Genomic DNA, 72089 nt, shown 5'->3' on the forward strand with positions numbered 1-72089 from the left:
CTATTTTTCTGACAACACGTTTTTAATAGTTCAAGTTGCTCTCTAATTGATCCGCCGTCTATGTTTATTAATTAACAAGAATGGCGTCTACCATGTAATGAATACATTTCTCTACCTTTTAGGAGGTTGCTCACCCACAACTTCTCTTGTCCTGAAGAAGACCCATCACGTAAGGGATATTCACCTACCTTGTCTACGGGTCGAAACGTCGACTATAAACTCACGACCAAATCTCTTACCCCAAGCAGAACATTAATGGTTGCAAGGGATTTTTGGATCTGTAATGTAACAATTTTGGTTGGACTCTCTTGAGCGCCTTTTGATTTGGCCCTTTCTGTTGGGACCATATGATTTGACTCCCAAATTGAACAATATTTTGTGTCACTGTATGAATCTCACTAATACGTGATCCCATCATTTTCCCTCACTTTACCTTCACCCCCCTCCCTGTTGTGAATGTGGGCACCTATGCTTATGAATAATCTGTTTTACATGCAATGAAGTATACATGATGAACTTTATTCCATATACAGGAATTACACAGAATTGATTAAACCTTTTCGTGTTTTCACTAGCGTTGCTGTCAAAATAATTGTTTTCGTGAATGAAAATTTGCATTCCAATTGTGTTTGTCTTGGACCCCTTTTTCCTTTATACTGATATTTACCCAGGTCCTAATGACAGTAGTGGGTTTAACCCTGTTTTCTATAATTCCATGATATATATCAGAAGCAGTGCAGCCTTTGACATTCACCCCCTTGATGTGCCACTTCACTAGCCTGCTTGGGAGGAGGGAGGTGTGACCATCCTCCTGGACCAGCCTTTGTTCTTGACTCCTGGGAATGATCACACTGCCTGGCAGGAGGTCAGAATCCTGTCTTGGAGTCAGCAAATGCGGGAAATGCGGCCTTGCCAGCCAGAGCACATAAAAGCTGGGAAAACTAGATGGGCAAGATCTAATGTTTTGTCTGTCCCTTTTGTCTTTCAGGTCAGTTCGAATAACAAGGTGGAATTTTATTTTTTAGCTTGATATGCGACTGATTACTAGATTTATCAGTATATATTGAAGAATCAGTCATGCTGTAGGGTAGGTAATTCATTGTTGGTCCTGATGAATTGCCAGTAGACCCCTCGGAGGCTGGAGTAGGGAAGAAACATGTTGACCTCAATTTTTAGTTTTTAATCACGACTGCTCTTTAGGACCATTGCATCTCACAGAAGCAATACTGGTTTTCATTAAGTTAGTGATCTTCACTAGTATAATTTACCTGAACATAGAATCACTAAACCTATTTTAAACTCCCTCTTGACCACATTACTTTCTACACCCCACATACCCACACTCATCACATGGCATAACAAAAAGATCTCCAGCAAAGAGCCCCTTCACGGGTGCCCATCGGGCATTGCAGTGCCGGCCTGACGGGATGCATGCCCAGATTATGAAGTATGACATCTCTCGGGGTGTTGGAGGGTACTTGCTCCCATTGGAGTGCATTCCACTGACCTGACAGATCATTATCAATACTTTGTCTAAGGAACTGCACACTCTTACTTTTAAACTATTAACCAAGGGCGCATGGGTGTTGGGCCTATCCAAAAGCTCCTGGTTGCTGTTGTTTAAACAACCTCTAAGGTTGACATGAGATTTGTGTCAGGGTTGAGAATGCACGTTGTTTGATACCAAACACAACATATTTTGGTGGGACCATGATGGAGCTGCCAACCTCAGGTTTGCTTAGGTGCCATCCTATGGACAGCCTATCACTTATAGTGACCTTTACTGGCAAAGGACACTATAGGGTCATATAAGTTTGCACTTACACCTCCACACCTTTGATATAATACACCCTGCTTCCTGGGCTTTAAGAGGTCTTCTTTAGGGGTGACTGGTATATATCAGAGATAGTGCATTGAATTTTCCACACATGGTCTGGGCAAAGTGAGTTCGAGCAGTTTACACTGATTCTGCAGTCTCCAATAACAGGCTTCCTATCACTGGTTTACTTGGGTCACTCGGATGGCACAAACAGTGCTTCAAGCCCTGGAAACCCCTTTGTCACCTATGTCCTGGGTACCACTGCTACCATGTACTAGGGACTTATAAGGGGATAAAGTCCTTGTCAAGTTGAGATTGCTAATTTACACAAATACGTTTTAGGGAGAGAGCACTGGCACTGGGGCCTGATTAGCAGGCTTTAGTGCACTGTCAGAGTCGAAAACCAGAATCTAGTAGTTTGCAAAAGCCCTGTTATCTCACACTTACCACCAAACATAGTCACATACCTGATGTTTTGCCATGCCATCGCAAACATAGCCCCACAATTGGAAACCTAGGGCCAAATGTAGGAGGCCATTTACCGACCGGTTAATGGGTATTTGGGATGTAGGGGCATCATATTACAGATTCGGTAAATTTACCGAATCGGTAAATTTACCGATTCTGTAAAATACCGAATCGGTATTTTTACCTATTCGGTAACGGCCAGATGTAGATGGGACTCTTCAGAGTCCCTAAGGCCTTACAGATTCGGTATTTTACCACCCAATCCAATTGGGTGGTAAAATACCGAATCCAGGTGTGCATGCACATGTGTGCATGCACACCTAGCCATGTGACAGACAGACATGCCCTTAGGGCATATCTGTGTGCCACATGGCACACATGCCCGTCTTTGGGGTGCTAGAGGGTGTCAAAGTGACACCCCCTGCACCCTTGCTGGAATCGGTATTTACCGAATCGGTAAATATCGATTCGGTATTGCCCATTGATTCCTATGGGCTTCAAGGCCCATAGGAATCAATGGGCATTACCAAATGGGTATTTACAGAATCGGTAAATACCGAATCTTAACGATTCAGTATTTACCGATTCTGAAATACCTACACCCCCCCCCCTCTATTTTACCACTTCTTAAATACCGAATCGGTGAAATTCGGTATTTAAGAAGTGGTAAAATAGAATTACCTGAGGGGGTGACCCACTTGTGGGACACCCCCGCGCCGCACGGCCACCAGTTGCTGCGTGTGCCCCTTGCCTGCCCTCTGCCTCGCTGCTGCCTCGTTTGCCGGTTGCCGGCTGCCTCCGCTGCGGTTGTTTTTGCCCTTGTTTTGTCGTTAAATTGTGCCTGTTTTGTTTTATTTTCATTTTGCCCTTGTTTTGTCGTTAAATTGTGCCTGTTTTGTTTTATTTTCATTTTGCCCTTGTTTTGTCGTTAAATTGTGCCTGTTTGCTTTTATTCCATTTTCCCCGTGTTTTGGTTTTTCCTTCCTTGTTGTCCGCCTACCTCGCCGCCCTCCGCCCTCCCTTCATGCCACCGCCGCTTTTCCCCGCCCCTTTTTCCATTCTGTACCCTCCCCGCTCCCGCCTCCCAGCTGCTCCGCCCACCCGCGCACTTGGCCTTACATGGCGACCGTGCGACGCAGGTGAGTGTGACCCACTTGTGGGACACCCCCGCGCCGCACGGCCACCAGCTGCTGCGTGTGCCCCTTGCCTGCCCTCTGCCTCGCTGCTGCCTCGTTTGCCGGTTGCCGGCTGCCTCCGCTGCGGTTGTTTTTGCCCTTGTTTTGTCGTTAAATTGTGCCTGTTTTGTTTTATTTTCATTTTGCCCTTGTTTTGTCGTTAAATTGTGCCTGTTTGCTTTTATTCCATTTTCCCCGTGTTTTGGTTTTTCCTTCCTTGTTGTCCGCCTACCTCGCCGCCCTCCCTTCCCGCCACCGCCGCTTTTCCCCGCCCCTTTTTCCATTCCGTACCCTCCCCGCTCCCGCCTCCCAGCTGCTCCGCCCACCCGCGCACTTGGCCTTAAATGGCGACCGTGCGACGCAGGTGAGTGTGACCCACTTGTGGGACACCCCCGCGCCGCACGGCCACCAGCTGCTGCGTGTGCCCCTTGCCTGCCCTCTGCCTCGCTGCTGCCTCGTTTGCCGGTTGCCGGCTGCCTCCGCTGCGGTTGTTTTTGCCCTTGTTTTGTCGTTAAATTGTGCCTGTTTTGTTTTATTTTCATTTTGCCCTTGTTTTGTCATTAAATTGTGCCTGCTTGCTTTTATTCCATTTTCCCCGTGTTTTGGTTTTTCCTTCCTTGTTGTCCGCCTACCTCGCCGCCCTCCGCCCTCCCTTCCCGCCACCACCGCTTTTCCCCGCCCCTTTTTCCATTCTGTACCCTCCCCGCTCCCGCCTCCCAGCTGCTCCGCCCACCCGCGCACTTGGCCTTAAATGGCGACCGTGCGACGCAGGTGAGTGTGACCCACTTGTGGGACACCCCCGCGCCGCACGGCCACCAGCTGCTGCGTGTGCCCCTTGCCTGCCCTCTGCCTCGCTGCTGCCTCGTTTGCCGGTTGCCGGCTGCCTCCGCTGCGGTTGTTTTTGCCCTTGTTTTGTCGTTAAATTGTGCCTGTTTTGTTTTATTTTCATTTTGCCCTTGTTTTGTCGTTAAATTGTGCCTGTTTGCTTTTATTCCATTTTCCCCGTGTTTTGGTTTTTCCTTCCTTGTTGTCCGCCTACCTCGCCGCCCTCCGCCCTCCCTTCCCGCCACCGCCGCTTTTCCCCGCCCCTTTTTCCATTCTGTACCCTCCCCGCTCCCGCCTCCCAGCTGCTCCGCCCACCTGCGCACTTCGCCTTAAATGGCGACCGTGCGAACGCCACCAGCTGCTGCGTGTGCCCCTTGCCTGCCCTCTGCCTCGCTGCTGCCTCGTTTGCCGGTTGCCGGCTGCCGCCGCTGCGGTTGTTTTTGCCCTTGTTTTGTCGTTAAATTGTGCCTGTTTTGTTTTATTTTCATTTTGCCCTTGTTTTGTCGTTAAATTGTGCCTGTTTGCTTTTATTCCATTTTCCCCGTGTTTTGGTTTTTCCTTCCTTGTTGTCCGCCTACCTCGCCGCCCTCCGCCCTCCCTTCACGCCACCGCCGCTTTTCCCCGCCCCTTTTTCCATTCTGTACCCTCCCCGCTCCCGCCTCCCAGCTGCTCCGCCCACCCGCGCACTTGGCCTTAAATGGCGACCGTGCGACGCAGGTGAGTGTGACCCACTTGTGGGACACCCCCGCGCCGCACGGCCACCAGCTGCTGCGTGTGCCCCTTGCCTGCCCTCTGCCTCGCTGCTGCCTCGTTTGCCGGTTGCCGGCTGCCTCCGCTGCGGTTGTTTTTGCCCTTGTTTTGTCGTTAAATTGTGCCTGTTTTGTTTTATTTTCATTTTGCCCTTGTTTTGTCGTTAAATTGTGCCTGTTTGCTTTTATTCCATTTTCCCCGTGTTTTGGTTTTTCCTTCCTTGTTGTCCGCCTACCTCGCCGCCCTCCGCCCTCCCTTCCCGCCACCGCCGCTTTTCCCCGCCCCTTTTTCCATTCTGTACCCTCCCCGCTCCCGCCTCCCAGCTGCTCCGCCCACCTGCGCACTTCGCCTTAAATGGCGACCGTGCGAATGCGCAGCGGTCACGCGCAGCGGGCGCACCGATTGTGCGCCGAAGGCGCGCCAAAGGTAAGTCCGTCTACGCCCGTCCGCGCCTGGACCGCGCCCAGTGCCAGGACCCCTGGCCCACGAAGACCCCGACCGACCCGCCTGACGTACTCCGCCGCCACCCTCACCGCTCTCAACACCGGCCGACTCCCAGATTGCCATCAAGCCACTCCACGACGTACCCACGGACCTTTCAGCTGCCACGCCTGCAAGTTCACCTGCATCCGGACCAGCCTCGCACCAGCACCCGCCAAGTCGAACACCAGCAGCACCCACCTCAAGTGCATCCTGCTCAACACCCGCTCCGTCCACAGACACGCCATCGAGCTCTGGAACCTGCTCGACACCACAGCCCCTGACGTTGCCTTCCTCACGGAGACCTGGATGAACGCCTCTTCAGCTCCCGACATCGCCATCGCCATCCCGGAGGGCTACAAGATCGTCCGGAGGGACCGAAACGCCAACCAGATGGGAGGAGGCATCGCCATCATCCACAGGAGCACCATCCGTCTCACGACCAGCACCGACAACCCCCTGACCAGCGCCGAACACCTGCATTTCCAGATCCACACCAACCCGAACACCACCCTCAGAGGCACCCTGATCTACCGACCCCCTGGACCACGCACGCAATTCAGCGAGGACATCGCCGACTTCGTCAGCCCGCATGCCCTCCCCTCCGCTGACTACATCCTCCTGGGAGACCTCAACTTCCATCTGGAGAACAACAACGACCGCAACACCAGCACCCTGCTCGACAACCTCGCCAACCTGGGACTCAAGCAACTGGTGTCCACCCCCACCCACCTCGCCGGACACACACTCGACGCAGTCTTCTCCTCCAGCACAGACATCGACTTCAGCCACGCCACAGAGCTTCAATGGACGGACCACAGCTGCGTCCACTTCACCTTCAAGAGAACGACGACCCACCAACACCAGCAACAGGCCGCCCGCAGAAGCTGGAACAAGATCACAGCAGACCAGCTCGCCACCGCCCTGAGCCAGCACCCTCCTGCCAGCTCAGCAAACCCCAGCCAGGCCGCCGACAACCTCACGAAGTGGATCAGCAACTGCGCGGACGAACTCGCCCCACTGAGGACCCCGCCTAGCAGACCCGGCAGCAAGAAGGCCCCATGGTTCACCGACGAACTCAAGAGCTCCAAGAAGAACTGCCGAGCCCTCGAGAAAGTCTGGAGAAGGGAACCAACACCGGACAACAGGACCTCCTTCAAACTTGCCACCCGGAAACACCACCAGCTGATCCGCGCCGCCAAGAAAACAGCATTCAAGGACCGGTTGGACAACAACGCACACAACTGCAAGGAACTCTTCAACATCGTGAAAGAGCTTTCCAACCCCAGCGCAGGAAACAACGACATCACCCCATCGCAAGACCTCTGCAACTCCCTCGCTTCATACTTCCACAACAAGATCGCGGACATACACAACAGCTTCAACAACCAACCAACGCACACCATGACCGAGCAACCAACCCCCACCACCACCCTCCACGCCTGGACCCCGATCAGCACCGAAGACACCATCCGCACGATGAACTCCATCCACTCCGGATCACCGACCGACCCCTGCCCTCACCACGTCTTCAACAAAGCCGACGCTGTCATCGCACCCCACCTGCGGGACATCATCAACACATCCTTCGACACCACCATCTTCCCTGAGAGCTGGAAACACGCCGAACTCAGCGCTCTACTCAAGAAACCAACAGCGGACCCCACCGACCTCAAGAATTACCGCCCCATCTCGCTCCTCCCGTTTCCAGCCAAAGTCATCGAGAAGACCGTCAACAAGCAGATGGCCGCCTTCCTCGAGACGAACGGATCCCTCGACCCATCACAGTCCGGCTTCCGAGCCAATCACAGCACCGAGACCGCCCTCATCGCCGCCACCGATGACATCCGAGCCCTGATGGACAATGGAGAAACAGCGGCCCTCATCCTCCTTGACCTCTCCGCGGCATTCGACACGGTCTGCCACCGCACCCTAGTACGGCGCCTCAGCAACATCGGAATCCAGGACAAGGCGCTGGAATGGATCATCTCCTTCCTCGACGGAAGAACGCAGAGAGTCCGCCTACCACCGTACAAGTCAGAGGCCTCCGAAGTCATCTGCGGCGTCCCCCAAGGATCATCTCTGAGCCCCACCCTCTTCAACGTCTACATGAGCCCCCTCGCGGCCATCGTACGCAAACACAACCTCAGCATAATCTCCTACGCCGACGACACCCAGCTGATCCTCTCCCTGACCAACGACCCCGCCGCCGCCAGAGCCAACCTGCACGAAGGGATGAAAGAGGTAGCCGAGTGGATGACGACCAGCTGCCTGAAACTGAACTCGGACAAGACGGAGGTCCTCATCCTGGGCTCCTCACCCTCCGCCTGGGACGACTCCTGGTGGCCTCCCGCCCTGGGCACCGCAACCAAACCGACAGACCATGCACGCAACCTGGGCTTCATCCTGGACTCCTCCCTCTCCATGACCAGGCAAGTCAACGCCGTCTCCTCGTCGTGCTTCAACATCCTACGCATGCTACGGAAGATCTTCTGGTGGATCCCCACCGAGACCAGGAAGACCGTCACCCAGGCCCTCGTCACCAGCCGACTGGACTACGGCAACGCCCTCTACGCCGGTACCACCGCCAAGCTCCAGAAGAGACTCCAGCGGATCCAGAACGCCTCAGCCAGACTCATCCTCGACATCCCACGAACCAGCCACATCTCCGGACATCTGAGAGACCTTCACTGGCTCCCCGTCAACAAAAGAATCACCTTCCGCCTCCTCACCCACGCACACAAAGCCCTACACGACCAAGGCCCGAGCTACCTCAACAGCCGAGTCAACTTCTACGCTCCCAAACGCCACCTCTGATCAGCCAACCACCCCCTCGCCGCCGTCCCCCACATCCGAAGAGCGACTACGGGAGGAAGGTCCTTCTCCTACCTGGCCGCCAAGACCTGGAACTCCCTCCCTCCCGACCTGCGCCTGACCCAAGACCACCTCTCCTTCAGGAAGAAGCTGAAGACCTGGCTGTTCGAGCAGTAGCGGCACCCCCCCCCCCCCCCCCCCCAGCGCCTTGAGACCCTACGGGTATGTAGCGCGCTTTATAAGTGTCATTGATTGAATTACCTACATCTGGCCCCTAATACCTACTCATAAACATAGCTGAGTATTTGGCATTCCACCATACTTTACCAGCAAACAGTCCAGTACCTGACTTCTTGCCAATCACTATAACCACATATCTGGCATTATTGATGTCCATGTACAATGTTTCTGCAGATTGTGAATGGAAGCTAAGTTAGAAAACCTTGAGAGCATCACATGCATCATAAAAATGTATGTGGGTGTTGTGCATGCCTGATTAACACATAAACTAGAAGCTCCTGAAGAATCTAAAGCGGTATGGCACATGCAGAGTGCTACGAAATCAAAAATACTTTTCATTAATTTTAACTATTATAAAGAAATTGCATCTTTTGCACATATAAAGTGGTAAATATGGTTATACACCACCAAGAACCAACGTTAAGATCCAACATTTCGAATCGTAGTATTGCAGAGCAATGTAACCCCGAGATTTAGAAAGCATTCTTACTTTTGTAAATGAAATGCATCTTTTCTTCTCTTAAAGGGATTCAATGAGGTTAATAGTCATTTCTAGTTGTTCATATCTGAGCATTAGCTTGCAACCATTATCTCAGAACATTATATTTACTCATTTAAATGACTTTCATCAGGGTATACCTCCCAAGTTTTTAATGTTTTTTAAATGTTGTCACTATTAGTATTTGTAAGCTCATTTTTACCTTTTTATGCAGACAAAATGCATATGATTTATAATGGGTATAACATCTTCTGAACATGCTTTTATATTTCTCTGCACCCCAGAGGTTTTCACATGTTTTGTGCAAGGTCATTTCCCAATGTCAGTGTTGTCATTTTTTAAGCTGTAGTAAGTAAAATGTAGTCAGGAGGCAAAGTTATAATAAGGTAAACTAGTTATTTATTTAAGAATAACTTTTGGGGCAAAAGCTCTCACCTTACCTGCTCTCCACTGCGGTCCCTGGTCTTCTTGGTCCCCCCTCCCGCCGCCGCAGCTCCATTCTTCGCGGCCGCCGAGCAGAGGATGGGGAAGGGGACTACAATTCCCAGGCTCCTCAGCGGCGGAAGCCGCACATGCCATTTCCGTGACAGGCGCATTTAATCGCAGGACAGCCCCGGCAGAGCAGGCAAATTCAAAATAACTTTTGGGGCAAAAGCTCTCACCTTACCTGCTCTCCACTGTGGTCGCTGGTCTTTGTCCCCCCTCCCGCCGCCGCAGCTCCATTCTTCGCCCGGAGGCACATTTAATCGCAGGACAGCCCCCTGCGTCGCGGGACCTCGCGCGGGCCGCGCCGGACGAAGCCCGGACAAAGGGCGGACAGTCTGTGACAGTCCGGGACAGGCCGCGACTGGGCTGGACCAGGGACCGTGATTCTTGTTAGCCGCTGGACTTCCGTGACCCCCATACAGTGAGATTATAAATCATTTAAATTTGTTCATCATGGTCATCATGAGATCCTAGTGTCTGTTTTAGGCGATTTGTTTTATCCTGTGGGAGTTTGTAAAGATTCAGTTTGTTTCTTTTAACTATTATTGTTGGGTATGTCTAAACAAAAGTTTCCTCTGGTGCCTAACACCTTGGATAATTACCTGGTGAAGGTTGTGAGTAAAATAAACAGTGAGAGACGGCAGTCACTAGGGTTAAGTTGCTCACCTACACCACTCACTGCGCAACCTTCGCCAGTATTACCAGCGCAGTATGACAGCAGTGATATCATTAATTTCGATTTCCCCGCCAGTGACATGCCTGAGCATAACATTGCCCCCACAGTTGACCTAGAAGTATCCTCAGATACTACGGTACAGAATCTACCGACTCCGGTGCCTAGAGCAGTCAGAGCATGTAGGAAAGTCCAGACCAAACGCAGTGGGGTCACGTTCTGTTAGAAAAAGAATAGGTTCCCCACCCAAAATCCTAGACAATGAGGATGCTAGTACGGTGAAGGTGACACAGTGAAATGGGAGGATGAGCAAATAAAAAAATTAGTAGGTATGATCGATTTAAAGATCAAGGGTATTATTAAACCCCTTGTGGCTAAAATCGATCAGCTTACTGCAGAGGTTAATAGACTAGGAGGACTCCTCAATAAGACAGTGGAGGAAGTGGGTAGCTTATCAGCTTTAGTATCAAGTAGATGTGAAACCCAGGAGGTTCCCCTTGGGAGAGGGGTAGATGGCAGTGAGAATGTTGTACGGCGCCCTCCCCCTACCCAGCCCTCAGTAAGCGAGGATTGCCAAGCTGTAGCTGTAGATGCCTCACCAATAACATCTACAGAACCACGCCAAGAGCGTGACTTATTCCAATTTGTTGTGGAAGCTTCTCCCCTAATTTTAGTCCTGGCAAACGCCCCCCCTTTGGCCCCTGGTCAGGTGGAAACAACAACCTCTCTGATTGATAAAGCGCTGCATTGGCTGACGAAAAACATGAAGATGTCTCCCTGGGGTAAACAGCAGTTAGCAGGGGAAATTATTATGGCTAGGAGGGTAGCCTGGCTTGGGGACTACCCGAAAAAATTCAAGGGAGACTGTATAGCCTTGAACTTCCCAAGACCTGGGGTACTCCCTAATGTACTGGCAAATGTATTTCCCCCACAACGTAGGGATTCTGCCATGATCCCACTAACGCTTGAATTTTTCTACAGTGGGAGATGGAGTGTAGCAAATTTCAGTAGACCATGGCCAAAACGGATTCCTGTGTTAGGTACACTGGGGAGGGGTGTCCAAACTAGGGATGGTGGTATCAGCTTGGAAAATCGGTTCGGGGTTTTGTCTGATTTGAATGAATGTGATTGACTCCTGAGGGCTGAAAGAACTGTGGATATGAAAACAGTAGAGTTTGGCAGAATGTATGGTCCTAAGGATCAGAGTATGGCACAAACCATCAAGGCCCCTACACCTCGAGTAACCTCACTGGAGGGATCCCATTTTACAGGGCAGCCCTCAGAGAACAGGGATCTGGGACAACTAATTTGCTCTGACCCATTTGGGGAATATGACTGCCCCGGATCAGATGGGCTCCCTCCAGAGATGTACTGCCACATGTCCACTAGCATAGAACATCAACTAGTGATGGAGGGCGTGACCCTAGGAGCTAAAATCACTCAGGAACCATCCTGCATCTTACAAGGTGAGGCAGGGTTGGCTTTCCTTTCATGGAACCTCGCTGGAATTGGCAATAACATAACATCTCCAGAATGGTGTAGTTTTGTAGACCAGTATGACATCATCCTTTTTCAGGAATCCTGGTCAATGGTTCCAGTTTATCGCTTGGGGTTTCTTAATTTTCAGGCTCCTGCCACCAAGAAATCTACAGGTCGACCAGCAGGAGGTTTGATAATTTTGGTTCGCCAATCCTTATGCTGTAAGGTGCAACAAATTAGTTCCCCATCGAACGACATCTTGTTAGTCAAAATCACATGGGTAAATGGTCAAATTGTGGCCATTCACAATATTTATGCAAGGGGGACGGCAGGGGGACAAACATCCGAGGTAATCTCTGCTCTCGATCACCAGCTTGAGGCCCTCCCAATACAGTTGTCTATTATAGTAGGTGGAGATTTTAACACTACTTTTGAACCTCTTGGACAAGAGGATCAGTTTCTTGCTGCTGAGGAGGACAGTAAATGGGGTGTCCCCCAGCTTGAATTACCTGCTGTAAGAAGATGGTCAGCTGTAGCTATACAGCTCAAGGCCTTATGCTTAGTGAGAGGGCTTAGAGCAGCAAATGGGCGTACCCCGTCTGACCGCCTGGGAGTAAATACATTTGATAATGGCAGGTATTCTAGTCGCATAGATTACTTTCTGGTGGATATAAGAGGATGGCACTGTCTGATAGACATGACTGTTAAAACCAGGATGGAAAGGGACCACAATCCACTATGTATGGAATTCCAAGCACAGAAGGGGACTAGAGAACCGAAACAGGGGCGTGGAAAGTCACCCTAGATATTGTTGCCTCCAACATTATGCGTCACATTAAATGGGGTAGATTTATAGAGAATCCTGAGAAACTGAAGGTCCTTAAAAATATGGTCGTTGAAGAAGTGGTTAATTTAAATACTCACATTAGTAAGCAAGACTTTCCCCAAATAATGCTTGAGGCACATATCCACTTTTTCGCAAAACTCCAATTGATCTTTAGGAAAACTATAAAACCAGATAAGGGAAATAAAAAACAACCCAAGGAGGGGTGGTATAACAATGCTTGTAAATTAGCCCGCCAAAACCTGAGCACAGAAATAAGGTGTAGGAATCCCTTAGGAGTGAGAAAGGCAGGGGAGACTTATAGGCTAGCTCAGAAAGTAGCAAAAAAACAGTGGGATGAGGCTCAGTGGCGTGATCTGAAATCAGCCTGTGAAGTAAAGGACTTAAAACAATTTTGGGCCATAGAGGAGGTGTAGCTGAACCCCCCAAAACAATGATGCCAATCAACAATGGGTAGACTTCTTCAGACCACAATACGCTTGTAATCGAGTTGAAGAAGAGTGTCCACTACCCCCAACTATTTTTTATCAAAGTCAGCTTTTTACAACTAAAGATGTCAGTATAGCGTTAGGCTGCGTGACCGGGGGAAGAGCTCCAGGCATGGATGGCATCCCCGCTGACGTGTTTTTAAGTGATAGATCGTCTTGGTGCCAGTACTTTGAGTATTTAGCTAACTCTGTGGCTAGGGGTGCGCCAATCCCATCTTCATGGAAAGGCGCTAAAATAATTCCGGTTTTTAAAAAGGGTGACAAATCTCTACCCAGTAATTACAGACCCATCAGTCTTATAGACTCAGCTCAAAAACGTATAGGTCGTTTAGTGCAAAACAAATTGCAAACATGGATAGAAGAACACAATATTTTGTCCCCATATCAAGCTGGTTTTCGACCATGCACTAGTTCAATTGACCAGGTCTTTTACTTTATAGCACTCTACTGGAGGAATGTGGCCTTAACCAAGGGGACACGTTATGCGGTCTTCGTAGACCTGAAATCGGCTTTCGATTTAGTCCCCCGTTCCAAACTCTGGAGGGTTCTCGCTGAAGCAGGGATATCCCCGGAACTATTGACTCTTCTCGTCCGCCTGCATGAGAACGGACGAGATATTGGCCGTCCAGAACACCTTGAGGTCTAATGCCGACAAAAATCTACATCAGGCATTGGTGCTTCTTGACTTGTCTGCAGCATTCGACACGGTTGACTATTCCATCCTGGTCAACCGTGTCGAACAGGCCGGCCTCAGAGACTCTGCCTTGGCCTGGCTGCAATCTTTCATATCTGAACGCACCCAGTCTGTTCGGCTAGGGTCTTCACAGCTTCCAAAATTAACTCCTTCTGTGGGGTCCCCCAAGGCTCCTCCTTGTCTCCACTATTATTTAATTTATACATGCGGCCCCTCTTGTTTTCCTTGAGAGAGCACAAAGTCACTGCATACAACTATGCAGATGACTTACAGCTAGTTTTTACATTAAACTCACCTAATGCTGTTGAAGACTTTCAGGCAACTATGATCCAGATTCAGAGATGGATGTCCCTAAACCATCTCAAACTGAACCCGGGGAAAACAGAATTGATTTTGCCCGGGAAGAGCGAGATTAGTTGGGGCCCACACTTCTGGCCTTCAGATATGGGCCTCCCTCCCCAAAAAGTCCCAATCAGTAAAGAGTCTGGGAGTGACCATTAATGAGGACCGGGAGGCAGTTGTTTCCACTTTCTAGCAGCCTCCCTGTGGAACTCTCTGGCTCTGACCCTTAGACAGAGTAAGGACCTTCTTGCCTTTAGAAAGGCATTTAAGACCTTCCTATTTACACAGGCCTACTTGAAATAGTGACTCCTGCTGGCATCTCTCTTGTTATGTTTTTATCTCTCCTCAGCGCCAAGAAGCCCATGGGAGTATGCACGCTTTATACATTTTAATTAACATAACATAACATAACTACGCCAGAATCAGATGGGGGGTACAGGGTGAGGTGACCGACTCATTCCCTGTCGAGCGTGGTGTTCGGCAGGGGTGTGTTCTGGCACCCACGCTGTTTTCATTATACATCAACGGCATAGTGGATCATCTTAGCTGTTCCCCCACTGATGCCCCCGTTCTGGCTGGGGCCCGCGTGCCTGTTCTCATGTTCGCGGACGACACGTTGATTGTTTCCCGGACCCCGAGTGGGCTCCAGAAGGCTCTGAATGCGTTTGGAGAATTTTGCCAACTGCGTGGACTTGAGATAAACACCTCAAAAACCAAGTTCATGTCCCTGAATCAGCGGAAAACCTTGAAAGGTACAATTAATATTAATGGAACTCCACTAGAGCAGGTAGAGGCATTTACGTATTTAGGAATATCTCTCCAGAGTAATATGGGCTGGAAAAGTCATATTGACATGACTGTTTTAAAATTTCACCAGCTTTCGGGTGCCTTAGCCACAAAGCATAAAGCTTCTTTTACTAAGCCAATCACACCTGCCCTAGAGATCTACAATATGAAGGTTATAAGTGCCTCTTTGTATGGTTCAGAACTTTGGGGATTTAATTATTTGAACCAACTAACAATGGCGGAGAATACATTTCTACGCTGTTTAGTTGGGGTCCCCCAAAGTACTCCCACAGTTCCGCTTCTATAATAAATTGAGGATATAGCACGGTTATGGCCTCTACTATATTGGAGGCGTATCTGGACAACTCCAGATCTAGCTCACTATGCCCTTGCACTAAAGGATAATATTAGGGCAGATCGTTTTCATTCTATCCAATGGCTTAAAGAGATAAGGGGTTTATTAACAAAGCTGGAACTTGATCACCTATGGGAAGACTCAGACGTCTCAAGGTTCCCATCAAAAATAATTCTGAAAAAAAAGTATTGGGAAATGATTTGGATGTCCACCCATAGTACCTGTGTAAACACTAATTTAACAGGACGTTTCCTTGATTTTATACCTCGTCCACTCTGTGAGGCTTATTGGGATAATATAGAGGGTCCGTTTGACCGAAAGCTTTATTTCCACTTTAGAACTGGGACTCTTCCTGTAAAAGCGTTCAGCTATAAATGGTCAGGAATCCGGGATGATAAATGTCACAACTGTAAAGATTTGACTGAGAACATAGCCCATATGTTGTTTGTATGTCCCCTTTACATAAGCCCTCGTCGTAAGTGGCTAAAACCAACGTGTATCAACTTGGGCTCCCGGAGGTATATTGAGGCTCTAAGGATACTAGAGTCAGACTGTTCACCCTGTATAGCGATTGCCGTTGCTAAATTTTTAAGGTGGGCTTGGATCATACGCACTCGCACTTTACAGTCTCTAGAAGTTAGCTAATGAACTCTAAGACATTTAAAAACGTAAGAATGATCTTCATTTTATGCATAATTGTAGTTGTTTTAAAATACTCTCCTAAAATTTTTAATTCTGGAAATTAAAGCAATTAAGAGTTAATAACTTTTTAATATTGTATTTTGCTATGTAGTATTTATAATGTTTGTGATAGGATGTATACTTCCTTTTATGACATGCTGTCGAATAAAGCTTCGAAATTGGATTGGAAAGATTATCCTAAGCAGAAAATGTGTGGCTCTCCCCTGGCCAGTCAGACAGCAACTGCCAGAGCTTGGAACCATAGATACTTAACTGGAATGTGGAACGCACTAGGCACAGTGCTCCACACTCCATAATAAACATAGAAGATTATAACATATCCTCTTCTCTTATACAATTAAATGAAGAAGAAATTGAGAAGAGAATATGGTAGGAATGAAACAGTAGGCCACTGCCGAGTAAAATACACCAAACACTAGTTAAAATTAACTCGGCAAGCTACAACTAAAATGCACGTCTAAAATGCAATTATAGATACTAAACAACTTATTTACAAATATAATCTTATAGGTGACCTGGAGGATGACGACTTCTATAAAGTCTTACCTCTCTTGTCTGTTGACGTACAACAGGAGAACCAGAAGGAACAGGAGCAGGAGCATCACCTCCCCCTTGTACAACTCCTTGAGAAACATTGTTCCCCTGAGAATTGTAAATAAGGACATTGTCAGACATGGACAAAAACCTATTGATTACGGGAATATCATGAGAATTAGGTTTGACATTAACACTCATATTGGCATTACCTTTCTGATACAAAGCTCCCCGTCTATAATGCCATTTCTCATCATTGTCTAAAACTACACAATACGGTAAGGTAAGCTTGACTTTGTAAGGTCCTAAAAATGTTGTACAGGAAATGAGAGGTGTACCAGTATGTATTTCGACCCAATCTCCAGGACAAATTCTCTTTTCCAACCTTTTTTTGTAGTTCACACCTCCTTGAGAAGAAAATGAAGTCGAATTATTGGGAATGGAATTTTTTGCTACAATGTCTCTAATCCAAGTGGGAACAAGCTTTGTGTTAGATTGTCTCCCATGCATCATCTCAAATGGTGTCTTGTTGGTGACACCATGTCCACTTAAGTGGTATGCCCAAAGCATTTCTGACACCATTGAGTACACATCTTTTCCATTGGAAATAGCCATTTGAATGGTACCCTTGATTAAACGGTTGGCTCTCTCAACAATGCCATTTTCTTGTGGGTTGTATAAAGAGGTACGACTGTGCTTAATACCACAAGTAGACAGGAAGTTCTTCATTTCATCGGATGTCAATTGCGTGCCATTGTCTGTTATAAGATCCAAGGGTATACCTTCTTCTCTCCAAATGTTCCTCATAATATTAATTGTAGTTGAAGATGTGATGTCTCTAGGGAATTTGACTGTTAACCATTTTGTGTGAACCTCCACAACCCCTATACCAAAACGTAAACTTTCTTTAAGGCTATTCATTGGCCCAATGAAGTCCATACATATGGTGTGCCAAGGCTGACCTGGATCAGAGATCAGAGATATGTCCTGAAGAAGCTTGAACACCAACTCTTAATAGTTTGTCAGTCTCCTTACAGACTTCACATTTAGTAACCCAAGAATCTACATCTGAGTCCATACCTGGCCACCACCAATTTGTTCTTAGTCTTTGTTTTGCTCTGGTGTGACCTAAATGTCCTTCATGGGCTAGCATGATCAAACTGTTCCTTACTGAAACTGGAGGAATAAATAGGTCACCTCTCATGATTACAATATCTTCACAAACTGATAATTCATATAAAATCTTAACAAATGGCCTTGTTGTGAGTGAAACTGTGCTCTCTCTCTTACAACCTAGTTGTATTAACTTCTTAAGCTCTAACATTGAATTATCTGTGGACATAGCATTGTCCCACTCAGTCTTTGTCAATGCTTGAGGTTCACAAACACTTAAAACATCTTGTACAAAAGCAGCTGCTCCTTCATTCTGTTTCTTTAGAACAGCTACTTTATCAACCGTCTCCCAATCAAGTGATAGTCTTGACAGGCAGTCGGCCTGTATGTTTTTCCAACCTTGAATATACTCTATGCTATAACAAAACTCCTGAAGACGAGAGGCTAATCTTGCTAATCTGGCTGAACATTCTGGTAACAACACTCTAATGAGAAGCTTATGACCTGATTTTAGTGTGAACTTAGATCCCCAAAGATATGTCCTAAAGTATTCACAAGCCCAAGCAGCGGCTAAAGTTTCTCGTTCTATGACGGAATAGTTTTTTTCTGAACAAGTTAATGTTCTTGATGCAAACGCCCCAGTCTTTTCTTGACCTTTATGAATTTGTGCTAAAACTGCACCCAGACCTGTAGCGCTTGTATCAACAGTAAGCACTGTTTGACATCTAGTGTCAAATGGTGTGAGAATTTCTGCATCACAAATATTTTCAAAGCACGCTTGTTGTATATTACCCCAAGAAAAATTAACACCTTTCTTTAAGAGAGGTCTTAGATCTGCTCTCTTGGTTGGGAAATCCTTAACAAATTTAGAATAATATTCTATTAAACCTAAAAATGATCTCAATTTATCTTTATCTGAAGGATTAGGAGCTAACCGAATAGCGACTAAAAGATTCTGTTTGGGCTTCACTCCCAGATCTGAAATTTCATACCCTAGGTAATCTACTTTGTCCACCAAAAATCTTACATTTGTCTCGTCTGAGAGTTAAACCTGACTCTCTAATCTAGGTCAAGGCCTCACAAAGTGTATGGTTATGTTGGTCAACTGTGTTTCCAAATATTAAAATATCATTTTGGAAGAAGACAATATTTTTCATCCCCTTGAAAAGTACGTTCATCATTCTTTGAAATATGCTCGCCGCAGAGCAGAGGCCAAATGGCATCCTAGATATTGATAGATATCTTCCATAGTGATGAACACCGTGAGAGGTTTTGATTCTGCATGTAACATAATTTGGTGGTACGCCTTTTTCAAATCCAGTTTCGAAAATAATTTTCCACCACTCAATGCCAAAATCAATTCATTAATATTAGGGAGTGAAAAAGTGTCAACCACCACATTTTGGTTAAGTGACTTAAGGTCAATGCAAAACCTACATTTTCCATCAGATTTTTTAGTAATAACTACTGGAGAAACCCATGAAGAGCTCTCAACTGGTTCAATGACCCGAGAAGTAAACATTTCTTGAAGCATTTCCTTAACAGTTCCCCTAGTTACTAAAGGTGTCCTACGTACTTTGTACTGTATTGGGACAGCGTTGGGTTTCAAAATTATTTTATGCACATATCCTTTAAAACAACCCAACTCATCTCTAAATACATCTTAAGCTTCTTCCAAAATCCTTTCTACTGGCAGATTATCAACAACAAGTACTTGAGTTGAAGCTCTGGGATCAATAATAATAGACAGATCAAACTGATGCATCCAACCTAGGATAGGTGGACCATCTCTTGCAACATACACTTTACCTTCAACAGATCTGCCTTTGAATTCGATGATAGACTTCATGTAACCAAGAAGACCTATAGTTTCACCCTGATATCCCTCTGGATTGATGTCTTTGGGTTGTAATGCATCGTTAGGCCACAACTTGTCATAAATATATCTCGAAATAATGGTGTACATGGAACCACAGTCAACCATCAGTTCTACTACTTCGCCATTAATCTTAAACTCAGTCTTAGGTCTGTTTTTCCTACCAATATGATCATTGGGATCATCCACACTCAAAATCCTATCAACCTGTAAAGGAATATCATTAGTAGCACCAGTTAAACATGCATTTTGAGATGGATTGTCATTACTGTCATCTATTATGACTACTCTTTGTTTGAATGATTTCCTACACATATTCGAAAACTGATCTTTACATCCACATTTCAAGCGATTTTTGTCGATGGCAGCACATTTACGATAATCCGCATTATGGAATGAGCTTCCACACCTATAGCATGATCTAAATTGTTGCCTTCCTCTTTGGAAAAATGTCCCTGATTTGGAAACAGCTACCACATCTGAGTCTCCACTAGAGACTGCAGAGACATTTCCAGGGTTAACTTCCTCTTTTTTACTCAATTCACGTATACAGTATTGTGAATGTTCAAGTACTTTAGCTATATCTATAGCATCCTTCAAAGAAGGGTTCTTGGCTGCCCAAAGTCGTTCTTGCGTCTTCTTGCATTTACATTGCACTATGAGCTGATCTCTCACTAACTCGTCATTGCGCCAAATTTGCAATTTAAGGATAGTTCTCTGAGCTTAGACACAAAGTCATCTATAGACTGGTTCTCTTCTTGTCTGTGCGTATAAAATTGGTAAAGGTTCATAACAATATTGATCTCCTTACCAAATATTATTTTCAAACATTCTTTTGCTTCTACATTCACATCCTCAATGGCAATGCCGTTGGGTAAAGTTGCTACTGGTAGATACTTAGAAAGACGTTGCCCTTCTTTGCCTAGATTATTTAAAAGTAATGGTTTCTTTCTTGCAGCACTGAATTTCGAACAATTCATGTAATTTTCGTACATGAGTAGCCAATCTTCCCATTCTATTGGAAGTAGTCCAGGAGAAGCTAGAAAAATTGGAGGTGTAATTATAGAGAGCTATGATTCTCCAATATGTGTTCAAAAGTACTAAGAAGGACAGCTGTTAAAAAGTTTAACAAAATATTATAGTCTATTCCAGTTGAGCAACAATGCTAAATAAATGTAATATGATAATGTGTATATAGAAAGGGAGAAAAGTAAAACAGAACAAATGTGTCTTAAGGTATGTAAAGCGAACTTAATCCGTTATGCTGGGCTCTTCACAGTGCTGAGATGAATCTTATGTCGATGCTTCAATACACAACCCGTGCATTATACATAAGCGCTGTAGTAATTTTAGAGAAAAGTGTAGTGAAAAAAAAAATGTTGAAAAATACCTTTCAAATGTTCCACCGATTATCCTTTATATGAAGGAATGCTGATTTCTCGAGTGATTGTGAACTGCTGGCTCACCGGAGTTGTTTCCGATTCCGACATTCAAAATGGCCGCTACGTCATTTTTACGTTAGAGTTGGCCTTGTTGCAGAAGTGTGATGAGCGCAGTGTTGTTTCTACGAGCGATCGAGCATGTGTGACATAGTGCACAGTCAGCTCGAGACCGCTCTCGCAAACCACCCGCTAGAGCTCCTTTTGAAAACAACAGCCGCTCTGTAACTTTCTTCAAGTGATTTATTGTTTTAAAAATGTGACTCACGACGAGCTCGGATGCTCTGGTTTCACTTAGCAGTTTTATCCTTCAACTTCACTCTGAAATAGGGTATTTCTTCATTACACGCATGAATTCTTTCACCACTTCTGCCCAGGAAAACGTAGCTGGCCAAAATGTCGCCAAAATGTAGTAAGTAAAATGTAGTCAGGAGGCAAAGTTATAATAAGGTAAACAAGATATTTATTTAGGAAAGATTATCCTAAGCAGAAAATGTGTGGCTCTCCCCTGGCCAGTCAGACAGCAACTGCCAGAGCATGGAACCATAGATACTTAACTGAAATGTGGAACGCACTAGGCACAGTGCTCCACACACCATAGTAAACATAGAAGATTATAACATAAGCCGACCTATCCTTCATATGCATAAAAACGCAGATGATTTATAATTTGTAAATTACACTTTTGAATGCTGTTTTATACATTTTCTAACACCTCTGAGGTAGCCACATATAACTTTTCCTGGAAAGGACCCTACTCAGTTGTAATGACATGTATGCGTCTCCCAAGGAGTGTCTATCTGTGGTAATGACTTTTTTTAACACCTCCACATTTTCTGTGGTGATGACTTCTCTTAATTCGTTTATAGGATCTTTCATTAATCTGGACATCTTCAGAGCATTCAACCATAGGCAGTCACAACTGGTGCAGGTAAGAGCGGTGGGGCGGGTGGGGATGGTGAGTCAACAGATGACGACGAGGGAAAATAAAATGTAAAAAAATTAAAACGGCTTACCTTGTGCTCGCCCCATCGCCGACTCGTGAAGCTGTGAATGTAAGGTAAGTGTTTTTCTTTTTTTAAATGTTATTTTCCCTCGTTGTCGTCTGTCGACTCATCACCCGCCCCGCCCCGCCCCACCCCAGAGGTCTTACCTGCACCAGTTGTGACTGAACACAGAACATATGGTTTCTTTGCTCATCAAGAGCTGAAAACGTCAACAGCATCACACCACCTTAAGGTTCACCTCTTGGCAGCACGGACCTTTCCTGCAGGAAGTTATAGCGGCCCTGCGGGCAGAAGGGTTTGGGGAGGGCAGTTCAGAGAAAGAAATCTGAGAGACAAAAGAGCACAGATAAAGACAACAGATGGGCTGCATACCTTACTATAATATCTTTAATTCAATAAAGAAACCACAACAATCCGTCCCTTGCTACTATCAAGTCTATTGTAGGCAGTGCAAGTGGGGCAGGACGTCAGTTCCCAGAAACAAGCACATAGAGAGGTGGGATGGCCACCTGTTCTGCCTCATTGAACTGCAAATGTCTGCATATCACTTGTTCTCTGTCTTGGCATGCAGCATATGCTTTTTGTGTACCTGTTGCTGAATCTGAGCCACAGTATTGACTTATTTAACATACAAGGCTGCTTGCATAGGGTTGAATTTCTCAATATTGTTAGCAAAAACATTGGCTGACGTAAATATTGTGTCCTAAATATTCTTTACAAACATATTGCCTAACTGGATGTAGACTTTTTCTTATGAAATGCAAGGGGGTGATGTTTTTCTGAATGACATTTAGGATACAATGGGCCTGTTATATGAAAATTACTTTTAGCAATTCTTAATAGCAATAAATTGCAAATCACAAACTAGGAATTGTAACATATGACTTACATCCCTTTCTTTTTGGCATATAGTGACTTGCGAGTATTTGTGATTCTTAAATCCTAAATCGTAAATTGCAAAAATGTATTGGTTGCAAATAGCGACTGTGCAACAGGGAGCGAGTGATGACCTCACCCGTTTTAGAAAGTGTATTTTCAGCTGGCTATTATTACTATGTCTTCACCAACACCAGCACAGCCTACTCATATAAACCTACAAGAACCAGAGGACGTTGGGGTTTACTCCTGTCCCACAGAAGCAGAAACAATTAATGCAGCCAAGCAATTTGTGTATAGATTAGCGGTGTTATGGATATGTAGATAGCCCTGTCGATTTGTGGATGAAGATAGAAAGATATTTGTACATAGTGCGTAGAGGGCCTTCTACATGATGTTGAAGGCATCAGTATTATGGTGTGCGAAGCTGGATGTGTAAACAAAGTAGTTTCAGAGAAACTAATCCAACAATGTTGTGTACGCAAATATCTGTAAACAGTAATGGCAGAAATGTTATTGGGGAAAGATAGGACAATTTATTTATTTATTTATTTTACAGATTTATAGAGCGCATGGCTGCCCATAGGCGTCCCAGCGCTGAGAGACAGACCTAGAGAGGGATGTTTTATGGGAACAGCCATGTTTTGAGAGCTTTACGGAATGTAAGAAGATTAGATTGGGCTCTGAGGCTAAAGGGGAGCGAGTTCCAAAGTTTGCCGGCGTTGAGGGAGAACAGTCGGCCGCCTGAGCGGGCCTTTCTGATCCTGGGGATTGAGGCTAGGAAGCAGTTGGAGGAGCGAAGAGGTCTGGAGGTGATGTAAGGTGAGATGAGATTTTGGAGTATGGGAGGGGCTTTGCCGTGCATGATCTTGTGTGTCGTGCAGAGAGCTTTGAATTGAATTCTCTCTTGGATGGGAAGCCAATGGAGGGCCTTCAGTGATGGTTTGGCAGAGCAGCGACGATGGGTGCCTGTGAGCACGCGGGCTGCCGCATTCTGGGCCGTTTGGAGTTTGGCTAGAACTTTTTTGGGGGCCCCTAGGTATAGGGCATTGCCATAGTCCAAACGGGAAAGTACAAGGCCATGGATGAGGAGTTTGCGCGATTGAGTCGGAAGCAGGGGTAGTATTTTTCTTGCCGATCTTAATAGACCGTGACAGGTTCCAGCAACTTTCCGTGCTTGGGCTGAAAAATTAAGTTCTTCATCCAACCAGATGCCCAAGCTTTTTATTTCTGGTTTAGACGCAGGGGGGGGGCCCATGGCTGATGGCCATATGGAGATAGAGCTGTATAAAGATTGATTACCTAAAAACATAATCTCAGTTTTTTCGTTATTCAGCTTGAGGTGGGAGTTACTCATCCATTTTGTAATTTCGGTCAAGCAGGAGTGAAGGTTGGGAATGGAGAGGTCTTGCTGGCTGAGAGAGACCACAAGTTGAGTGTCGTCGGCATATGTCAGGAGTTTGATGCCGTATGGGACGACGACCTTCTCGAGGGGGGACATATAAACATTAAAAAGGGTTGGGCTCAAAGACGAGCCCTGAGGAACCCCACAGTTGATGGGTGTCGGTCTGGACGTGAAGGTGCCCTCTGTCACCTGAAAAAATCGGTTTTTGAGGAAGGATTCTAACCACGCCAAGGCCATTCCTGTGACTCCAAGGTGTTTGAGTCTTTGGATAAGGATAAGGTGATTGACGGTGTCGAAAGCGGCACTAAGATCCAGGAGGATCACTGCCACTGATCCTCCTGAGTCTATGATCTTCCTTGCCTCCTCGACTACCGCCAATATAGCTGTCTCGGTGCTCTGGCCTGGCCTGAATCCTGTTTGGGAGGGTTCCAGTAGTTTTTTGGACTCAAGGTATTGGGAGAGATTTAGGTTGACGTGTTTCTCAGCTATTTTGCTGACACCTGGAAGTAAGGAAATTGGCCTGTAGTTGCCAAGTTCTAGTGGGTCGAGATGGGGTTTTTTGAGCAGTGCTCTCACCATGGCTTTTTTCCAGGTGGGGGGGACAATCCCTAGGGAGAGTGAGTCGTTAATGAGTTTTGTCAGTTTTGGTAGAATAGTGGGTCCGACTAATTTCAGGATATTCAATGGGGCAGGGGCAGAGGGGCTGCCACTTTTAATAGAGCTGAGTATGCGGAAAGTGATGTCGGTTGTGAGGGGAGTAAATACTGACAGCTGATAGCTGTGAGGGTTGACGTCAGAGGGGGGACTGAGGGCATTGAAGGGGGTGGAGGTGAGTAAATTGATGATATTAGTGATTTTGGAGTTAAAAAATTCTGCAAATTCGTTGCAGCGGGTGACTGAAGGTTCCACCAGAGGGGGAGGGTCTGGTGTTTTGAGCAATTTCTTCGCTATTTGGTAGGTACCCGGGCAGAGTTGTGGGACGCTTTAATTTTCTCCTCAAAGTAGTTGATTTGTGCAGCTTTGATTGCTTTTTTGTAATTGAGAAGAGTAGTTTTGTATTTAGTTTTAGTTGTATGGTCGAAATTTTTTCTCCAATCTCTTTCAGATCTTTTGCAGGCTTTTTTTAGCAGTCGCAATTCATCAGTGAACCAGGGAGAGGTGGGTTTATTCCGTGGATTACAAGAGATTTTTCGGGGGAGAGTTTTGTCTAGGGAGTTGGCAATCCATTCTGAGAATTCTGCATCAGCGCTGATGGGGTTGTCGTTGGATGCGGGTGGGGAGCTCTCTAGATGGTAAGTCCAGCTTTCTACATTCAGTTTAGACCAAGATCTTGACGGTTTGCTGGAGGGAGCGGTAGTACGGGGAACGCGGGTGATCTGCCAGAATAAAGGAACGAGGTGATGGTCAGACCACGGGACTGGGATGGGATCACGTATAGTCAGGTCGTGAATGTTGGTGAATACTGGGTCTAACAGATGTCCCAGGATGTGAGTGGGTAAATGGCCCAGTAGTTTCAATTGAAGGATTTCAAGGTCTGTTACCAAGTCGGCGGTCTGTTTGATTTCCTTTTTATCGAAATGGATGTTTAGATCACCCAGGATCAGGCATGAAGAGTTGGTTGCGGTCAGAGTGTACGAATGTTCCGTTAGGGATTCGCAGAACTGACCTAATGGTCCTGGGGGGCGGTAAATAAGGAAGCCTGAAATGGATTGGCAGGGGGAGACCTGGATAGTATACATGACATTTGACAATGTAAGAAATTAGCCACTTCGCTACATGGGCATAACGTGGGCACATAACTGTTGTATTTACTCTGCTTCCTTTCATTACCACAATAACACCCACTCCTTATACTAAGGGTTCATATATAAAAGCTATCTAAAAGCCAGCAGGCTATAATTAAGCAACATTAAAAAGGTTTAAAAACTGCTCTTAAAATTATCTGAAAGCAAGCTTCCCTTTAAAATATTCATATGAAAACCTTAAAGTCATTCTACCTTTTGAAATGCCAAGCACTCAGAAAGCCATGGGGCCTAGAAGAATAAAGGAAAAACTTGTTGTGATTCATTTTGTTTAAAAATAGGCCAAATGATTCCCATCCCATGGAAAAGGCAATTGTGTATGTGTTCTGAGCGGTAGACAAAACAATGCTATTTTTTGCAACGGCATACTACGTTCCCAGAGGCACACCTCAAAGCATGTTTATGGAGCAAAGGTGATTCCATTGAGTTCCCAGAGCAGCCGCTGAGTTAGGGACTGCATCCTGTAAGCATATAATAGAGCCAGTGTCCATTTCACTAGGAGCCAAAGCATCCATGGGTGGCTCGAAGAGTGCATTCATCAGCAATGGAATACACTGAGGACAACAATTCCCAGAGGCCTTTAAGGGGTCCATCAGTATTTTCACTGTCCAGTGGCGCAACCGATTGTTATCCTAGGCATACATCCAATACGCATTCATGGTTGCCAAGCAGGCAGTGGAATGCAGGTTGTACCTAGTGAAGCCAAACAGGCCTGAAAGACAAGAACCAGTGCTCATTCAGTTCTCAAAGCCGAGGTGTGCCAAAGCATTGTAGCACAAGCAGTGCTATCTCCATTCTGGGTTGAACTGAGATGTCCATTGCGGAGCTGAGAAATGTAAATCAGGATTCCCGCCACAAGCAGCAGGACAAGCAGGAGACATCCAAAAATGGTTCCCAATGTATGAAAGATGGTATAACTCCAAAAATCAACTGAAAGGTGCTAACCAGTAGGGAGCCAATACATTTAAAAAGTGTAGTTTGGAGTAGTGTCTGTATCTCAGACAAGGACCTTGCAACCTGGAGATCATAAGTCTCTCTTGCTGAAGTTAAGACCAACTTTATTTTAAAAAGCATGGCTTTCATTTTGCTCAGAGAATCAAAGCATATGCTGTAAACATTTATCGAAGGACATAGTGTTGACTTTCTAACTGTGCGGGCCTGTGTAAACATGACTTGTGTGCAACATGTGACTACGGAATTAACTGTTACCAAATAAGCGATGCCCGGTTCAATTCCACAGCAACCTTGGCCATTCAGCATCAAATAGCTCCCATTTGAGAGCAGCTTGAAAACTGGATGAATCACGGCAGCCAGAGAACCCTTCAGATCACAGGACAAATTCACAACTGATGCATTGCATTCCCCATGAACAGAATTGTCCTTGCAAATTAAGACCCTCTTACAGCATCCTCTTAGTCCGAACCACTAAGGAAAACTTCTGTGTCCCCATTCCTGCATCTAAATTTGAATGGTAATTTCCAGTGCTCATGCACATAGCCTTCGCCCAGCACTTCACATCACACTACCTGTTGGTATTGTAGACAATACTGGAATTGGAAAGTTGTGACCCGTAGGGTGTTGTAACCATGGATTATCCAGTATGTGGATTGTGTATCAGCCAAGGCGAAAGGTAATTGGTCTAATTTTTCAATGTGCAACATGGTTTATTTTGCATCTCTGTGTGCCATTACTATCTGTCTTTCCATTAGATCAAATGCAGAAAACAGACTGTTGGACTTGGCCCTGCTTGCAGGGTCATCCTGGAACTTTTTGCCTTCCCCCCAGTTTTTTTCTTAATATAGAATTGGTGGTTCGAAATGAGACACAATAAATATGTATGTTTGGTGGTTGAACTGGAAATGATACATGCTGCGCAATGGTGTGCAGAGGTTTATTTTCACCAGTGAAGTAAATGTCACTTTTAAAATGGACGCCATCGTTGTGTGCTTTGTGCCGCCTGCCTGCGGTGGGTTGACGTTCTAGTGTTCGAAGTGACAGGGTGCCCTACACCTCCCTCACAGTGGCAGTTGGTACTGGAACTGCCAGGAGCCTTCTAGAAGGTTCTAGCCCTTTCTGGTAGGTGGGGTGAGGGTGGTATATATTGGGGGGCTGTACCTCCATGTGCTCAGACTGAACGCGGACTTCATTGAGAGGGGATACTCTGCCAGGAGGTACCGCCACAAGGGCCTGTGTGCTGGCCCCTGTGCCCATTTGTACCCCTCTACTGTCCACAGGGCTGGTGAGATACTCTGCTGGAGTGGAGACTGCTGCGCTAGCAGGATTGCCATCGTAATTGAGAATGACTGTTCCTAGGAACTGCTGCTTCATGTCTGGTGAGCTGCCCTACTGCCTGCTGATCTTGCCCTGCATTAACTGTCTCCTGGCCCCTAGAGCCCCGTGAGCGCTATATTTCAAGGGACTATACTTGCCTGCCTGTACCCTAGCGCCTCGTGAGTGCTACATTTGAGGTGCCAGAAGAGAAGACCACTGCAATCCTGGTTGGCCTGCTGTCTAGCGCCTTGGGAGTGCTAAATTTGGATAGACTGTGCTTCCTTGCCTGCACTCTAGCGCCTCGTGGGCTCTATTTTGTTGATTGCCAGAGACGGGAGTGCTATTTTTGGTCATCCCTGAGGCTTAGGGTGCTTCCTAGTGCCTAGTAAGCGCTATATTTCAATCCCCCACATTGTGGGAATTTTTGCAGCAGTGCGGGAGTCCACCCCGCGGTATTGCTGGATTTTTGCCTTGTTGGACTACTGGGGTTAAGCAAAAGACACACAATTGATGGACGGAATGCAGAACAAATCAAAACATTCACCCCCAGTCATGAGATATGGGTTAAATCCATCATTCTTTTGCTCACCATTCCACCGCAGTTTAGACCTGGTCATATGCAAATCAGTCTTGACCATGTGCCTCATGGGAACAGTCCAGCCCGAACTGCTAAGCCAGGTCCTCCCTGGACCGGAAACAAGCATCCTAAAAACGGTTTCGGGGTTTTACCCCTTTTCAGCCATGATAGCTTGAATCCAGTGGCACAGTGATCCCGGGACCCATGTCTGGGCATACCTGCCGCACTTAGGGAGAGGAAGCAAAAGACACACAATTGATGGACGGAATGCAGAACAAATCAAAACATTCACCCCCAGTCAAGAGATCTGGGTTACATCCATCATTCTTTTGCTCACCATGCCACCCCAGTTTAGACCTGGCCATATGCAAATCAGTCTTGACCCTGTGCCTCATGGGAACAGTCCAGCCAGAACTGCTAAGCCAGGTCCTCCCTGGACCGGAAACAAGCATCCTAGGACCGGTTTCGGGTCTTCACCCCTCTTCAGCCAGGATTGTTTGAAACCAGTGGCACAGTGAGCCCGGGACCCACGTCTGGGCATACACAGCGCACTTAGGGCGAGGATGCAAAAGACACACAATTGATGAACGGAATGCAGAACAAATCAAAACATTCACCCCAGTCAAGAGATCTGAGTTAAATCCATCATTCTTTTGCTCACCATGCCACCCCAGGTTAGACCTGGCCATATGCAAATCAGTCTTGACCCTGTACCTCATGGGAACAGTCCAGCTTGAACAGCTAAGCCAGGTCCTCCTGGACCGGAAACAAGCATCCTAGACTAGCGACGGGTGCACAACCCGTGTGTCTGCCGCTTCCAGACGCTTGAAACTGCAGCGGGTGCTTACCCCGCGTTCCAGCATAATTAGAAACACTAGTGCCAGAAAAAAGGGGTTTTGTGTCCAGGAAGTAGTGGCGCTCAGCCTATTAACATCAATGTGTGAATGATTAAACACTTCAAGTGTGGTCATACAGGGAATGGGAGACCCCAGTAACCCCTTGATTTGAGTAGGGAGATCCTACCACATGGCATATAATGACAATCCTGTGCACACACACAAATATTAAAGCAGACAATGCAACTGTAGAGAAGAAGCAAAATTAGTGCAGAATCCAATAAGGAAGTCTTGTTTTGTCTTTAATTGGTAGTTCACACAAAGCAGCCAGCCGACACGTGTTTCATCAGAGAAACAGTGATCTCTGAATCTTCAGGGCTGGGAATGATACAAAACATGGCATAGGTGACAAACAAAAGGATAGCAGTTGTTCTCATACATAAGGAAATTCACATCACCCGGGACACGTGGAGACCATATTTGAGAGAAAAAGAACCGCAGCAATTGGTGTGGGGCGTAACCCTGTGGTTACAGTCGCATCTGGCTAAAGTGAACTGGTCAAAGGCAAAAGCCTTAGCAACAAAACTGGCTTTTAATTAGAGCCCTTGTACTGAAGATGCACTTTTCTTTAATACCCCTAGACTGACGTAGTTGTCCAAATACTTAAGTCAATTCTACTAACGTGTTGGTCGGTTTGGAAGTATCACTGACGTCACGGTGAGTAGGTTTTGGCATTTTACACGCACTTACCCGATTAAATACTAGCACTGCCATTTCCCGTGACCCATTCCTCACTCCTATCTTTCTTATCGTCTCATTACATTTCAGTTCCAGCCATTTGTGGCCTCACTCCTCAGGTAGTACGCATGCTTCAAGTTTTGTATATGAAATATATTTTTATTAGGAGAGTATTGGCCCTAGCCTCATGGCTTTTCCCTCTTTATGTATACCTTTCTTAGCCTCCTGTAACCCCTTGCGCCCAATTATTTGCCCTCTTGATGGGCTTGCACCCCACCGGGTTGGAATTATCACCAGCAGAGGGGTAAGGATTTTCTCTGTTACCGTATTTAGCGCATCTCTCAGGACTACTAGGTTCATATATTCAGCATAACTCAGTGTAATGACTCCCGCCTTATTTCTCTCTTATTTCATTCTTTTTAGACTACACTGAGTTTGGAACTCTCCACACAGGTACTTTGGGATATAACATTAGCCTAGCAATTCCCATCTTACTAGTCTCTCTCGCTCTCCACTTCTATATCCCTTTGCAGTAGAACGGATTGGGCTCCTTGGCACTCTATTAAGGCCTTTATTTCCTCCTTGACTACGATATTTCCCTCTGCCAGTTGTGTTGCTAAGGCTTTTGCCTTTGACCAGTTCACTTGTGATTTCAGTCCGATGCGGCTGTAACCACAGGGTTACGCCCCACACCAATTGTTGCGGTTCTCTTTCTCCCAAATATGGTCTCCACGTGTGCCGGGTGATGTGAATTTCCTCATGTATGAGAACAACTGTTCTCCTTTCGTTTGTCACCTATTCCATGTTCTCAGATTATGTTTGTATCATTCCCAGCCTTGAAGATTCAGAGATCACTGTTTCTCTGATGAAACACGTGTTGGCTGGCTGCTTTGTGTAAACTACAGATTAAAAGAAAAAACAAGACTTCTATGTTAGATTCTGCTCTAATTTTGCTTCCTATCTACAGTTGCATTGTCTGCTTTAATATTTGTGTGTGTGTGCACTGCTCAGGATTGTCATTATATAATTAGAAACACTGCGGGAGCCCACCCCACGTATTTCCGCCCTTTTGCTGCTTTAAAATACGGCGGGAGCCTACCCCGCGTTGGTGCAGCTACGTGGGTGCCTATCCCGCTTTATAATTAAAATTAAGTGGGTGCCCACCCCGTATGGCCGCCACACCTTGAGCTTCGTCAAAGCATCACCGCCGCGGAGCCCGTCGAAAGCAGGAAGCAAGCCACACTGCCTGGAGGTGGGCGGGGCTGCAAGACAGAAGTGGGTGGGGACTCCCCGTGAGCAGAGGAGAGCCCCAACATGGAGCGGGATCTTCGTTGAAGTCCCGGTTCCCAGGAGGGAGCCTGAGTGAAGTCCGTCATAGCTGTGCTGGTGGCGGGGCTCTCATGCGCTGAGGAGAGCCCTGCATGTGCTGAGCCTGCCCGAGGAGGCGGAGGACACTCGAAAGAGCCCCGGTGAGTGGTGGCCTCTTGGGCCATTTCCGTGAAGGGGTGTAAGTGGCAGGGGCTCCTTGAAGGCTGGAGTAGCCCCGCCTTTCCTCCTCTGTGACACAACCGGCTGCCCCGAGTGGTAGAGGGCAGCCGTGATCTGTCTTCGGGGAGACATTTGAACATTATTTCTTGATCCCAGAGTCCCAGAGGGGACCCCAACTCTACCGGTACTGGTGGTACTCTGCACAGCTGCCCCGCAGACAGTGGGCAGCTGCAACTGTTGAGCGGTTCTGGCTTTGAGAGTCCCAGAGCAGGGCTCCCCAGGCGCAGTGGCGCCACAGGTTAATCTGCATGGTTGGGGCTCCCTATGAGCGTACTACTGGATATGTTTTAGGCCCCATGCATATAGAACTCTGCCTAATGTGACCTATATTAGTTTGATGCCAAATGTGCTTATATGCCCAGAAGGTTGATGCCTATGGTTCCCCCTAACGCTTACATTAATGTGTTCTTAAGCCTAACGAAAGGCTGCAGGTGTCATGCCACATGCTAATGTGTTTGTTCACAATGTATTTAGACTGGTGGTCATGCCTAATGTAATTCAATGCCTCATGCCGTTATAGAGAGCACATGGGGGTACTGTGATTTTTCCTAAAGGGCATGCCAATGATGGTGCCTAATGCTTTTCCATAAGGCTCCCAGTGCTGGTTTCCTGCATCCTGTGCCTGATATCATTTGCCTTAGGCCTATTAAGAATGCCTAATGTGTTTCCATGACTGACCTACTAGGGCTATGCCTTATGTCCTATGATTATGCCTAATGTGATATATGCTCATGAGAATGCCTCCTGTCAGCTTACGATGTTTCCGGTGTCATTATGTTCGCCCTGCTAATTTTGTGTGGAGTACGTTTTCTGCTAATGGTGATACCTAATGCTTCTCCCCTAATGCTTATATTGCTGATGTTACGCATAATGTTTTCCCGCTTACACATGATGATGCCTACATGCTAATAAGGTTATGCCCACAGGTGGATGCCTACTACATACGGGATTCATGCCAATGAGGTTCTTATGCCTAATGTTATGCATATGGTGCTGTTTAGGCCCATAAGGTACTACTGTGATTATGCATACTGTATTTCTATGCCGAATCTAATGTTTCCTATGATGTTCCAGGTCCATGCCGTATTACGTTTTCAGGGCCTATGACTATTCTGAGAATGCCTTATGTTTAGGCCCAATGTTTATTGCAACATTGCTAAGTTCATGAGCTAGCCAGGAGGTACTGGCTCTTTTTACATTTACCTCTGATGGTTGCATTCACTGTGTGTACTCTGTGATGGTTCTGGCAGGGTCCCGATTGGCGCTGCCCTGTATATAATCCCCTGTAAATTGCTACCTGGTGACAGTTGGTACAGCGTTATATGTGCCTGTGTTTATGACTTTAATGTGTTTTCCTAATACAAAGACTAGTTTTACACAACCTGGTGTTGTCTCTTTTGTAGTGTGTCTAGTGTGTCACCTGTGAGTGTGGGCTGTGCAGATGCTTTACACAATGCCTCCGAGTTTGGCCTACCCGCTCCGCACCACGCTGTCCTGTTTCTAACACAGACTCATACTACTGATGCAACGCCATGGCATGTGGCCAGAACGTAGTGTTTGAAGCGGCAAGCTTAACATAACAGTGAACCATGGTCGTCCGCTAGAGGAGGCAAGGAGGGGCGCTTACCCCCCCTGGATCGCCGGTCTGGTGCAGGATGTTACCGTACTGGAGCGGTGGTGCGGGCGTTGGCCAGAGGGCCGCAGCGCGCGCTGGCTTGGCTGTGGGAGGAGTGGGTAATGCTCTTTATCCTTGGAAGGCAGAGAGAGCGGGCAGCTCTGCAGGAGTTGAGATCAGGTGGCAGGAGGTAAGGCCTGTGTTATGGAGAAGTTTCTTGATTTGTCCCAGGGCGCACACGTGTTGCATGTGGCATGCATGCCAACAGCCATCAACGAGTGCGAGTCCTAAGAGTTAGTTCAAGATGCCCCGTGCAGAATGTGCGGTCATCTGCCCTAGTATTTTATTGGATTTAGTTCCTGCGATGGGAATCCAGTACAACTTAGTAGTTAATGTAATTCAACATTTGACACGGTGCTTCTCAAACCTGGACAGTTCTTTCAAGGGAAGGAGTAAAAAAAAACACACAAAAACACCTCTATCCTGATACTTGTACAAAAAAATGCCTAAACACCAAAAACTGTGTTGAGAACTGACTGAACGTGCAAGGAATGGTAGCACTTATTTCACATGTTACGGGCTATTCACATAACGCTTAAGGAAGGGGATGTTTATAGAGACTTTGCTACTGGTTAGAACACGTGTGAGCAGTTTAATAATAATCGTACATAAGAATGTGTTAATAAAGACTCCTAAAAAATAAAGAGTACACATGGAGTCTGTTGTGAATTTAATGGGTAAAGGGTACGCCCAAGGCTTTAAGTGGGTTGAAAAAACTGGGGCAAGTGAGTCTCCCAAAGGGGCGTAACCTATGTAATAAAGGGCGTGCATATACATGTAAAGTAAATATCTCTGCTGCCTGACTGGCGTTTTCCAGCCTCTTTCTGTTATTGCATCCAAATATATAATAGAACTGGCATGCACTTAACACAAGCCCATACTATTGGCTTTAGCAGTGGTTGTTAGCTGCATTATATGTAACAACAATGACTTTGTGGTAAATATTAGTTGTTGCTTTGTGTGCCATCGAGTTCTTTGAGTTCCTTTAAAACAGCCAAATGTTTGTTGATGTCAAATGGTGTTTCCGCCTCCACTGTGCTGACATGACCAAGGTCTGGTACCCACATTCTCACACCAAACAGGACTTTGTATGGAGTATAGCCACCCAAGCCTAATACTCTTGCTGTTAAGGATTGCGATAAGTCACAGTTTTTCCCTTAACTACCGAATTTCCCTCAGGATGTTAGGGGGAGGAATACCGCAAGCCCACACCCAAACTTCCCAGGCTTCTTTGGAAGCCCAGAGCTGAATGCCAGACTTTGGTCAGAATGTAGTGTGCCAAATGCATCTGTCCCGATTCGCAAACTCGCAGACTCGCAAATTCTTTAAACCAGTTTGAGCGTCAGCCGAGCGTTGTGGCCAAACCCAATGGAATCGGGACAATTAATTCACTGCCACCAAGATGTACTTGTAAGCCCCATCTGTGTATAAGGGGCCACAGTGATCCAAATAAACAATGGCTAGAGGCTTGTATGAAATCAATAGAGGTGTCTGTGGAGGACATGCTATGGTTGAACCACTCATTTGCTGGTAGATGTCACACAGGGCAAAGTCCTTGGTCTGTTTTGTAAGAACAGGCTACCAATAGCGATGCTTCAGTAATGAAACTGTTGCAGTGACCCTGTGTGTGCTGACCCCAGACCCTCATGTGCAGCTAGTATTACCCCAATCTGCGATCAGTGTTTGGTATTACTCTATCCTCTGCTCCTGGAATCTGAGCATACAGAATGTTTTGTGCATCTAATGTGTAGGAGAGTGGAAAGACCTTCAGCAGGTGGGTGTCATTGAGAGCAGCATTGACAGACACCAAGATGTCTCTGTCTATTTTTGTACTTGAACTAGTGATTGCAGCGAAGGCAGCTGTACGGACTGTTGCCTTAGCCACCTCATCAGCCATGAAATTCCCTTCAACACGAACGCAAAGCGTTGATGACTCGATGTGTGGAAAAGATGAGCCCATGGGAAGCATTCTTTCAGCTTTGACACTTATTCCTAAAGCATCCTGTGCTTAATTGCGCAACCCGTGGAATCTCAAAATACATTTTGGCCCCAATAGTGAAGATATTCATTATAGAACTGGACACAATAGTATGAATCACACACTCAAGTGAGGGGAACTTGTGATCAGTACTTTGTAGTGCCAGTATTAGGGCTTTGAGTTCTGCTAGCTGCACTGTACAGTCCCCTAGGGACTAAGTGTGTATTTTTTCAGGACAGAACTTTCTGTTGTGCATGCGCCCCTTTATGATTGTGCATACCATGGAACATTGGTTTTATGTCCCTGCGGCAGGTTGAGCAGATTCATCGATATAAATTATATATTCATATCAATCTAGAAGCCTTATTTAATTCTGCAGAGGATATTCTGGTTCTTAGTGCAGGAATGCTTGTGTTTGTAGTGTACAATTGAATCTGTAATCCCCATCTGTTGCAGTGAGAGAGTTAGCCCTTTGAATCTATTGCAGATGCAATGCTTTGGCATTTAGAAAGCTTGCTTTTGTAACGACCTCCAAGGTTGGCACCGGGTATTGACAACTATTCGCTTACCCTATGCCAGTGCTCTCTCTCTCTCTCACTACAGCAGTTTGTACTGCTGTGAGAATTTTCTCAGTGGGTGCAAAACCCATTTCAGATTTTGTGTACAAATAAGATTTGTATGCAATAGGTACGGTATCACCTTCACTGAAAGTGATATACTTGGTGGGTGCAGTGACTACATAGATCACTAGATTAGTTGTGTTTTTACGTGTGTTTAAATGTTTCGCAACTATCATATCAGCTTGTACGGAATGTAAAATGTTTGTATGTTCCTGTGTCCAATGGTTGATCAAAAAATCCGGTCTGATTAAATCAATGAATGGTTTTACTCTTTCTGCGTAATCCAAAATGTATGTTCTGACAAAAATCCTCAAATGGATTGTAGTCTTTTCTGAGTCGTTGGAGGTTGGAGCAGTGCACATGTCTCTAAAAATGTGCTGCCAGTCTTTTGCCTTCACTTGACAACTCATGTTCTAGAAACAGGACTTTGAGGTGGTCAAGTTTTGATTTTTTTTAAATTACATTTGCAACCTAGATGAGCAAACCCAAGAATTATGTGTTTCACTCTAGCCAAGTGTTCATTAACTCATCGTCCATCAGAGAAATATCATCTACATAGACAAATGCCTCCTCATCAAAATATTTAAGTAATCCTGTTCCCTCGGTTGAGAACAGCCCGGTGTTATACGTATACTCTTGAGGTAAACGACAATATTGATGCTGTGAACCGAGCGCTGAAAACACTGTCAAATATCTGCTTTCTGGTGCTATATTCTGGCAGAAAAATCTATTTGACGAATCTAGTGTTATTTTGTATTTCTTCCGCACAATATTATTTATTAGTGCAGCACTATGTACATTATGTACTACAAATGTGCGTGTGGATGTGTTCAAATGTCTGTAATCTAAAACTAGACAATATGAATTGTCCGTTTTCGTTATGGGAAACAAGGGATTACTCATTGATGAGGTGCAATTTTCTATTACACCCTGGTATTCAAGGATTTCCCCAACTTGTTTTTAGCTTCATGTTTTATTGGGTACTGCCTCTGGGGTTGAGGAGTTGATTTTAATGGGTTCTCGTGATGAGGTGACTCATCATCCCACCCAACATAATTGGGGTATAGTACAGGACAAGCTCGAACGCCCACTCCTGCGCATATGAATATTTAACTGATTCTGGAATCAGGTCAGAGAAAGCTGGTAAAATTACCACTTCTCCCAGTGGGCATTCCATTATGAAATCAGACGGCCAATCGTTTTCAGCCAAAAGAATATCATAACCATATGTCAGATTCTCCCACAAGAGAGCCTTGATGTTCCTGGGTATCTAGCACTCCTATTGGAGTGTTATTTTATATAAATGATGTGGGACACTTACCCTTGTATCAGGTGTTTCCACTGTGATATGCTCATTCAGCGCTACTACCACCAGATAATCCATCAGGTTCCAACAAGGTATTGTGACTTCTGCTGCACTGTCTAGCATCATCACTGCCCACTCTGCATTCAGAAGCAGAGTCCCCAGTACCCTGGGCATGTCTTATTTTAATTCCAGCTACCTTCTTCTTTTTGATATGAGGTTTAGATTATTTTATGTGTCCTCTTGAAGGACGTAGTCGGAAGTGCAATGTGTTTTCCTTTTTGGCTTCACATGCTCTTCTGATCTTTACTCTGAACGTCCACCTCTCTCCGAACATGTATCAGATGAATCCTGTAAGGAACACATATAAGTATTTTGATATCTGTCAGGCTTTCTAATAATATCACAGATTCTCACATTGTATTTTTTCCAGTGGTTTCCTGCTGAGGAAACCCACCCAGTGATTGTTTCTTATTTTGTTTCTTTTTTTGTTTATTGCCAAATTTCTATTTGGAAGTATTGGGTGCCAGTTTGGAATTATCCTTTTTAGACTGATGGTTGGTACCGTGTCAAAATTGCCCATCAGTTTCATTCCCAAGTCCAAGGCAGTTCCTGCCCCGTACTCATTCTGTGATTGTTTCAGTTCCTCAGGTAAAACTGCTATTGAAGGGGTACCGTGAGTTTTGGTGTACCCCACAGCGAAGACTTACCCCGAGTGTCACAATCTTCCACCAGGAGAGCCATAACCATTGGCAAGCAAAGTGTTAATATTCTATGTTTGTCCTTTGGGCCTGTATGGGGAAACCAGCTTCCAGCTGACATGTGTTCTGTGCTATCCAGAACGGAATTCGATCCCAACTGTTGGGAACGTTTCTCACAAAGGCATTCAGTGTCGGAGGGCTGATACCCCTAGCAGCCAGATGTGGTAGTGCAGCCCAATCCATCCACGGAGGGTTAACTGTCAGTGTTCGCATAACATATTGGGTGAGGTTTCTGTAAAGTTTTAGTAGGTCTTTGTATTGTATTTTCATTTCTTCTGTATCTAAATCATCAAGATTAGGATGTGGTGTATAAGCAGGTAGGACTGGCCAAGTCGTTCCTTCTTTACTGAGCGGACTGAGTCTCAAATTTTCTACTGTAGGGGGAGGGTGCCTTTAAACCAATGTATGTGTTCATGGTAAGTTAACAGAATTTCTATATCCACATATGGAAAGTAATCCTCTGGTGTTTCATCTGTGATGTAAGTGTGAGACAATTTTGTGTCAGCATCCGTAACTGGGAATGTAACCCAACAATAGAATACCTCTGTTCTAAATGCTTCGTGTGCCCTAATGGCTGTAGTGGTGTAATGTCATAGTAACTGCATGCCAGCAAATTTCTGTAATATTTAAACCAACTGCTTATTCTTGAATATCCACACCTTGTTCAGTTACAATTAATAGAAAAAAAGGAGTCAAGTAAATTTAATTTATGGAGATAGAGTTTACACAATTTGTGACCATTTTATCCTACAAGCTTGAATAACCTACAGCCAATACATCAGGTATACCTACTCAGCTGCTGCGGATTTTCCTTCCCACCATGGATGTTTCTGGTTCAGAGGTGAGTCGGAGTCTCTGAGAAAAGCACAACTGAACTACTCAGATAGACTGTTAAATACGAACCCAACCAACATTGGTAGAGACATGTCGTTTAGTTCCCACTAATCCGTAGGACCTGCGAGTTTGTTGGACAACATTAACTTTGGGTGAGGTGTCTAGACTGATTCTGGGCACCCCCACAGGATATGTTGGCCTAGAGACCAGCTAGCTCTCAGTGCCACTGTAAACCCCCCTAACCTTACCAGGGAGTGAATGGTTTCCCTCAAACACTGAACATGACAACTCTGACTCACCAGGGATTATGGCAACTGATCAGAACCTTTGTGCTCAGTCACTAATGCTTAGTTGTGCGCAGAGAAATATACAGAATTCACAGTCGGACATTTTTTATATATTTATTGAACCAACGTTAGTCATGTATACAATACATGTGCTGCAATAATCAGTTGACAGAAGTAGATGAAAATGATTACAAGCAACAAAATAGTAAATAGTAGATACAGTTCTACCATGGTGCTAAAACAATGTTTATAAGCAGGCATATAAACAAGGCAGTAAACTGGTGTGTCCTACTATGCAAATCCTACTCTAATTATACCTAGGGTGTATCTTAGTATGAATCCAAGAATCCCCCCAAGTGACGATCCAACCCCCTTACCTGGCAGGACAGAATGTATTACCCCATCTTGGTCATGAACTGGACACCCCTCACGAGATGTCAGGCCATTGCGTGGTGAAGTCTCAGCATGTAGGGACCCTTGGTGTCAGCTGTAGTGCCCCCTCTACTAGTCTTTTGGGATGCTCTTTATTTATAATAGAAATCAGCCGTGCGATGTGTGTATCAATTAGCAATGTTATGGGTATGTAGAAAGCCGTGTCGGCCAGTGGATGAAGATTGAACGACATTTGTACATGGTGTGTAGAAGTGACTTGTACATGATGTTCAAGGCATTGTGATATTGTTGTGAGAAGCTGGCTGCATAAACAAAGTAGTTTCAGAGAACCTAATCCAACATTGGGGTGCATGCAAATATGTGCAAAAGGTCACGGCAGAAAAAATATTGTGAAAAATAGGACAATGTAAGAAATGAGCAGCTTTGCAACAACGACCTAACCTGGGCACATAACAGAGGAAGGTTCATTTGTGAGCAATATTTCTGTTGGTGAGCCTGCTATGTCAAAGAGCAACAGAAATCGGAGTGGAGATGGACAAAATAATGTATTTATTTTTAAATATAAATACTATGCAGAATCCGGGATACTATGATTAAAATTATAGTGTTCTTCATCTTCAAATGAATCTATGAATAATCAGAAAAAATGTCTTTACTAATCTATATGTTTTGTTTGCTCTTTTTTTTTATAAAACATTTTTATTTGCATTTTATTAAATAACAACAGTACAATCATGTCGTCATTGGTCATCACACCCTCCCCCCCAAACCCCCACCCACCGATCATCACCATTAAGAGCAATATATTCTTATACAGAGCCAGTATCTTCATTGGAACAGTCTCGGGCCCAAGTCCGTAGTGCCATATCGGGCGACCTTCCGGAGCGCCTATGCCCATTGTCATATCTTTTTTCCCATATCCACTTTCAAAGTCCCCCATCGAGTCCATGATATTTCCGCCATTTACTCCAGACTCTGCCAAAATTCTTAGGGCACCCCCTAGCCTTGTACGTGACCCTTTCAGCTGCCATGTATAAATCTAGACCCCTCTGCCATTCCTCCAGCTGGGGTGGGGCGGCTACCGCCCACTTCCTCGCCAAGTCTCTCTTGGCCACCCCTAAAGCCAGGACCAGGAAAATCAATAGCGGGCGTGCGAGGTCCACATCGTTGGTCATACCCAGCAGAACCAGTTTAGGATCCATTGGCAAGGGAGTTTCCAGCACCACTCCCAATTCACTGAGGACCTCAGTCCAGTAGGCTTAGATTATCGGGCATGACCAGAGTATATGGTAGAAATTCCCCTCCTCTCAGCCACATCTCACGCAATTCTGGTCGCCAGCTCTCCCCATTATATGTAAGCATGCCCTGTCAAAAGAGGTCCTATGGAGGATGTTAAATTGGATGAGCCTCAACCGGGATTTATTAGCTACCTCTCTGGGATGCATTAAAACTGTATCCCAGTCCACCGTATCCATTTCTCCCACATCTCCCTCCCACCTGCTTCTAAGTGTACCCAGGTCCTCCGGCATGTTATTCATAAGTGTCCTATATGTGAGTGATACCGCCCTTTACCGAATTTGTTCCTGTTGGAGGTGTCCCCCTAGAGGTGCGTATTCAGGGAGTGTGTCCAATGGGATCCCTTCTGCCCGCCAGGCATGTCTCAATTGCGCATATTTAAAGTATTGGGAACGGTGCAGGCCAAATTCCACCCTTAATGCTTGGAAAGATTTCAGTTCCCCTTTAGCCGTCACATCGCCTAGCGTCGAGATCCCTATGTCATCCCACCTTTGAAACCCTTTCAATTTATTCAGTTCTTGCAGCCAAGCACATTGCCATATCGGCATCTGTCTAGTAGGCCTCTTTTCCCATCCTATGTCTTTATTGCCCGATTCCAGACCGTCAGGGTAAGCCTGATAGCCGGCAGGAGTCTCCCCCTCCCTTTGCCCCCATAGAGATATTAATTATATGGGCGATTAGCCATTGTGGGCCTCTCTAGTGCACATGTGGGGTGTAGAGCCGGGCATGGAGCCAATCATTAATGGGCGCCAAGTGTCATTGCCACGCGCGGGTGATTACCCAACCATAGAAAGGTTCGTAGTTCCGCATTAATTTCCGTGAACACCTTACGGGGGAGGGGGTAGTATTCATGCATATAGGAGTTTGGGCAGTGTCATCATTTTGAACATGGCCGCACGGCCCAGGAGCGTATGGGGGAGCAGACGCCATCTGTTTGCATCTTCTATAAAATTATGTACTATCCGTCTTATGTTTTTGTCATATGAGCGGCCGCTATCAAGCGTCATAAACACCCCAAGGTAAGTAAATCCCTCTCTAGTCGTCTGCAACCGCTCAGGAAGGCCCATCCAGTGCTCCTGTCCCCTAGGGTCATATAGGACGGACTTATGCCAGTTTATCCTGTATCCTGCGTAAGTTCCGTACCTTTCCAGCTCCGAGACTAGGGCAGGTGCCGTAGTTTCTGGGTGCGTTATGTTTAAAACATCATCGGCATAGAGGGATATTTTTTCCTCAGCGGTATCCGTTGCCCCCAGTTGGAAACCACTAATTTCCGGGTTTTGCCGAATTACACTCACGAGTACCTCAATTGTTAGCGTAAAAAGGAGGGGGGAGAGGGGGCACCCCTGCCGGGTCCCTCGTCTCATTGGGAAGTCCAAAGATAAAATCCCATCTACTTTAACCTTCGCTCTAGGGTCCGTATATAATATTTGGACCCATTCACGGGACTTGAGACCAAAACCAAGCCGCTCCAGGACTCCCTCCAGAAAAGGCCAATGGACGGCATCAAATGCCTTCTCGGCGTCCAGAGGGAGAAACCAGTGAGGGTCCCATCTACTACCCACTTCCTGTAGCCAGTTGTGGGTCTGTCTAAGGTTAAATCTAGTGGCCCTTCCCGGCAAGAACCCGGTTTGATCCAGATGCACCAGTTCCGGAATCACTTTCCGCAATCTGATAGCCAAGATGGTTGCCAGAAGCTTCACCTCTATGTTCAAGAGGGAAATAGGGCGGTACGATGAACAGTCATCTGGTGGTTTAACTTCCTTGTATATCGGTATGATCGTTGCCATGCGGAGATCCGGAGGTAGTACCCCCTCTTGAACTGCCTCTTCAAAGAGCCCCAGTAGATGGCGGGCCAATAGGTCTGCCGTTCGCTTAAAAAACTCTGCCGGGAACCCGTTGGGGCCAAGGGATTTTCCCGTCCGCAGTTTAGTTAGGGCAGTCTTGACTTCGCCTAGTGTGATACGGCCTCCAGGTCATCAAGGTCCTCGGCTGCCAGCACTGGGAGGTCCAGGTGTGACATGTACTGTAAGGCCTTGTCTCGTGTCCCTAGGGCCCTCGAATCATAGAATTGTTTATAATGCATAGAAAAAGCCTCCGCAATCTGAGCATCTGACCCCGTCAGGTTCCCCTGGGTGTCCCGAACCCGCTCTACCCACCTGGCATCTCTTTCCTTTCTGCTGAGCCAAGCCAGCAACTTTCCCAACTTGTCTCCTACATCATACAAACGATGGAGCGTCGCTAGCGCCTGTGTTTTGGCCTCTCCCGTTACCATGTCCCTATACTGACCTTGGACATCTAACAGTCTACGAAGGGATGTCGGGGTTCCAACAAGTTGATGTTTCTTTTCCAGGTCCAAAATCTGGGTCTCTAACGCCTCAGTGTCTCTCTGGACTTCCCGGGTCTCCTCTGCCAGTCTATTCTGCGCCCTATCTCTCAAGACCACCTTAAAGGCCTCCCATAAAACCACTTTAGATGATACTGACCCCTCATTTTCGGCTAAGTAAACTTTGATATCGGCCCTGAGGCCCTTTAGGATGGCGTGTCAGTCGCGAGGACCCATTTCTCCTTTCCTTCCTCCTCCCTACTGTCACTAGGAGCGGGGAATGATCCGAAATCCCTCTGGCTCTGTATTCAGCTAGGTCGTCCCTCGTCAGGAGATGGCGGGCAAGAAAAATATAGTCCAGTCTGGACTAGACCCTGTGGGCGCCCGAAAAAAATGAGTAGGCCCTTACGTCCGGGTGTAGCCATCTCCAGATATCTGTCAGTCCCAGGGTATTAATCATCCTAGATAGCAACGTCGGGTCTGGTCTCTAGCCCTGTCTCCCGATCTGTCTTGCGTCTGGACCAGCACGTCATTGAAGTCCCCCCGAGCACCTGTAGTGTGTATGAGGAATCAAGGAGGATATCAGTTATCCCTTTCAGTGTAGCTGCTTGCAGTTTAGGAGGGGCATATGCCGAGACGATTGTGTATACCTGCCATCTCCAGGTGCCCCATACTCCCACAAATGTCCCCTGGGGGTCTGTCCATACTTGCGTGACCCGGAATGGTGGTGTCTTCTTAATCAAAATGGCCACTCCCCTCGAGCCTGTAGTAAATCCCGCATGTGCGAGAACTTTGTACTGCCCTCTGGCTAGAAAGCCACATTTAGTGCCCTGGAGGTGCGTTTCTTGTAATAGGATTATGTCCGGGCCTACCCTTTCCACATATGCATTCACTAGGCCACGCTTAATCTTACTTCCTAGCCCATTCACGTTCCACGTTAAAATCTTGAGCCCCTCCATATCCTGCTGTGTCTCTATATGGTTAGCCCAGGCTCTCCACACCACTGGAGTCAAGCTATTCAGGCTGATGAAGGCTGATAGCCAGAAACCGGTCCTTGGATGCTTGATTCCGGTCTGGGAAAGACATGGCTTGGTAGTTCGGACTGGACTGTTCCCATGAGGCACAGGGTCAGAGCTGATTTGCATATAGCCAGTGTCTAATCCAGGGTGGTGTGTAGTGCAAAAAAAACGATGGATTTAGGCTCAGATCCCTGTACTGGGGTGAATGTATGACATTGTTCTACATTCTGTCCATCAACTGTGTTTTTTGCAATTTTCACCCCGAGTGTGCTGGGTATGCTCATACGTGAGTCCCAGGCTCTCCACACCACTGGAGTCAAGCTATCCAGGCTGATGAAGGCTGATAGCCAGAAACCGGTCCTTGGATGCTTGATTCCGGTCTGGGAAAGACATGGCTTGGTAGTTCGAACTGGACTGTTCCCATGAGGCACAGGGTCAGAGCTGATTTGCATATAGCCAGTGTCTAACCCAGGGTGGTGTGGAGTGCAAAAAAACGATGGATTTAGGCCCAGATCCCTGTACCGGGGTGAATGTATGACATTGTTCTACATTCTGTCCATCAACTGTGTTTTTTGCAATTTTCACCCCGAGTGTGCTGGGTATGCTCAGACGTGAGTCCCAGGCTCTCCACACCACTGGAGTCAAGCTATCCAGGCTGATGAAGGCTGATAGCCAGAAACCGGTCCTTGGATGCTTGATTCCGGTCTGGGAAAGACATGGCTTGGTAGTTCGGACTGGATTGTTCCCATGAGGCACAGGGTCAGAGCTGATTTGCATATAGCCAGTGTCTAACCCAGGGTGGTGTGGAGTGCAAAAAAACGATGGATTTAGGCCCAGATCCCTGTACTGGGGTGAATGTATGACATTGTTCTACATTCTGTCCATCAACTGTGTTTTTTGCAATTTTCACCCTGAGTGTGCTGGGTATGCTTAGACGTGCGTCCCAGGCTCTCCACACCACTGGAGTCAAGCTATCCAGGCTGATGAAGGCTGATAGCCAGAAACCGGTCCTTCGATGCTTGATTCCGGTCTGGGAAAGACATGGCTTGGTAGTTCGGACTGGACTGTTCCCATGAGGCACAGGGTCAGAGCTGATTTGCATATAGCCAGTGTCTAACCCAGGGTGGTGTGGAGTGCAAAAAAACGATGGATTTAGGCCCAGATCCCTGTACAGGGGTGAATGTATGACATTGTTTTACATTCTGTCCATCAACTGTGTTTTTTGCAATTTTCACCCCGAGTGTGCTGGGTATGCTCAGACGTGAGTCCCAGGCTCTCCACACCACTGGAGTCAAGCTATCCAGGCTGATGAAGGCTGATAGCCAGAAACCGGTCCATGGATGCTTGATTCCGGTCAAGGAAAGACATGGCTTGGTAGTTCGGATTGGACTGTTCCCATGAGGCACAGGGTCAGAGCTGATTTGCATATAGCCAGTGTCTAACCAAGGGTGGTGTGGAGTTCTAAAAAACGATGGATTTAGGCCCAGATCCCTGTACTGGGGTGAATGTATGACATTGTTCTACATTCTGTCCATCAACTGTGTTTTTTGCAATTTTCTATATGGTTAGCCGGCATCCCGTCGAACGGCCTGGCATGTGGTGCATACTCTGTCCCAGCTCCTCATTTCGCCGCCATCTTGAAGCCGCCTCTGCCCGTCTCCAGGGGACCGCCGCTCACTGTTGGATCTATGGGTTCCGTCGACCCCTCTCCGCAGCCTCGCCCACGTCTTCAGCCCCACGGGACTCTCCGGTGATCTATGGCGGTAGTTGAGGGACCTCTGGATGTTTTTGGGTTTTTTTTGTTTCTTTTTATTTAAAATATAAACAAGCAAGGCAGAAAAATTGTTATACAAAGTACCAGTTCAAACGAGGAAGGAAAAGACATTACAACAAAATCAGCAATCAATGTAAGGCAAGGGAGGGGGGATAGGGGCCGACTCAATACACATACAATGAAGTAGTCAGAATGTGGGGTCAGGGGGAGAGTGGGACATCAATGTTATCTACTACAGGCGGTGTACATATGTCCCCACGATAACTATTCCAAGGTCACCACACTCTACACCATGTCCGTGGACGGCCCCGGGCCAAATACACCGTTTTTTCCCTGAACATACACCAGTCCATGTTTTCCTTCCATACTTCGACTGTAGGAGGCCTCTGGGACCCCCACAACGGAGCAATATCTCGCTTGACAATCATGGACCCCAGGGTCGCCCACTGAGTCTGGGCTGCATTATAATCAGTGGGTTCCCAGACATTTAACAAGCAGCGCCTGGCCTCCGGCAAGAGAGCAACACCCGTCACTTCCTTCATTACCTCATGCACCCCGCTCCAGAAAGCAGCAACTTCATGACATTCCCAAATAATATGGAGAAATGTCCCTACCTGCCCACACCCCCGCTTGCACAGGCCCTCCTCAGAAAAGCCCATTCGAACCAAAACGGGGGCCCGTGACGTATATCCTGTGGAGGATCTTAAGTTGTACCAGTCGGAGTAGAGCTGGAATCGTGACCTCCTTGGGAGAGGAGATCGCAGACTGCCAGTCCTCGTCATCTAACTCGAGGCCGTCACGGGTCCACAAGTCCCGAAGATGCAGTAGGAGGTCCGACCTATCGTTAATTCATTTTTTGTAGACAAGGTAGATAGTACTGTCAAGCACATGACCGTCCAACATTCTATCTTCAAGCGGGGACGACTCCGGAATTACACCCCCCACTGGGAAAACTGACATCAAGGCATGGCGAACTTGAACATAGCGGAAGTACTCTGTGTCACCTAATTCAAACTCCGTCTTTAACATCTCAAACGATTTCACCTGACCCTTGACCCAGAGGTCTCCCACCTTACTAATACCGATGAGGTCCCACTTATCAAACTCCTTGGTCTTCCACAGTTTACCAAGCTTATCCAAGCCGAAAAGCGGGGTCACTAGAGTCAAGCGGTCTTTCCATCCCATCAAACTAGTTGCGTCCTGCCACATACGTACTGCCGTCTTCGTAGGCCTGACAAAGCCTTAACCACCTAATACAGCGCACTATAGTAATTAGCAAAAGCGGGGTTCAATTCGGGACCATACATACCATGATTAATGGCCCCCAATTGAGACGCCCAATAATAATGTTTGATGTCAGGGAGAGCAATACCCCCGTCATACCACGGGAGCATCAGTTTGGCAAGTGCAATACGGGGTCTACCGTCCCAAATCAACTTCCTTTGAAGACCCTCAACTGCACGGAAATAGCTAGCAGGGACTATATCAAGAGTGTTCTGGAGAGCATAAAGAAAACGAGGCAGAGACATAATTTTAAAGAGGGCCGCACGACCAAGCGGCGAAAGCGGAAGCTTACGCCAACCCGCGACGTCCTGCTTCAATCTAGTCAAGGGTGGGAGAAGATTCTGTTCATACCGAGTTGCGGGGTCCAATGAAACATAGATACTGAGGTATTTAAACCCCGTTTGTGTCACCTGAATGGGACAGTTACGTGGCAGAAGAGGGACGTCACCAGAAAGATTGTATAGGTAGGATTTCGTCCAATTAATAATCAGGCCCGAGTTCCTACCAAAAGAGGTCAAAACATCGCACAAAACCATCAATGACTTCCGGGGCGAGGTCAGATACAGTAAGATGTCATCTGCATAAAGCGAGATGCGATCTTCAATCTCAGAGGACCACTGAATGGATGTATGACTTTACAACGCATACTTTTACATCGCATGCCTTTACAACGCGGTTTTTACATCGCATACCATTACAACGCATAGTGCTTTTAGGCGCTGGATAGTGATTTATTTAATTTACTATTCCAACTCCAGTCCTCGTGGATAGTAGGGAAGGTTTTGGATAGTATATTAAATACATTCCCTATCCTAGAGCGCCCCACAGCGCTAAGCGTTGTAATGGTTTGCGTTGTAAAAGTTGCGTCGTAATGGTAGTGCGTTGTAAAAGTTTAGTTGTAAAGGATGTTTCCCCCACTGAATACCCTTCATCGAGGGCTCCCACCAGATCCATGCAGCGAGGGGCTCGAGGGCTAAGGCAAACAGGAGCGGCGACAAGGGACAACCCTGACGAGTACCTCTCCCAAGACTAAACGGAATAGAGACACAACCATTCACAACAATTTGCGCAAGGGGGTCCTCATAGAGAAGCCGCACCCAGCCAATAAAACCGGGTCCAAACCCAAACTTAGCCAACGCGGCCCGACCTCTGGATGTTTAATTGTCTGTCGGATCAAAGTAGCTCGCCGGAGCGTCGCTGGTATGCGACTTACTCGGCCATGCTGTTGGCCACGCCGTTTTGTTTGCTCTTTATGTTCAAATATGATTTTGTGTGTACCTTAAAAGTACTTCATAGTGACATCATCCAAGCACTCAAGTCCCTCTCCAGCTCTTGCAGCATCATGTCTTGGAGGTGATATTAAAGGTGGATTTTCATTATCATCTTTATCAGATGTCTGTCTTGCAGGTTCCATTGGAGTCTTTGACTGGTAAACTAGGCAGCATTACAGACGTGGCTATCTTTTTACTCTAGAGTGCCCCCACTTTTGTTCAGACATCAGAATCTGCATTTGTGTAAGCCAAATATCAATTTACAATGTTTCATGTTTGCTTATGAGCAACATTGTACCTTTGTCTAGGTGTTCCAGGATTAAGGTATGGAATCATTACCCATTCTTCATAATGCATATGCTCTTTCAAGTGAAATTTAATAAACGTGTTTTAGAAATATTAAAAGATCCAAAATGTAACACAACAGTCAAAGTAAAATAACTTTTACCTAACAATCATCCATATTCAAGCTCTCCTCTGGCTAGTATCCAATACAGCACACAGTGCTTAAAGATGTAAGAGTCATGAGTGCTTCCTGGGTATCAAGACACTAAATCTTATTTATTTATTTTATTTATTTGACTTATAAAGCGCACTATCACCTTGCAGGCATCCTGGCGCTGGTGGCTAAAAAGGTCGGGAGAGTGTCAGGCGGGACAGGATGGAGTGCACAAGTTACTGTTGTTTGGGAAACAGCCAGGTTTGATCTTTTTCCTAAAGGGAAGAAGCTCCCTAGTTTTCCTTATCTCGCACGGTAGTAGATTCCAAAGTTTGGCCGCGGCCACCTCGAAGGATCTGCCCCCTGATCTAACCTTTCTAAATCTAGGCACCCTCACCAGCCTAGCCGCTGAGGAACGGAGCAGCCTGGTTGGTGTGTACCAAGCAAATTTCGATTGTAGGGGAAGAGGGCCCATTCCATGGAGGGCCTTAAAAACGAGACAGAGGGCCTTAAATTGTACCCTCTGTCTCAAAGGGAGCCAATGCAGTTTCGCCAAAGCAGCCGGCCCATGTGCTCTCCTAGGAAGCCTCAGAAACAACCTAGCCGCCGCTGATTGCATTCTTTGGAGTCTATCCAACAAAAAGCCAGGGGACTCCAGCAGTAGGGCATTACAATAGTCCAACCTACTAAGGATCGTACACCTTGCCACTTGTGCACATGCCTGGAGTGGTAGAAGTGGGAGAATCTTCCGCAAGGACCGCAGAATAGAAAAACAACAGGCGGTCGTTTTCTTTACATGCGTCTCCATGCTAAGCTTCTGATCAAGCATAACCCCTAGGTTACGAACTGATTCCACTGGCCGCACTTTAGTCGCTGTCTCAGGAGGCCAGAAATTGTCAGGAAACGGACGGGAGATCTTATTTCCGGCGCTAAAAAGTACCTCCGTCTTCCCCGCGTTAAACTGGAGCGACTTGTTTTTTAGCCACCGTGACGTATCCCGCAGGCAGTTGTGGAATACCTCCACTGGTGTCGATTCATCTCCCTCAAAAGAGAGGATCATCTGCGTATCGTCTGCGTAGTTTATTTTCTTGATTTTATAGGCTTTAATGAGCGATACCAGAGGTCTTAAGTATAGGTTAAAAAGGATGGGGCTGCTAGCTGATCCGTGTGGCACCCCGTGTGGAACATGAGAGAACGCTGATTGGAAAGGGGGCAAGGACACCGCCTGCTGTGTGTCCCGCAAAAATGACCGAAACCACATCAGAGCACAACCTCTCACCCCAGCATCACTTAAACGGCCCAATAGAATCTCATGGTTGACCGTATCAAAGGCGGCAGACATGTCAAGCAGAATCAAAAACGCGGCCTGTCCCCTGTCTGCACGCCTTTAAAGCTCATCCACGGCGGTGACCAAGGCCGTTTCGGTCCCATGAGCCGGGAGAAAACGAATTGATCGTCCTCTAATAAGTGATGCTGTTCCAGGTGTTTGGAGAGGGTTGCACTGACCAAACGTTCGACAATCTTAGCCGGGAAGGGCAGCAGGGAAATGGGTCTGTAGTTCTTGGAACATTCTGGGTCCAAGGAAGGCTTTTTCAACAGGGGAGATATCACAGCCTGCTTCCACTGGGCTGGAACAGTACCCGTGGCAAGAGATTGGTTACAGATCAGGCGGAGAGTGGGAAACAATTCCTCCTCATACTCCTTCCAGATCTTGTGTGGCACGGGATCCAAAGGAGAACCGGAAGAAATCCCCCTTGCCAGCCCACTAAAGGCTACTTCCGTAAGAAGTGGGAACTCTACTAAAAGTTCACCCGGCGACCAAGCTGGATCGTTAATCCCATCCACCGGAGAGCCGTGGCTGGTGGCTGGGGGACAGCCGGTGTCCGGAGAGTCCTACAAATCCTCAATAATTAGCTCGGTTTTTTCCTTGAAGAATTTGGCAAGACTCTCACAAAGTTCCGGAGATGGAACAATGGCGTTCTTAGAGCACTCAGGGCTAGTAAGACTATTTAGTATATTGAAAATACTTCTAGAACTATTAGTAGCAGTACAAATCAAGGAAGAATAATAGTCCGCCTTAGATTTCCTAATCAGGCTCTTATATTCCAAGATTCTTCGCTTCCACTGCACCCTACTAGCTTCCTCGTATTCACGCCTCCAACTTCTCTCCGCTTGTTTACAACCCCACTTCAAGTTTTTCAGTGTATCGTTAAACCAAGGGGCAGAGATTTTTCTCTTGCAACTGCGAATTTTAAGGGGGGCATGAGAGTCCAGCACAGTCGTAATCCCTGTGCAGAGTGAGGCATAGTTCTCCTCAACTTGTTTATCCAAGGCAAAACACTCACCCACCTTAAACACCAAATTGGAGGTCTTTAGTGATCAGGTATATGGAATTGCATATAACTTGGGTGTTTAATTAGTGGTGACTCTTTCTATTTTGATACTCATACTGTGTTTCAGAGTGTAAACAAATTAGAACTTGTGTAATATTTATGCATCCCATCACTTGGGGAAACCAAACTACAGCATAGAATTGGATTATTGTAGTTTCCAACTTGGCTATGTAATATTGGAATTAATTCTTGTCAATATTGCATCAAGAAAATTCCTAAACACCATCCCTCCTACAATTCCAACTGTGCATCAGTAGCTTCCAGATGCTAAAATGTATAAGCTTCTCAAAACTTGAATGTGGTAGAAATTGCTTCACTGCTTTGTGTAGGCTTGCATAGTATAGGGTCCAATTCATCAATTAAACTAAGAGAACCTCTTGGCTAAACCTTTACTTTGTATAAACATCATCATCTATTTGCCCAATTAGAGTAACCCTGTGTCTAAATATCCTCTCTCTCTACCGCCTCCTCCTCTGCTGGGCTCCAAGAATCCATATCCTCCTCCACTACAGTATAGAGTGCAGCCATTCGGAAAGAATGCAATGCATTTTGTACCTCATTGTTATTTTGCACCTCGTTACCATCTGCTTCAAATAGATAGTAATTTAATAGTAATAGTAATAGTAAATTAGTTTTTCTAAAAGTCCCATTTGCGAGCACTTAGTGCATCAAAATAGCAATTTGATATTTGATTATTGCAGTTAGTCATTCTGTAGTTTGTTTCATAAGAATAAGAAATTTCAAATTATTTGGTACAGTGTGCAATTTGAGGAAATACACCATTAGATCACCAAAACCTGATTTAGCTGTCTCAAACCAGTTTGCCCCCAATTTGCCACTGTCAAATGATGATTTAAGTACAAACTTCCGGTACCGTAGTCTTGCATGCTGGTTTTGGGAGAGATATAAGAGAAACATAGGGTGAAATCCACATTCAGTGTAGACTGGCAAAAAATGACATCAACAAATCTTCATTTTATTAAATACGAATTTCGTCAGCAAGATTAAGTTGACTCAAGAGCCTAGACTTTTCACTAAATAACTGTTCAGAGAATGCTCTTTGGTCTGTTTCACCTATTCTGGCTGTGTAACACTGCAGCGTGATAGAAGCCCTTGATTCAAGTTATCTTAGTTCGGAAGGGTGCACCCCTGCTGGCGCTCTGCTAAACCAGATAAACAAAAAGGGGGGAAATGAGTAGGGTAACAAAACTAGCCTGAAGCAGAAAGTAGAGGAAGGCACCTAGGACCAGATATACTAACACTGAATTTACTGATTACCAAATTGTGAATTTTAATAAATCACAAATTGGGAATTACAATTCCATATGTACAAACTCCGTACTACACTACTTTGTGATTTCTTAAATGTTTACCAATTCGCAAAATGCAATTTCTAGTCAATTGCTTTTTGTGAATCAATCAACAAACTTTGAGTGTCACTTGGGAAGAAACAGATGACTTCCCAAATTTAGGAGGAGGAAGCTGCTTCTTTTTTACAATACAGACTAATCATGGAACGCCAAGACTAACAGAATGCTGATGGAGCCGGAAAAAAGTTTTCTAATGTAGAAATGTCACAAGTAGAGTAGTTTCCGTTGCTGGCATATGTAAGATCTGCCCATCTGTAAATAAGGCGGAAGTACCTTCCGTTTGCCAGAGAGGGTGCTGTGTTGCAATGGAGTACCTTCTCTGCCAAACTCTAAAACAGCTGCTAAGTGTTTGACTAGGCCATATGTGATAAGATACTGATGATTCATTATATTTAAAACCGAGAAATTGAATACTACTTACACTAGACGCAAAGAGAGTGATAGATCACAGCTGTGCTTCGTCCTTGAGGCTACTAATGTCATTACACCATAGTACACTTCTTCCTGCTACTGCTTAACTGCCCATGTAACATCTCAGCAACAACTCTTACTCACTTATTATCAACAGAATCATAAGGAACAGGGACGGAAAAGTTGCACCACAACATCAAGGAGCAGCTCAGATGTTGGTGGGTTCACAATGCTTAATGTGTGTAGTCGCTGGACACCAAAACTAATATTTGGAGTCTTATACAAACTTATTATGACCAGACTTTGAGCGAGAGCAATACAGAAAAGCGAGAAAGAAGAGCAATCAAAAATGTAACAAGAAAACTGACAAAGGAAGAAAATGGGTGAGAGAGAATATGCAGAAGATAAGTAAAGAGAAAGGAAGTACAGGGTTGGTGAAGAAAGAAGTCCTTGGTGGAAGCAAGACCGGGCAGTCTTTGCAATCAGAAACTCTGGTGTTCAGTAGCTCCATCGGTGAGCACCTAAAAAGACTGCAATCTATGCATTTTGTTTTTTACAATATTAAACACTCACAAGGGTTCAGTCAACTCTTCACAGAAGCAGCGGTAGAATTGCAGGTACAAAACAATAGTGATACAGGGGCCTTGCGGCAGGGAAATAGTCTAATGCCTTGCCCCAGCTAGAGGTGAAAGAACCAAAACAAAAAATTAAAAGGGAGAGCCGAACGAAGGCTCTACCAGGTAGCCTAAGGGCCTCATTATGAGTTTGGCGGTCCGGTCGGACCGCCATGGGACCGCTGCTGCCACCAGGGATCTACGATCACTTGAGGTTTTGCCGGAGTCTGAGGCCTCTAATATGCTGGTGGTGCCGCTGCTTCACCGCCAAGCATATTAGGAGTTTCCTCACTGCCACAGTTGTCATGGTGGTGAGAAACTATTGCCTCTGCTCCAGGAGAGGCATGCAGAGGGTCACATGGTGCGCCCCCCTGCATGCATGCACGCCCATTTGCCCTGCAGGAACTGCCTTTGACATTCCCATTGCAGTACCCTTTTCATAGGCACCGCAGTGGGACCTCCAACGATCCGCATGCAAGAGACAAAAAAAGTCGTAATCTGGCGGGCGGTTCTTATGGCGGTCATGGCAGCCCCACTCCAAGACTGCCAAAGTCATAATAAGGCCCTAAATCTCTGGATTGCAGTTGTTTTTTCTGTTTTCGCGCTTGCATTCAATTGCGTTTGTTTCCATTTTCAAGTGCAGAAAGAGCTGCCTCTTCAATGGAAAATATGTGCTTTCCCACCAAAACGTTATGCCTCACATGGTCAGAAGGTCCTTGTCGCATACGTGACATCATCAGTCCATATGTTAAACCGCCACAGTAACTTATCAAGTAATCTTTTGTAAAGAATTAGAAGAAACTGCACAAGGCCCTCACCCCCGGTTCTATTAACGCACCCCTGCCCCCACGGGCGCACCGGCGTTATTAATGAGGGTGCATTATCTTCCTACACGAGGCAGCTGAACATCGCAGGTCTGGTGACCCCGCGCCGGCACGTGCTCTGCCTATCGCCTTCCAATTGTTTCATCCGTTGCGTGTCTGCCGGCTCACACCTGACGAGTGACACGTCTCAGGCGCCCGCTGACTAGATAATCAAAGTCTTGTCAGAGCTGTCAATACCCTGCGGATCGCACAGGACAAAGAGGAAAGGTTCCTGCGCGAACAACCCCTGCCTTCGCCAAACTCCCCCGCCCCCTCTCACAGAAATCACCTGTTTGTTTCTGCACATTATTTATAACTGATGCCACCGGCTGGAAGGAACGAGCCTAGAAATTAAATAATGGGTAACCTGCTGATTTAATAACAGAGCCGCGCGCATATTTGGTTCGCTTAACGGCATTCGGCAATTGTTTTGAATAATGTTATTAATGTGGAAACAACAAGCAGTTCTGTCTGTTGTATAATGCCCAATATACGTTTTACAGCTACTAGGATTAACACAGCTAGTCTTTCAATGTATTTGAACACTTTTAGGAACCAAAGGTAAAATGTCCCGAAGTTTTTAGCTGTTTGTTTTTTAATTTTATTTATTTCTAAGATTCGTACACAAAGCCTTTCAGGGGATCCAAGTCCATTCCATTCCCAGTTGTAGGCCAGCCTATTGGTCTGGCAACATTTATATGGATATATTAATTTAGCTTTCTGGGTTAATAATCACAGAAAGGATATAAAATAATGTTTAATCAAACTTTATCTTTGCAGAGTTGTCTTGCTACTTAGTTATTTCTATGTCCATTCTTACACCCTCATTTTGAGTTTTTCAGAAAGTTTGCTAGAGTCCCGTGAATTAGGAATTGTGTTACGCCATCGTGGCAAAACCATAAATTTTTCTGTAAATAGTGAATAACATTCGGAAACATTGTTACTGCAAATTTTCCACGCTTAGACGTGGAGTTAAAAACAGCGTTTTTGCAGGTACTAATATAAAACGACTTTCCTGTGCTGTAACGTGGTATTGCCACATTATTAATTTGATATTGCCACATTTTTTAAATAGTAAAAAAAGAGGCTAAATGTGTGCTAAAATGTTTACCACACATTTAAAAGTACTTGTGCATAGATCCAACCTGCAGTAAATGATGTCTCCAAAGTATTTATTTCAAAATAACTCCCTCGTAATAATAGAAACATTGACGTAAGGGTAAATGTCCTCAATTTTGCAAGGGCAATGTTTGTTTTTAGTTTGCAGCAATAATAGTAGTTTTGTTTACTCTGGCTTGCTGATCAGTGCGGAAAAGGAAAACCACAGGAGGGAGGAGAACTACTAAGAATTTATTTAAACAATAGTTGAGTGCCCATGAGTTCTTGTCTTAACACAGCAAGACACAGAAATGAACATAACATTGGATATAAGCACCACAAAAGACTACATATGTTGATGAAATTTAATTCTTTATTATTTTCTTCAACTTTAAAAGCATGGATACAGACACAGTCAACACATTTCACCCCGAAGCACTGGGTCTTCTTCAGGGCGCACATGTCTATAATGTGTTCCTGAGAGTGAGCACTTCACTACTGGGAACTGTACGGAGTGCAGTGACATTTACCAAACCTGTTCCAATTCTATTTGGTTAGCAACTGCAGAAAAGAACACGTTGCTAAAAATTAATTGGTGGCTTTTTATATACGTGTGAGAGAGCACGTAAATATATTTATTTCAAATATAATATGTTTTGACCGACACAGAAGTCGAAATACCTATAATGTATAAAAAAGCTTGTTGTTTTGACACAAGTAAAATGACTTAAAAAAGGGAAATAAATTTAACTAACCAAACATTAACTCTGTAGTGAGTATAATTCTATTGGTGCTGTCCTGCATCCTCTACTTAGAAACAATGGCTGTAGATATTTGATTTGGGCCTCTACAAGTGTGGAGCAAACGAAAAGTACCTGCATCAAATCCTACTCCTGGCCCAGTATACATAGGATGCAGGTCCTTGCCCTGCAGGACTTTTTGGCAGCGACGTAAATTCAATTTTAATATGTGATCCACCAGTGCAAAAAAGTTCATCATACATTTCCTTACCTCAGAAAAATATGAATTGAAATTGTATTGTATTGAAATAGCATTTCGTTGGGACGAAAAAGTCCCTTGCATAGTGGCTGAAAAGGTATCTGGATCTCTGGGGCTGATTTTTGATCTCATGAGCGAACACAGATCATGCGTGTGTACTATGACATGGCCTGTCTCACAAATTGCAGTCTTCTAGAACCAGGAGGGGCACTCATAGCACTGCCATCAAATTGGTGAAAAGTTACTGTCTTTGTCAGGAGTTAAGTATCACAAGCATGTTGGTGGCAGCAAAAGTGAACAGGCCTTTTTGCTTGTGTGACTAGACTAAGCCCTATAGGCTCACCTATGTAAAGTTATGCTGCTATGTACTTAACTCACCCTTGTCTTACATCAAGTTAGTATGCAGCTCTGTGCAGCATGCATGTTGTATGCATGTGCTGGATGTATGTGTGCCTGTGAATGGTTCAACACAAGGGTGACTCTGGGTTCCATTTTGGGAGACCCAAGGTTGACTGGAGGAGTATGAAAAGGTAGAGAAATCTCCCCAAACTGATTATTGGAGTGCTAAATTCCTGTGAGCTGGTTGGGACACACACTGGAGGAGAAAGATCTAGCTCTTCACTAGACTTAAAAGGGTGCTCTTTGATTTAGGGTGTGGTCACTGGAAAAGGGCCTTGGCACGTCTTAGGAAGGACTTGGGCTGATAAGAGAATCATGAAAAGTAGGGCTAGGGCCCTGAGGTAACCTTTTGATGCACATATCATTGTGGCTGACATTGAGGTGTGAACCTCTAGTCAATCCCATGACCTGTGTTGTGGGGCTTTCAGCTTTGGAGTTGCTCTGGCTGTGATGGACTGCTTTCTGGAGGAAGGCCGAGGTAGAGGAGTGGGCACTCCAAAAGGAAGTAGGTACCAAACTGATACTTTATAGACTTAGATCCTCAATCACATTTGGTGTCTAAAAAGGGACTATAAGAAGGAGAGCTCAAGGCCCTTAAAATTGTCAACTGTCAAGCAGCCACTACCACTGTACAAGGAGGAGAAGTTATGCAAGATTTCTGCCTGTGACGAGGGCTGGGGACTATGGCCTGATAGTCTCCGAGTTTGGTGAGGGCAACATCATCCAGGAAAATCCACGATCACTGGCCTCTGAACCCAGGAGCCCCAGTACTGGCCTGGTTTCTAAGACCATTGTTCCCTGTTAGGGAAAGGAGTTTGCTGGAGGGAGAACAGTCCAGTATGGGATCCTCGTGAGTGGATCCCTGTAGCGATGTGTGAGGAGACAGTGCGTGCACTGATCCGGTTATTGTGTGTGTGCAGGTTTGAGTCAGTGACCCTGTATTCCAGAGGGGCCCGCAATACGATTTTTGGGGGAATGGGGTGGAGCTTTTGCTCTTCTACTCTGGAATGCGGGGACTTCTTGAGGTTGGTTTTATGGCTGCATTTGGTTGCATGAGGAGTGTAAAAGAAAGACTGTGATGAATTTAATGTTTCTTTGAATGAAAATGCTTAAGTTAAATGTTTATCAACAAACAATTACAATGTTTGTTATTACTGATGCATATTTTCAATAAGGTTTTAAAATCTTTTGTCTTTAATGATGATAACCAACATGTCAAATTTTTTTTATTAAGTAAGGTGGTGATCTTTTGATAAAGCCATTAGGCTTGCCTTTATTTATTGATGTCCTGGCTCCTTGGCAAAGCCATTATGCTTGCTTTTATATATTGATGTGGTTGTCCCTTGACAAAGCCAATATGCCTGTCTTGTATACTAATATAGTTACCCTTTGATACATTTCTAGGGATTTGTAATGTGAAGTCATGTCAATATATAAAAGGCAGGCACAGGCCTTCTTTTATATATTGACATGGCTTCACATTAAAAATCCCTAGCATCTCACTGAAAAAACAAAGGTTAGAGTGAAATTTATAGTTGGATATAGTAAAAAAAACATTGGAAATTCACTGAAAAAAGCAAAGGTTAATTTCACACACCTTCCAAGAATCCTTGCTTGGCTTCCAGTTTCTTCATCGTCTAGGGATCCCGTGATTCCGCTCCCTTGTAAATTCCTGCATTTCACCCGTTTATCTTAATCTGAAATCCTGTGCTGTCCCAGGTAAGTCTGCAGGTTTCAGTTTGCCTTCTCTAAGCTCTTGGCAGATCCAGTATTTCCTTGACCGGGCAAAACAAAATATTAGAACACTAAACAACACAAAAGAGGTTGGTGCACTGTACCTTGGAGTTTTGTGGAACTCCAAGGTACAAGGTCAGGCACTCCAAAAGGAAGTAGACACCAAACTAATACTTTATAGACTTAGATCCTCAATCACATTTGGTGTCTAAAAAGGGACTATAAGGAGGAGAGCTCAAGGCCCTTAAAATTGTCAACTGCCAAGCAGCCACTACCACTGTACAAGAGGGAGAAGTTATGCAAGATTTCTGCCTGTGACGAGGGCTGGGGACTATGGCCTGATAGTCTCACAGTTGGGTGAGGGCAACATCATCCAGGAACATCCACGACCACTGGCCTCTGAACCCAGGAGCCCCAGTACCGGCCTGGTTTCTAAGACCAGTGTTCCCTGTTAGGGAAAGGAGTTTGCTGGAGGGTGAACAGTCCAGTATGGGATCCTCGTGAGTGGATCCCTGTAGCGATGTGTGAGGAGACAGTGCGTGCACTGATCCGGTTATTGCGTGTGTGCAGGTTTGAGTCAGTGACCCTGTATGCCAGATGGGCCCGCCATACGATTTTTTGGGGAATGGGGTGGAGCTTTTGCTCTGCTACTCTGGAATGCGGGGACTTCTTGAGGTTGGTTTTATGGCTGCATTTGGTTGCTTGAGGAGTGTTAAAGAAAGACTGTGACAAGTTTAATGTTTCTTTGAATGAAAATGCTTTAGTTAAATGTTTATCAACAGAAAATTACACTGCTTGTTATTACTGATGCATATTTTTTATAAGGTTTTGAAATCTATTGGCTTTAATGATGATAACCAACATGTTAAATTTGTTTTATTAAGTAAGGTGGTGATCTTTTGATAAATCCATTAGACTTGCCTTTATTTATTGATGTCCTGGCTCCCTGGCAAAGCCATTATGCTTGCTTTTATATATTGATGTGGCTGTCCCTTGACAAAGCCAATATGCCTGTCTTGTATACTAATATAGTTACCCTTTAATACATTTCTAGGGATTTGTAATGTGAAGTCATGTCAATATATAAAAGGCAGGCACAGGCCTTCTTTTATATATTGACATGGCTTCACATTAAAAATCCCTAGCATCTCACTGAAAAAAAAAAGGTTAGAGTGAAATTTATGGTTGGATATAGTAAAAAAACATTGGAAATTCACTGAAAAATGCAAAGGTTAATTTCACACACCTTCCAAGAATCCTTGCTTGGCTTCCAGTTTCTTCATCGTCTAGGGATCCCGTGATTCCGCTCCCTTGTAAATTCCTGCATTTCACCCGTTTATCTTAATCTGAAATCCTGTGCTGTCCCAGGTAAGTCTGCAGGTTTCAGTTTGCCTTCTCTAAGCTCTTGGCAGATCCAGTATTTCCTTGACCTGCAAAAAAAAATATTAGAACATTAAACAACACAAAAGAGGTTGGTGCACTGTACCTTGGAGTTTTGTGGAACTTGACACAAGAATACACTCAGAGATTTTCACTGAATGTAATGTAACTGATTTCTGTAGAGCGCACGTTCACTGGAAGATTTCTTGGTGCTAAGCGCATGATGCTGGATGTTACAGTTGTGGATATTAGTCGTATGCATGGCCAAATAGCCATATTTTTGGGAGTTACCTAAATTTCGAGAAACATGCAGGAGTACTAAACTCAAGGAATTCCAGAGGTCAGGAGCGAGGACTGAGAATCTGGAGCCACCAATTCAATTTTTTAAAATACTGGAACCGTTAGGTAGTTCATTGACATGGACCGCGGAGCGCATTTTGGGGTGTACTTCTGGATTCGGGAGGTAATAATGTAGGGCAGGGAAGTACATTTTAAGTTCTTCTGAAAAACATAATTTTTCCAAAACATGCTTTGGATTCCTTTGACAAAGACTTTATGTGTGCTCATGATTACTCAATACTGAAAGTGCTGCACGATATCAATAAAGTAATAGAGACAGGACTCTGTTCGGTACTGCAAACCGTAGAGCATTTATTGTACTAAAGATAAAGTCACTGCAAAATAATTAGTGCGTTAGTTGACATAGGCTATAGGGGTTTGGGTGAGAGTTGTGCTAGGTGGCAAACCTGTTGTTGTTAGGAACTAGCTGTCTCTGGGTCCATAAGAGAAGAAGAGTAAGAAAGACTAAAGTCAGAATCCAGGATCCTAAGAAGTCAGAGGGCTGAGAATCCAGTAACTCCAGCTTTGGCCAAGACCCCTCTGTTTCACTCTCCCTTCTCGTCCTCACCCACTTTGTCCAAGGGACTAACTGCCAGCACCTGTCATAATTTGTGTGATGAGGGTTAGTTATGGAGGGCTTAGGTGGGCTCTCTTCATTCCTGCAGACCCTTGTTGCTTGAGGTGAGTGGAGTCTTGTCAGTTAAATTGATGTTATAGTAAGGTGAAAATGTTGATTAAAATGTAACATTTAAAAAGGATAAAACTCTGAAATTCACCAATATTAGTTTATTTAGCTAACTTTAACTTGCATGCCTGCCATGCACACTAAATGATGTCACCTATTACGTCACTCATGAAATGTTCAATGACATCAGTGATGAAATCATAAATTACATCATTCATGACAACACTGATGATATCACATATGATCCACCCTACTGAGGTTACAAGTGTCTACTAACTGGTGCAATATTTAAAACATGTAAATAAGCACTAAATGATTCAGAATCATATAAAATAAAATTTGTGTGTATATAATATTATTATGCTTTAGCACACTCACACTAAACACAGCCCCTTTAGGTGTAAAACCCAAACTCATCCTCTGCCATGTGTACAACTTTTCACAGTCTACTACTTCCAGACACCAATGCCCCATTAGTTGACAAAATTCTTACTACACCCAGCCTTCACCCTGTGCAAAACTCTTCATGAAAAGCCCACTAATTTAAGACAGCAAAGCCCCGTTAGGTGAACTAACTTCTACTAAGTACATCCTTCAGACCTTTACAGATCTCTTCATGGAGAACCCGCTCTGTCCATGCACCCAAGACCAATTTGGTGGGTATGCCCCTACCATACACAGTCTTTGTCCTGAGCACATCTATTCACAGGGAGCTTACTCCCTCTACACATCCTATCCCATAGATGGGCAAGCCTCTGCTACAGACAGCTTGCACCATGTACAAAACTTATGACGGAGAGCCCACTACCTACATAGTCTTAAACTCTATTAGATGGTGAATCTTCTACTAAACACAGCCTTTTTCCTGTGGACAAGTCTTTGTGGTCAGCACATACGTACCACACATGCAAGCTTCATTAGGAGTTTAACTATATTTCAAACACTTACACTGATTAGCAGTTGAGAAGCTATAGGTAATTTGCTTTTGATGCACCTCTGTAAATAATTTTCAGTAAATCGTAAGGCAAACTGTCACACTCGGGGAATGATGTCACCAGTGATCGGGGTGTCATCAATCATTCTATTTCAGGTGTCATCAGTGATGTAATTGATCATGTCCCGAGCGAAGTAATATGAGTGATATAATATGAAAGGGTATAAACATTGCATGGAGATGGAACTAGTACAATGGTATAGAGTGAGATAAACTGTTGTGCAATGAAGAAGAGTGTAGTGAAGCCAGTGAAGTGGAATAGCATACAATGGAGTAAAGTGTCATAGAGTACAGTGGTGTGTAGTACAAGGGAGTGTATTGGAATGTACAAAAGTGTTATAGAGTAGAGTAGTGAAGTGCCATAGAGAAGATTACAGTATTGTACAGTGGAGTGGATGGAGTGGAGTAGAGTAGAGTGTGGTACAGTATAGTAGAGTGAAGTGGCATAGACTGCCTTAAAGTTGAATGGCATTGAGTAGCTTACAGTGGAGTGGCTTTAAGTGCAGAAGTGGAATACAGTATATTAGAGTGGAGTAGTGTCTCATGTAGAAGAGTATAGTAAAGTGGGATGGAGTGGCATAGAGGGAAATGCGTAGAGTTTTGCAGAGTGGAGTATAGTGTTCTACTGCGGCACAGAGTAAAGTATAGTGCTGTGGAGACACATTGATAGGATTACATTGCTGTACAGTAGATTGCAATAGAGGTAAGTATAGTGTGGTAGATTGGAGTGGAATGGACTGTCGTTGAGTGGAATACAGTGTCATTGAGCTTAGTACAGTGGAGTGGGCAGAGTGGTATAATGTAGAGTGGAGTGGCATAGAATGCAGTGGCATACAGTGGAATAGCATACTGTGGAGTGGTTACAAATAGTTGACAAGCGTAGAGTGGTCTAAAGTGGAGAGGTGTTGACTGGAGTGGCATAGAGTGGAGTGACATAGAGTGGAATAGCATACAGTGGAGTGGTGTAGAGTGGAGTGTCATAGAGTGGAATGGGATAGAGTTAGGTAGCACACAGTGGAACAGCATACCATGGAGTAGTGTATAGGGGAATGGCATAGAGTGGAATGGCATAGAGTGGACTAGTGTAAGTAGAGTGGCGTACAGTCAAATAGCATAGAGTGGAGTAGCATTGAGTAGCATGATGTACAGTGGAGTAGCTCAGATTGGAGTGGCGTAGAGCGGAGTGGCATACAGTGTAATTGCATACAGTTGGATGGCGTAAAATTAAGTGTCATACAGTAGAGTGGTGTAGCGTGGAGTGAGATACAGTGTAGTTTCGTACAGTGGAATAGTGTAGAGTGGAATGGGGTTGAGTGGAATAGCATAAAGTAGGGGGGCATAGATTGGAGTGAGGGTCAGTGGAGTGCACACAGTGGAATAGTGCACAGTGGAGTGCTGTACGGTGGAATCGCATAGCGTGGAATAGTGTAGAGTGCAGTGGTGTACAGTGTAATAGTTTAGAGTTGAGTGGTGTACAGTGGAGTGGTATAGAGTGAAGTAGCATAGAGTAGAATAGCGTAGAGTGGAGTGGTGTAAAGTGGAGTGGCATACAGTGGAATAGCATAGAGTGTAGTGGCACAGAGTGTTGTAGCTTACAGTAGAGTGGAGAAGAATGGTGTGGCGTAGAGTATAGGGAAGTACAGTGGAGTGGTGTGCAGTGGAATAGCATACGGAGGAGTGGCGTACATGATAGTAGTATAGAGGGAAGTAGCATAGAGTGGAATAGCGTAGAGTAGAGTGGTGTAGAGTGAAGTTGCATACAGTGGAATAGCATATACTGGAGTGGTGTAGAGTGTAGTGGTCTAGTGACATACAGTGAAGTGGCGTAAACTTGCGTGGCAAAGACTGGAATGGCGTAGAATGGAATAGTGAACTGTGGAGTGTTGTAGAGTGGAGCACGGTTGAGTGGAGTAGGATAGAGTGCAGTGGCAAACAACGCTGTAGTACACAGTGTAGTGGCACATTGTGGAGTGGTGTAGAGTAGCATAGCATAGAGTAGAGTGTTGTCCAGTGGAATGAGGTAGAATGTATTGGTGTACAGTGGAATAGCATAGATTGGAGTGATGTAGGGTGGAATAGCATAGATTGGAGTGATGTAGAGTGGAATTGCATATAGTGTAGTGGCACAGAGTGTTGTAGCTTACAGTAGAGTGGAGAAGAATGGTGTGGCGTAGAGTATAGGGAAGTACAGTGGAGTGGTGTGCAGTGGAATAGCATACGGAGGAGTGGCGTACATGATAGTAGTATAGAGGAAAGTAGCATAGAGTGGAATAGCGTAGAGTAGAGTGGTGTAGAGTGAAGTTGCATACAGTGGAATAGCATATACTGGAGTGGTGTAGAGTGTAGTGGTCTAGTGACGTACAGTGAAGTGGCGTAAACTTGCGTGGCAAAGACTGGAATGGCGTAGTTTGGAATAGTGAACTGTGGAGTGTTGTAGAGTGGAGCACGGTTGAGTGGAGTAGGATAGAGTGCAGTGGCAAACAATGCTGTAGCACACAGTGTAGTGGCACATTCTGGAGTGGTGTAGAGTAGCATAGCATAGAGTAGAGTGTTGTCCAGTGGAATGAGGTAGAATGTATTGGTGTACAGTGGAATAGCATAGATTGGAGTGATGTAGGGTGGAATAGCATAGATTGGAGTGATGTAGAGTGGAATTGCATGTAGTGGAGTCGCGTCCAGTGGAGTGGTATGCAGTGGAGTGGCGTAGAGTGGAATAGCATGGACTGAAGTGGCATTGAGTGGAGGTTCAAACAGTCGAATAGCGTAGAGTGGAGTAGCATTTACTGGAGTGATGTACAGTGGCTTGGCATATACTAGAGTGGCATAGAATGGAATGGCATATGCTGGAAAAGCATAGAGTGGACTAGTGTAGAGTGGAGTGGCATAGAGTGAAGTGGTGTAAAGTGAAGTGGTGTACTGTAAATGTTAATATTAACTGGATTTATAAAGTGCCCGAATATCCGTGGGTGTCTTGGCGCTGAGAACACACAGTACAGTGGAGTAGTGTAGGGTGGAGTGGCGTAGAAGGAAATTGGGTACAGTGGAATAGGGTGGAGTGGCATAGAGTGTTGTGGTGTAGAGTGGAATGGCATAGATTGTAGTGGTGTATAGTGCAGTGACATAGAGTGCAAAGTAGTAGAGTGGAGTGCCACATAGTGGAGTGGAATAGAGTAGAATAGCATACAGAGGAGTAGTGCAGAGTGAAGTAGCATGTAGTGGAGTGAGGTAGAGTGGAGTGGCATATAGTAGAATGGGTAGAGCTGAATAACATACAGAGGAGTGGCATACAGGGAGTGGCATAGAGTGGAATAGTATACCGTAGAGTGGCGTAGAATGGCATTGGGTACAGTGGAATAGTGTGGAGTGGCATAGAGTGTTGTGACATGGAGTGGAATGGGATAGACAGTAGTGGTGTATAGAGGAGTGGCATAGGAAGTAGAATAGTAAAGTGGAGTGGCATAGAGTGGAGTGGCATAGAGTAGAATAGTGTACAGTGAGGTAGTGTAGAGTGGAGTAGCATGACGTGGAGTGTGATAGAGTGGAACGGGTGGAGCTTAATATTGTACATTAGAGTAGCATAGAGTGGAGTGGCATACAGTGAAGTGGCATACAGTGGAGTGGAAAAGAGTGCAATTGCATACAGTGGAGTGGTGTGGAATGGAGTTGTGTGCAGTTAAATAGCGTAGAGTACAGTGGTGTACAGTGTAGTGGCTTAGACTAGAATGGAGTCTGGTGGAGTGGCATACAGTGGAATAGCATAGAGTGGAGAGGTGTAGAGTGGAGTGTGGTAGAGTGCAGTAGTGTAGAGAGGAGTGGCATAAAGTGGATAGGCGTACAGTGGAATAGCGTACAATGGAGTGGCATAGCGTAGAGTGGCATACAGTGGAATAGCATAGGCTGGAGTGACGTACAGTGGAGTTGAACACACTGGAATAGCATAGAGTGGAGTGTTTATAGTAGAGTGGCAACAAATAGAATGGTTTAGAGTGGAAGCGCGTACAGTGGAGTTTTGAAGAGTGGAGTGGGGTAGATTGTCGGGCGTTGAGTGTAATAGCATTTAGTGGAGTGGCGTAGGGTGGATTGGTTTGGAATGGAGTTTTGTAGAGTGTAGTGGCATAGAGTATGGTGCCATAGAGTGGAGGGTCATACAGTGAAGTAATGTAGAGTGCAATGGTGTAGAGTGGAAAAGCCTTGAGTGTAGTGTGTATATTGAAGTGAAGTAGAGTTGTGTGGCATATATTAGAATAGCATAGAATGGAGTGTTGTAGAGTGTCGTGGCATACAGTGGTATAGCATAGAGTGTAGTAATGTAGAGATGAGTGGCATATATTGCAGTTATGTAGACCAGAATGATATAGAGTTGAGTGGTGTAGAATGTAATGGTGTACAGTGGAGTGTTGTAGAGTGGAGTGGCATAAAATTGAGTGGAGCTGTGTGGAGTGGTGTAGAGTAGAGTGGTGTACAGTCCAATACCTTAGAGGGGAGTGGCATAGATTAGATTGGCATAGTGAGTGGCAAGGAGTGGAATAGCATAGAGTGTAGAATTGCCAAGTGGAGTTGCGTACAGTGGAATAGTGTAGAGTGGAGTGGCATAGAGTGTTGGGGCATCAAATGGAGTGAAGTAGACTGAAGTGTTGCAGAATGGAGTGGCATAGAGTGTAATGGTAAATAGTAGAGTGGTGTAGAGGGGAGTGGCATAAAGTGGAGTGTGGTAGCATAGAGTGGCGTACACTTCATTAACTTAGAATGAAGTGGCGTATAATAAAGTGGCATAGAGTGGTGTGGCGTAGAGTGGAATAGTGTTAAGTTGAGTCGTATAGAAAGGAGTGGAATAGCGTGGGGCGGGGTAGAGTGGGGTGGCATACAGTGGAATAGCGCACAGTTTAGTGTGGGGTACAACGGAGTGGCATAGGGAGGAATGGCATGGAGTAGAAGACCCCCTGTCCTCTGGGCTGTCCAGGGCCTACATAAGGGGCCACTTATATGTTTTAAAAAAGGAGGGTTTGGACCTGGCCAAATGTTTATTTTGCCAGGTTGAAGGGGCAGTTTAAACTGCATACACAGGCGCAATGGCAGGCCTGAGACATGTTTAAAGGGGTAAATGGTCAAAATATCGATTCAAAAATATAGACTAACCTAAATATCGACTCCAAAATATAGAATGGACAACATATCGAATGGACAGAATATAGACATCAAAAATATCGTTTTGAAGGTAAGTAATGTGATATAGATTTTAAAAATATAGACAGTCAAAATATCGAAGTACATAATATAGTTTATAAAAAATATCGAATTTTTAATAATATTGAATTTTTTAAAGTATTTTGTATGTTAGTATATGTGTGAAAAGTGTATATATTTTTGTAATTTATTTTGAGGAATTAATTTTATGTTATTTAAATTTTTGCGTAATTTAATTTTGTAGCGGGTTGTGGGTTTATAGGGAAATATGGTGGGAGTAATTTAATTATAATTAATTAAATATGTTAATTAATTAATTGGTATTTAGTTGGAATAAATTGTTAATTAATTTTTAATTGGTAATTAATTAATTCCTAATTGATATTTAATTTTTAATAATTGATTAATTGATAATTATGTGAATTAAATTAATTTATTTTCTGTAGTGGGTTGTGGGTTTATAGGGGAATAGGGTGGGAAGTAATTTAAATATAATTAATTAAATATGTTAATTAATTTATTGGTATTTATTTTGAATAAATTATAAATTAATTTTTAGTTGATAATTAATTAATTCTTAATTGATAATTAATTTTTATTAATTGATTAATTGATAATTATGTGAATTATATTAATTTATTTTCACTACAGTGGGAATAGTAAAATTTACCCCTATGCTATCCAACGCTTTCCCTACTGTTGCACTCTCTGGAGTGGGAATAGTAATTTTTACCCCTACGCTCTCCAACACTTTCCCTACTGTTGCACTCTCTGGAGTGGGAATAGTAGTTTTTACCCCTACGCTATCCAACGCGTTCCCTACTGTTGCACTCTCTGGAGTGGGATAGTAATTTTTACCCCTACACTATCCAACGCTTTCTCTACTGTTGCACTCTCTGGAGTGGGAATAGTAATTTTTACCCCTACGCTATCCAATGCTTTCCCTACTGTTGCACTCACTGGAGTGGGAATAGTAATTTTTACCCCTACGCTATCCAACGTTTTCCCTACTGTTGCACTCTCTGGAGTGGGAATAGTAATTTTTACTCCTACGCTATCCAACGCTTTCCCTACTGTTGCACTCTCTGGAGTGGGAATAGTAATTTTTACCCCTACGCTATCCAACGCTTTCCCTACTGTTGCCCCCTCTGGAGTTGGAATAGTAATTTTTACCCCTATGCTATCCAACGCTTTCCCTACTGTTGCAATCTCTGGAGTGGGAATAGTAATTTTTACCCCTACGCTATCCAACGCTTTCCCTACTGTTGCACTCTCTGGAGTGGGAATAGTAATTTTTACCCCTACGCTATCCAGCGCTTTCCCTACTGTTGCACTCTTTGGAGTGGGAATAGTAATTTTTACCCCTACGCTATCCAACGCTTTCCCTACTGTTGCACTGTCTGGATTGGGAATAGTAATTTTTACCCCTACACTATCCTACGGTCATAATATTGTGTATTTTGTATTAATATTATGTTAATATATATATATATATGTTTTAACAGATATGATTGTATATATTTTTTTATAAGTTAAATTAGTTATTTAATAATTTTAAGGTAATTTAAGTATTTTTAAGTATATTTTAGCTATTTATTTTTAATATTTTTTTAATTTTACATTATTTTTAATACATTCAATATTTTTACAAAGTATATATATATATATAAATAATATTTTGGGTTCGATATTTTTGTACTTACCTGTTTGTAGATAGGAATTCGATTTTTTGTCTGTCGATATTTTGGAATCTATATTTTGGGTAGTCTATATTTTGTCCCTCGATATTTAGTCAGTGATCCATTTAAGGACTACTTAAGTGGGTGACACAATCAGTGCTGCAGGCCCAATAGTAGCATTTAATGTTCATAGCCTGGGAACATGTTGTGCCTCTTTACTAGGGACTTATAAGTAAATGAGATATTCCAATTGGGTATGAGCCAGTTCTACCATGTTTTAAGAAGAGCGCACAAGCACTTTAGCACTGGTTAGCAATTGTAAAGTGCACACAGTCCTTATGCCAGCAAAAATGAATTCAGCAAAAAAGGAGAGGAGGAAGGCAAAATGTTTGGGGATGATCCTGCAGAAAGGGCCATTTCCAACAGTTTGCATCTAGGGAGCCAGTAGGCCTCAATGCACGCAGTTGACATGGTCCTACTGGTAACTATGGTAATCAGGCAGTGCCTGAAGGGCTGATCTCGCTGATCAGTGTGTGGGCAGGTTTTGTTTTTAGCAGTGTGTTGTCCTGCTGTTGATTTCCCTGTTATTATCACAAATACTGCCTGCAGCAAGGATAAATACATATAGTCTCCCATACCCGACACTGACTGTTGAATAAAAGAATATTGCTGGTTCTCTAACTTGTATGGTCAATGCCACTGTTTGCTATTGCCGAAATATAAAAATGTCCCCTCTGTGTTCCAGCCCAGGATGTATCTCATTACAAGATTAAATTGTGACCTCTGTACATTCTAACCTAAAATGTATGCAAAACTGCTTAAGGTCTCAATCCCCATTATCTCTTTCAACATCTCATATTATTGAATTCTCACAGTCAATGCTCCATTATTTCTCTTTTTTTGTACTACTTGATGAAGCTGAAAGCCAAGGTCATAAAAGAAACCCCTTTGGATAGTTTGTTGCTGACTGACGGAGGTTTTTGTCCCGTACGGATTTCACAATAGAAGCAAGATCCTAGCCGAGGACTGCTGCCATATATATACTTACAATCCCTTTGCCTATTGAGCACGGGCATCAACTGGGAGAAACTGGGTGAAGGTGATGATAATAAATTGCAGATTTTAGTCAAGGACCCTAATCTGTATAGGCGTGTCAAGTATTCTCTACATACAAGCGTGAACCCAATGGAAAACCTGTCAGGAACTATGTGAGGCACTACTTGTATAGTACCAGCGGATTGAGTGGGGGCCAAAATTAAAACATCTACAGAACATTTTGAAAAAGGCTCAGATTTTAAGAACCGGACATCATATAGAGATAATTACTAGCACCCAGTAATCGTGTGACTTGATACTGAGACTTGCCCCTGCCTAAAGTTATCGATGAGCTAAAGATGCCATTGGCATTATATTCTCTCTGAGCCCCTGTTGGCCTTGCTTTCTGGAGACTTCAGTGCACCCAGAATTAATAGATGTGTACTATGAGTGGGACTTTTTTATATAAACTTTCCTGAAGAAGGTGTTGGCCATAAATTAGCGCCCACCGAAACGCGCCAATGCTAGTAGAAGAAAACTCCATAAAATCTGTGGTGACAATTGTCCTAAAATTAAGCATTGTTGCAAATTACTTATAGCTGCTACAATTGATCCGTGTATGATTTATTGGTTTTCCTCAGAAACAGGAATCAGTTTTTCCTTTTAATGTCCCCACATTGTCTTGTATAATATTGTGTTTTATGTGTTTTTAAAAAAAAGTTTGCACTGTGCTGTAGACCATAGGGACTGAAGATTATTTAGCTAGGATTGGAAATGTCATGTATTATATATGCATTTTGAAATGTATGTTTTTTAATTATGAATAAACTGGTATATTCTTTTAGATCTGTATTCTTTTTGATTAATCTCTTTTGATTGCATCCCTTGTGTCCACTACAATCCTACTGCTGAGAGGTGATTGTATATGAATGGTGTGACAAATGTAAATTATCCAAAGGGGTTTCTTTTATGACCTTGGTCTTCTGTGGTACCCCTCCCTTTGGATGGTGGGTCCCTCTCTCTCATTTTGAGAAACCGAAAGCTCCTACATAACTTGTCAAGTGAATACACAATATATAAAACATGTAAACAAACAAATAAGTAAAAAATACTTAGAAGAAATGTATCCAAAACACTGGCTAATGCGTCTTAGAGTTACTTTGCCAAATAGCGTCCATACCCAGATGTCATAACTGTAACACCTTATAGGTTCTACATCAGGGGTCTCCAACATTTTCTGTAATGAGATCTACTTCTGATCAGAGAAAATCGTTGCACACTACTACAGGCCTAGCATCTCATGCATTTTTCCGAGAGACCTCCTACTCCCACCTTCATTGATTATAAGACTATTATAGAGCATGGACCCATGGTTCGTTACTAGTGTCTTACATACTGACTGCCCAGGGCATGACACTGTCTGCTGGGCTAAAGATCTGGCTCCTTTACCAATGGCAGACACTGTCTGCAAGCTATGGTTGCTTACCTTTGACTCACACTATTTTCAGGGCCCACAACCTGATGTCTTTACTTGTGCTTCATAAGTTACAGGGCCTAGGCCTGTGGTTACAGTGGCTCAGACCCTGCAGGCCCCAGGCCTGTGACTCCGTACCAGTGACTGACAGTGTCTGCAATATCCAGGGCTAGTGTCTCCTTACTAGTAACTCACACCCTGCTGGACCTCTGCCTGGGTTCCTTACTTAATCAATCAACG

The sequence above is a fragment of the Lissotriton helveticus genome, chromosome 12 (genome assembly GCF_964261635.1).
Source record: "Lissotriton helveticus chromosome 12, aLisHel1.1, whole genome shotgun sequence".
Taxonomy (NCBI): Eukaryota; Metazoa; Chordata; class Amphibia; order Caudata; family Salamandridae; genus Lissotriton; species Lissotriton helveticus.